This window comes from Cibotium barometz, chromosome 25 (assembly GCF_041138505.1).
Source record: "Cibotium barometz isolate CiBa-2024 chromosome 25, ASM4113850v1, whole genome shotgun sequence".
Classification (NCBI taxonomy): Eukaryota; Viridiplantae; Streptophyta; class Polypodiopsida; order Cyatheales; family Cibotiaceae; genus Cibotium; species Cibotium barometz.
This window is the reverse complement of record NC_141070.1, coordinates 8,844,992-8,917,080: the sequence shown is the minus strand read 5'-3', so window position 1 is coordinate 8,917,080 and position 72,089 is coordinate 8,844,992. Positions and strand designations below refer to the sequence as shown.

Below are 72,089 nucleotides of genomic sequence, written 5' to 3'. Positions count from 1 at the left end.
GTGAGCATCCTCTTGAGCTCCTCAATGCTCTTTTTTGCTATGGTATCCCAAAAATAAGGCTTCTTTTTTAAGCTTATCGGTGAGAGGGACTGCAATTTCTACATACCTCTCAATAAACCTTCTATAGAATGATAATCCCAAGAGACCCCTCAATTATGTCACATTAGTGGGTATAGGCCACTTGTTCACATATTCCATCTTCTTGGGGTCCACTTTAATGCCCTTCTTTCTCACAATATGTGCCCAAGATACTCCACTTCAAGAGCGTTGAAAGTACACTTTCTCTCCTTTGTATTGGTTGGCCCCCTCAATACCTCAAGTACCTTTCTCACATGCATCAAGTGTCTTTCATAGATGTTCAGTACAATCAATCTCTCTCTCTCTCTCTCTCTCTCTCTCTCTCTCTCTCTCTCTACATTGTTATGCTTCACATAATTCATGAGGAGGATTTTATGTTGACTCTATTTTGTATACATGGGTTCATGTAGTAGTTTTATTGTTTCCATATTTCATGGATCAATATACTCATTTTTAGTCTCATAGATACTTTGGGTCTTTTATAGATGTTCAATGTAATCTCTCTCTCTCTCTCTCTCTCTCTCTCTCTCTCTCTTTTCTCCAGTCCTCTTTTTTTAAAATTACATTAAACAACAAAAATTTTGAGTTTTTCTCTCCCTCTTCAAAATGATTTCATAGAAATCATTAAGATTTTATTACGTTTTATCTTCCTTTTTAACATGATTTCATAAGAATAATTACTTCCTTTTGTTGAGATATCAAGCTCAACTAGTGTTGCAAACATTAATGACCTACTTGGGTGATAACTTCGACACCTATGCCACTAGCACAATTGGTGAGATCATGGTTGATATCCCACCAATGGATAATAGGTTGTGTGATAACCGATTTGAATTACTAGAGTATGACATAGTTATAGCGCTAGCTCACATAGTTGGGTTCACACTATGGACCGACCTTGTATGTTTTAGTAGGAGAGTAATTTCCCTTACAGTATGTACTCTTATCTTTATGATATCCTAGATTAAGAGAAGAAGAATATATAAGAAAATTTAGCCATGCATCTCTCTTATGGCTTGCTCTCTCTTATGTGTGTGTATTTGCTTACAACAAGGAACTCAAGCTCTCCCTCTCTCCTACATTCTCTTTTTGGTATCAAAGATTTGGATCGTGTGAGAGCTTAGGAGGTAAGAAAGCGGCAAGAACAAGGCAAGCAAGGAAGCGGACATGGGTAATCGTATTTCCATCTCTTTTCCTCTTTAATTTTGGAGCAACACCTTTGGTAGCTGTGAAGCGATAGGTAGATACGGAAGTCACCGTCTCAAATTGAGACATCCTCCTCGGTGAAGGAAGATGACACCCATATTGTGTGAATTTAACTAAGTTTTTGTATATTTTTGGCATATTTGAACATTGTAGGGCTCTAGTCTGTAGAGGGACTTTGGAAAAGTGTTGTTTAGACATTAGAAGGTTTCTATAGGGACTATTTTTGCTCGAGCACTAGTTTTTATAGAGTAATAGTGTAAAGTTAGTGTGCAGATAGCTTGTGCACATATCCTAAGTGTTTCATGTATTGAAGAATTTATGTGACTCGTTCATATACAATGGCATTATAACATGTTTATAGTATTTCCAAGCAATAACTGTCAAAGTTTGCAGGTTACTGTAAGTGAAGAAGTTAAAAGTGCTTAGTTATTACATGAGTAAAGATGTTTGATAGCTTGTTATAGATTGTAAGCGAGAAGCTGTGAACAAGAATAATTTCAAGTAATGACTATCAGAGTTTACAGGTTACTATAAGTGAAGAAGTTATTAAAAGTGCTTAGTTGTTACATGAGTAAAGATGTTTGATAGCTTGTCACAGATTGTAAGCGAGAACCTGTGAATAAGATTGATTTTCAGGTATGGAAATTCAGGATGACCAATTTTATTATGGGAAAAGGATATTGCAAATTCATCATAGGTGATGAAAAGAAGCTAGAGATTGCTGAACAAAATCCAACCCCACAATAGGTGTAGGCATATGAGGCATAGTATGAAAAAGCCAGAAAGGTATCGTATTGGTTATATGTTAGTGTGACAAAATCTATACTGTGCATATACAGGATGCACAAAGAAATATTGTCCCTCGTCAGGTAGTCCTTAATGAAATATAAAGGTACTTGGATGCACAGTATATGTCTCTACATCATCGGCTTACTAGAGACTCTTTGAATATGATTTGCATGTGCAACACTTGCACGTGTACTTACCTATAGGTCAAAATATTCTCTTCCAAGATAATGATAATATTGTCAACATTGAGAGAGGCAAAATGTGGGAAAGACTACTCTCATGAAATGGTTTACTTGTAAATAAACAACATTTTGAAGCAAACGATACATCATATATTTATTTTCCTCAACAATGGGTTTGGCAGTCTACTTTGGAAAAAAAGGACAAATTCTATGCTATGGTAATGCACCATGTGAAACTGAGTCCGTGTCTGTAGATGTGCCTTTTGCATCATGTTCATTACAGGAACCAGGACGTTTCTCAGTACCAACCAGGACGTTTCTCAGTACCAACCACAACTTTCCATAGCCCTTTGGATACCAATACATGCCGCATCATATAGGACCATAATGGGTAGTTGGTCCCATCATCGGGGTGAAGGGTAGGAAGTAGCATAGGAGCGAGCAGCGTATGCTCTGATACCAAATGTTGGAAATAGGGTTACAAGAATGCACACACACATACAGTGGAGAATCTCAAGGGAGCACACAATGAGGTGATAGATAGATAATGAATGTGTGTTGCACAAAGATGATAAGTATACCCCAAGATGGGTGTATACTAGCACAGGGGAAAAACCTCCTAAAAAGGGAAAAAAGTTTCTCGGCTGGTCCTAGTGTGTTCATACACATCACTACCAAATATGGCTACACAAAGAAGGCAAGAGGTTTTAGCCTCTAAGCGCGCTTGAAAAGGCCAACTATGAGGCCTTGAGACACACTTTTTGGTAGAATTTTCACTTAGTGGAGTCAAATGGAGCCCCATTACACATATCCATAACCTCATGACACACTTTTACTGTGGGATTCTCACCCAATGGAGCCAGATGGAGCCCCATTTTATATTTATAACCTCAAGAAAGAGACAAAAGAGATAATACGGGACTATATTGCTAGCACCAAGTATCTCCATATGAGATATAGTGAAAGGCTTGTTGACTTATCACTCATGTGATTAGTCTCAAGAGCAAGAGACTGCACGACCATCTTTAAAGGTATAGACGCTGTAACAAGGCAATAGACCAAGTAGACAATATGTAAGACAAGAATATAGAAGTCATCCACCCAAACCAAGAGATAGGAGATGCATCTCATCCAAATACTCTACAAGCTAAAGGAGTCCAACTAGCCCCACTAAGAGTCCTAGTCAACATGAGCATGGATAAGTTAGGAAAAAATCTGCTTAACTAAATAGCCCCAAGGATAACCTCAAAACTAGTCCCATCCAACTCCTCAAGCTAGACACCCACACCTATTGCCATGAAGAGATATGGTTTCGTGTGCAATGTTCCACTAAAACCAAACAAGAGTGTCCATTGCTAAGGCCTAGGTAGAAAAAGTTATGTGCTCATTACCAATGCCACGAGAACCATAACATAGCACATTGTTAGTAAGAAGGTAGGGTGGATTATGGAAGCATAACCTTTTCTCCCAATGCCAAAGCAACCCTACCAGCCATTCCAAATGCACCTAAACTTTGGTGTATAGTCCAATGCCCATTCATCAAAACCTTTAACCAAGAGGCATGTATAGACTATCGCCAATGCCATATTCCTCCCAGAATCACATGAGTATAATAATACTTGGTGACTTTGTTAGTTACCAACAACAGTCCAAAACAAGAAATCTATGAGTCATATGAGCAATACAATACAAACAAATCGTAGCCATTGATATGCCTCTATTCAAAGCCATGGTATAATAAAAGAGAAAGAGACTTCAATAACATGTCACACATACCACTGTTTACATTCTAGAGGGGTAGTGTCCTCATAGAGCTGTTGCACACCAAGTACCCCAACTCCATCCTTGAATCTAGTGCCAAACTCAAATTCATTATTTACAAAGACACATGTTACAAGTGTGGATTAGAGTGACAATCACCCTAATGGTTGGAGCATCAACCACTTCAACAAGCCTTAACTTGTTAAGTGTACAAGAAGGACTAATGCATGCAATCCCCCTTAATGCCATCACAAGGCTCAAAACCAAGAAGAGGGTAATAGCCAAGGAAACATCCAAGGCAAAAAAGAATAATAAATCTCAATCTTCATCCTTAAAGCCAGTAGCCTAAGGCACAAGCTCCAAAGGCATCAATTGTCAAGAACAATAACATTGTGACCATTGAAAGAGAGCTCTAAAGCTACCTCCCTAGTGGATACAATGAGCAATCTCTCACTCAAACTTTCTCTTCCCAAAGAAAAGAAACACATCAACTATGAAAACCTTCCAAAGAAACTCAAGGAGTACCCCAACCCCTCATCGGAGAAAGAACAAATGAAACAAGACCGAGAGCTTGTAAGGAAGGTAGAGGTAGAATTCGAGTCTGTCCTTGAGTAAGTGGTTGAATACGAACCACTAACATTATTTCAAAACTAATCATTGTGACGAAACCTTAATTCCTACCAAAGGCCTTAATTAATTATTACAAGACCATGGTACATGGAGATTAGATTATTTCACAAATTAAATAATAAAAGAAATAAACCATAACATCATAGCATAAATCAAGAGTATGAAAAATCAAACAACACAAGATTGGGTGCAATCTCCTCCCCAACTTGTGTGGCTCCACTCGCACGCGGTATTTAAATCATATTCATAAATTTAGCCCTTGGGACCATAAATAGCATAGCTTTTTCAAAATTCGACTTTCTACAAAATTGAACCTTAGTCCAATTCTTTTAAAGAATCTCATAAAAAGTAAACCTTGTCCCACATATGTACAATGGGCCAAACCATACAAAATCAAATATTTAGCACATATGTACTTGGTTAGCTAATCTCGTCCAATGTCCACCTTGGTTGTCTCGAACTCATGATCTATACTCAATATAGTCCACAATGTTAGATCACAATTACTTTGGAAACACTCACAAAAATAATTCTAACAAATGGAAATCATTTACTATCATGCTTCACACATGAACCATGTATCACACATAATTAATTGGATTCACTCCCATGATAAAATATTCTGAAAAATTTCACTCCCATGATAGTCCTCCCGTTTGAGAAGACAACCCATGATAAAATATTCTGAAAAATTTCACTCCCGTGATAGTCCTCCCGTTTGAGAAGACAACCGTCCTCGGTTGTAACCATTAGCACACACGGGTGATCAAACACATTAATCATTCCCACATTGGATTCACTCCTAATGTCCTCACATGCATCACACGTGTCTTAAAGTTGATTGGATTCACTCACGATCAAACTTACAGAACCTTTACACACGTCACACGTGTCTCAGAGTTGATCGGACTCACTCACAATCAAACTCCTATATTGGATTCACTCACAATGTTTTCATACGTGTCACACATATTCACAAAGTATACCACATGTTTCACATGTGTCACAGCTGGTTAGATTCACTCTCACAACCAACTAGGGTCACCCTTATCAAGAATTAATTGAAAAGAGTTGATTGGATTCACTCACAATCAGACTCACACATTTCTTACATGCGTCACACATGTCAAAGTTGGTTGGATTCAGTCACAACCAAATTAATCACACTTGGGTCACCCAAGATATTCTTTTCACTTATTGGATCACCTAATAATAAATTAATTATCGTAACATTCCCTCTTGTTCGGGTTACAACTGACCTCAGTTGCGTATTAATTTGCAAGTGAAGAGAGTCAGAATGCGTCACAGATAGAATCCCTCTCAGCAATAGGTTGTGATAAGTTATCTATCACAGACAAAATCACTTAGATTATCTGTTACACGGACATCAAAAGAGTATCTTTCATAGACACTAACACAAGTATCTCTCATAGACACCTAGTTAACCTTATTTGAAATAGAAAAGAGAACAATTTGAAGAAAGTGTTTTAAATGAGGAGTTAAAGTTTAAAGGTTGAATATGAAATAACAATAAGTTATATGGTGATCAGTTGAAAAACACACTTGTGGACCATTGTGTTTCTCTGCTTTATCTTTGTGCTGAAGCTTCTCAAAATGTGTAGATCGAGAAGACTGGGAATATGAGAATCTGTCATTGTAGTATCCCTTGGAAATTCATTTTTCTTCTCGCAGTATGTTGCTAGAGAGATGGCATTGCTAAGAGAACGAGGATGAAACATGTTCACTTTTGCTCTAATAACTAGCTTGAGACACTGCTATGAATGTTCTCCTTGCTCTTTTTCACAAACTTTCTCTATAACTTGAAGTTGCAATAAGGTTTACCAAAATCTGTCAACATAGGTTGATATGTTCTCCTTTTCGAGCTGTCTAAAAATATCCCATTGTTGTCTGGCTTTACTGTTATACGACGGAGATAAGAAATCCTTCTTGATCAGCTTCTGGAAGTCTTTCCATGACTTTGGTTTGCGTTTGCCCTGTCTAATAACATTCCACCAAAGAGCTGCACTACCTACCAAATGATTAGTAGCACATTTAACCTTATCCTTCTCAGAAAATTTTTCTCCACCAGAAAAATAATCATCAAGTTGGCTCAACCATGCAAGTATGACGTGTGCATCCTTTTTGCCATCATAATCCTAAAAAGTAAAAGTCTTTTTGTTGATCTTGTGTTCTTTTTGAGACTCTTGAGCTTTGAGAGTAGCTCGCACAGTCCTTGGAATAGGATCCTCGTAAGAATCCAAAGAATCGGATTCGGAATACACACGCCTTCGCTTCTTGTTAGTAAATTTTCGCTCAAAATCTTCTCTTTGCCTCTTCTCACTCAACAACTGAGCTTGAAGTGCGTTTACTTGATCTTGGATAGTAGGTGTTGTGGATAGATTGCCATTGTAAAAGAAACAAGTAAACTATTATGGAAATGCAAAAATAAAATAGAAAAGGTACTAAACTTATCTGACTCTAGTGTATTTCGAAAGAAGAGTTGTCGAAGTACTCGAAGTCGATGATGGTGTCCAATAAAAATAATGATTCAATTATCGTCTTGATGTCAAAAGTTCAAAAAGAAGCTCGTTCAAAACTGCCTCAAAAAATTTTCAAAAATTTTGCTGAGAAATAACGCCCAAAATATTTGTTGCAGTTTCCAAAAGAATATGAAGAAGTTCCAATAATTTTTGCAACCGTGAAATTTGTGAATTTTTCCATAATACTTGAAGCATCTTTCTCCTTGATATCTTTGAAGGTTTTTGAGAGATATATATATATGTGTGTGTGTGTGTGTACATACATACATACATACATACATACATATATATATATATATATATATATGTATGTATGTATGTATGTATGTATGTGTATACATACATACATACATACATACATACATACATACATACATATATATATATATATGTATGTATGTATATACACATATGTGTACATACATACATACATACATACATACATACATACATACATACATACATACATATATATATATATATATATATATATATATATATATATATGTTTATATATAAGCTTTTAAGACGACTAAAAGCTTTGAGTTTTTAAAGCTTTATAACTAAGCTTTAATTAAAGCTTAGTAAAGCTTTTAAGTGAATCTTATTGAAGCTTTGTAAAAAGCTTCATAAAAAAAAGTTTCGACGGGCCTGGCCCTGTAGATGGCACACAACACAAACCCACCAGCGCGCAGTAGAAGAAGAAGAAGAAGAAGAAAATCACCTTTGTGCCGCCGCCGTGGAGAAGGAGAGGAGATGGATTTAAAACTTTGGGCTGTTGGCGCCCGCTAGTCGAATGGTGGAGGAGAAAGGAAGGAAAAAATAATAATTTAGGATTATGTATATATATATATATATATATATATATATATATATATATATATATATATATATATATATAATGGAAAAGAAAATTTCTTGAAAACTAAACCACTAAACCATCAAGTGCAGTGATATTTTTGAAAAAGAGAAGAAGAAAATTTTTGAGAGCCCTCCAATATGCAATTGGACCACGAAGCAAGGTTAGCAATTTTGAGATGAGACCCATAATCTCCTCAGAGAGTTGATTTCATCCATAAGGATAGATTATGGAGAGGATTTGAATTGAGGACGATGGTTTTGGGAGAAGAAAGGTGGTTTTGGGAATCATGAATGGTTTTCTTCAAAAGGATGACTTTCTTCCTAGCCCTTGAACCAAATCTTGATCTAATGGTCCACAAAATTCACATAACCATACCTTCTTTTGTCCAAAGGTCTTCCACACCTTCTCTTCTTTATCTCTCGGATTTTTGAATGAATTGTGTCCTTGTCCAAAGCCTTTATACCCTTCCTGCAAATTCTACTTTTCCCGTGTGCAAGTATTTTGAATTTGTTGAAAAGTCTTCAAATTTGTTCCAAAAAATTAATTTCTTGATTTTTCTTCAACTCTCCATGACCCAAATTCAATTCTTGAATTTGCCGTGCTTTGATACCACTGTTACAGAACCACGGTACATGGAGATTAGATTATTCTACAAATTAAATAATAAAAGAAATAAACCATAACATCATAGCATAAATCAAGAGTATGAAAAATCAAAGAACACAAGATTGGATGGAATCTCCTCCCGGACGTGTGTGGCTCCACTCCCACACGCAGTATTTAAATCATATTTATAAATTTAGCCCTTGGATGCAATCTCCTCCCGGACGTGTGTGGCTCCACACGTAGTATTTAAATCATATTTATAAATTTAGCCCTTGGAGCCATAAATAGCATAGCTTTTTCAAAATTGGGATTTTTTTACAAAATTAAACCTTAGTCCAATTCTTTTAAAGCATCTCATCAAAAATAAACCTTGCCCCACATATGTATAATGGGCCAAACCATACAAAATCAAATATTTAGCACACGTGCTTAGCTAGCTAATCTCGTCCAATGTCCACCTTGGTTGTCCCGAACTCATGATCTATACTCAACATAGTCCACAATGTTAGATCACAATTACTTTGGAAACACTCACAAAAATAATTCTAACAAATGGAAATCATTCACTACCATGCTTCACACATGAACCATGCATCACACAATTAATTGGATTCACTTCCATGATAAAATATTCTGAAAAATCTCACTCACGTGATAGTCCTCCCATTTGAGAAGACAACCGTCGGTTGTAGAACACAGGGGTGACCAAACACATTAATTGTTCCCACATTGGATTCACTCCTAATGTCCTCACACGCATCACACTTGTCTTAAAGTTTGATCGGATTCACTCACGATCAAACTCACAGAATCTTTACACGCGTCACACATGTCTCAGAGTTGATCGGACTCACTCACAATCAAACTCCTACATTGGATTCACTCACAATGTTTTCATACGTGTCACATATTCACAAAGTATACCACGCTTTCACACGTGTCACAGTTGGTTGGATTCACTCACAACCAACTAGGGTCACCCTCATCAAGAATTAATTCAAAAGAGTTGATTGGATTCACTCACAATCAAACTCACACATTTCTTACATGTGTCACACGTCATAGTTGGTTGGATTCACCCAAGCAAATTAATCACACTTAGGTCACCCAAGATATTCTTTTCACTTATTGGATCACTCAATAAAATAAATTAATTATTGTAACATTAATCTAGTTCCATAGCCTTTGTCTTGGGAACCAACTCACCCAGACCCCACATTGCTAGAGATGTAATGAAGGAGGGAGGCAAAAGTTGGCCTTCCATGGGTCATCAAAGTCACCATAACATTTTCTCTGAGGTGATTGGCGATGACTTCATATTAACCCCACTATCAAAGTCATCATAACACTTTCTCTAAGGTGATTGGCAATGACTTCATATTGACCCCACCATCAAAGGCACCACCTTCTAGGGAAGATTCAATGCACATCCCTTACACCTTGGCAAGTCGAAGCACACTATACAGTCCATGAAGGCCGATTCATCTCAATAAGTTCTCTTTTACAAGGGAGTTCTCAACTTTGGAGAGACTTATCCAATTAAATGACTTGGAATCTAAGAGACCACACACATGAACTTGAAAAGGAGGAGGATGAGATTTTCCACATTGAGCACTCTCCTTCTATACCCAAAACTAAAGGATGAGTCATGCCACATTAAGTACTTTCTTTCCATACCTAAAACGAAAGGATGAGTTGTGCCACATTAAGTATTCTCCTTCCATACCTAAAACTAAAGGATAGCCAAAAGTGCACATGAACAAGCTAGGACACTACTTTGAAAGTGATAACATGAATGTTAACGGTTACATGTTGTTTACAAACAAAGGATCAACGGCCTCCTCAAAAATCTTGGATGGTGGTGCTAGTGTTAGCATAACCATCAAGGTTTCTAAGAGGCCTAGGGAAGCCCACCACTCACATGTATGCAAATGCCTCGTGGTCAGCTAAACCATTAGATTTCCCCTATGAGATGTAAAGATTAAGACCTTTAGGCTAAGCTTCTGCCACACATTTGTAGTGATGGATTATTAGAGAAGAGGGTCGTACACTATGATCCTTAGAAGGCCTTACATGCAGGAAGCAAGGTTTGAACTAACCTTACATGCGAGAAGCAAGGCTGGTTCATAATTGGGAAACCAATTACACTTATATATACAAAGGCAATCGGTCCTTAAAGATAGACCTAAAAACAAGGAAGACTCATTCCACCATACATTTGTGGTGATGGATTTTTAGAGAAGAGGGTTATACATTATGATCCTAGAAAGGTCTTACATGTGAGAAGAAAGGAGGCTAGTTCAGGATTGGGAAAACAATCACATTTATATATGAAAAGGTGACCAATCCTTGAAGATAGATCTGAAAATAGGAATAACTCATCCCATGGATCAAGGCATTCTTGTCAATGATCTAACGTAGCTATTTGGACCGCTTCTTTACTTGATATTTATAAAGCATGCAACATAGATGCACACATCACATCAATCGACATATGGAGAGCTTGTAACAAAAGATGTTGGATGGTGAAGATAAGGACCTCAAATATGCGCCCCTTCTAGAGCATGACAACTCCGATGACTGGATTCACATTATGGAAACCGCGGACACTCTTTCAGAGAAGCAAGGTTTGCACGATTGGATGATACTAAAATAACATCCATGTTTGTGCTATAGATGCATTTGAAACAGAATAAATAACAATGAAAGCTGGTCGCCTTGAGTTAGATTTTCGCTAAAAAGACCACTTAGCTACATGGTATGCCTTGGTTAACACCAAGAATAGGCACAATGTTTTATCTTGGCAAATACATACCTCATTAGGCCATCTACCCCTTACACCATTCACAACTAGCATAACCATGGTAAACAACTCCCAATCCATAACCACTGGTTGTTTTAAAGCTAAATTTTACATTGGAACTAACCCTGCATCTTGCAAGTTTTATTTGACCCCCTAGGTACAATGAAAGAGGGCATCATCCTCATCGAGAGGGGATAGATTGCACTGATTTTGTAGTGACTTGGCCAAAAAGAACTACAACGCTCGAGCTTCCCCATGAAATGCTCATCATCATGCCCTTGGTGGATGGACACCCTGAGTCTATCAACGTCCTAAGCCTCCTCCTCCTAATTGCAGGCCATCACCCTTAGGTGAGACCCCTTACACGGAACACTTCTCTTGCCTCATCGCATCATGACCACCCCCTCAAACCTATACGGAGACTCCAAACCTTGTCGACAAAAGACGATCTGACCACCCCCTATACAATAACCCTTCAAGGAAGTCACTAAGAAGGAGGGTGTACCCAAGAGTACCCGAGCTAGTCAAAGAAAGTACGAAGCCCAAGAAAAAATTAGATGATGATTTGACCACCCCCTATACAATAACCCTTCAAGGAAGTCACTAAGAAGGAGGTTGTACCCAAGAGTACCCGAGCTAGTCAAAGAAAGTACGAAGCCCAAGAAAAAATTAGTAGCCATCATTTTGACCAGAATCCTACCCATGAGTAGAGATCTATAAAAGTTCATTGTAAAAGAGTTTTACCCCAAAACCAAGCTCCCATTGGATTCCTTTCAAAATATTAGAAGCTCAAGGCTTCTATGAGATGGAAACCTCATGTTTGGGTCCCAAAAACCTTGCGGCCTGCACTCCACTCTCCAAATCATAGTCAGCAAGCAATCCTAGTTTAAGCCCACCAACAATCGACATTGAGGTGGGTCCCAAGAAAGTTGTTAGAAGCCCAAGGCTTCTACAACAAAGGGGACCCCTACATTGGGGTTTTAAGATTTACCATAAGCATGTACAGCCATGCCATCAAACACTAAACCAATGTCAATCCCAAAGCTTAAGTAGGAATGAAGAGCAGTGGCCGATGCCACCTCATTTCACATGCCAACACCACCCTCGGAGGATTCGGATAAGGTTGTGGACACCAAGTAGCAAGAGAAAATACTTGGCCCATGTGTAGTGGCTCGACCTAATCATATTCCCATCAAAGAAGAGCCACACATGGTGCCAAACCCCAAAGCAAGTTGTACACACACTTCTTTGGCACTACCAAGCTTTCGCCACAACACCAACTAGCTAACTAGAATTAGAAAGATAAAGCTCAATCAAGCATGCAACAAATCAGATGTACACACACTTCATTGGCACTACCAAGCTTTCGCCACAACACCAACTAGCTAACTGGGATTAGAAAGATAAAGCTCATTCAAGCATGCAACAAATCAGATGGCCAATAATATTAAAGCTTTTATCGTGAATGGGCAAGTGATTGTCCACCTTTGCTCAGTGAGCCCACACGGTAAGCCAAAAACCTTAAACCCTCGTTGTACATATGTAACGTAGCACCTCTTACCAATTGTATAGACACATATACTCGCAAATGATTAAACTTAAAAAACAAAACAAAATAACACAAAATTAAAACAAATGCACACACACAACACACACTTGCACATGTACCCACTCCCTAAAAAACAACAAACTTACACATGCGTGCCTCCTACCTCTACTTGCATGTGCACATAACACACACACAATGCACGTGCATACTGTTTAAACACTCTTTTAGTACACATAACATGCACATGCATACACACCACATCCATATGCACCCCCTACGCTCATGTGTGCACAACACACACACACACACTCTACACATGCACAATCTTAAAACACCATAAGTGCGCACACTGCACATGCACATGCACTGTGTATGTGCATGTGGGTGCATGTGGACACACCCCACATGCACACAAACGAACGAAAATGATCTCCTTGCCACATCCATCCTAAGCAATATACCCCTGATATCAAATATAACACTCTCTCTCTCTCTCTCTCTCTCTCTCTCTCTCTCTCTCTTTATATATATATATATATATATATATATATATATATATATATATATATATATACATGTATACACACACATACACACACATATATATATATATGGATGTGTGTGTTTGTGAGCTCAGTAGCTTGAGCCAAGCAACAAATAATATAATGGCACTGTGTATAAAAGCAATCCAAAAGCAATCAAAGACTGCACTTGCACATCTTTGGAAACATTCTCCATTCAAATGCTTACTTCATTGTATACAAAGATATGTATAAATGTAGCCTCTAACATTTGCAAGCTACCATTTACATTTCATTCTTCAGCATGCCATTTGCAAAACCTCCTTGTAGACAACATTGGTTGTGATGAAGACTTCATTTGAACCTCTTGTGCTGCTTTCATATTCCATAATATGCTTTCCACACACTTTCACTGCATCAGATGATCTAATACGTGACATAGTAATGTACAGTTATCCATGTGTGAACACTTGTGTGGTCAGATAAAGTTCCAATACACTCAATGTTTGTCCTTGGGACTTATTTATTGACATATCAAAAGCTAACCGAGCACGAAATTGCCTCCTCATGTCAAAAGGCAATTGAAGCATAGTAGGCATAAATGTTATCCTGGGAATAAAGACTCTACATTCAATGTTTGTACCTGTAATGATTTCTGCTTCTATCACCTTTGAGTTAAATTGCTTACATATCAATCTGGTACCATTACAAAGTCCACGTTGAGGGTCCAAATTACAGAACAGAATGATAGGGGCATTAATATTTAGAGCTAAGCGATGAGGAGAGTAACCACCACCTAAGTTTAAACTGTTCAAGTACTCAATTGGATACAGTATTGCATCATTCTTGCAAGAAACAACAGAATTTGCACTGATGTATTCTCTTTCAAGACTAGGCAACGAACTCAAGGCTAGTTCATTGATCTCATCAACCTCTAAATTTCGTGGTGCAAGAATAGCACAGTCTTTGAAGAAGCATGCATAATCCTCAACTCTCTGAAGATCTTTGTGCACCCATTCTACCACACTTAAAAAACAGAGTTGCCATGGATCAACATTTGCTGTAGAATTACCACTCTATCGTCATTGTTTGACTGACCTATAGTACCATCCCCAATTTGTAATGTCCATTTGATAAATTCATGTTCTATACCATTATAAGCACTCTGTCTAACCCGCATGTTTTGGGTGAGCTTTAAAACACTCACATATCTCCAAATATTTGATCGACATAACGTTGCATCAATAATGTCCTCGCGCGATCCCTTTGGCACAACCGGTAAGATTTACTTGAACTCACCATCAAAGAGCATAACTTTTTCACCAAACACTGTATCACTTTGCATAATGTCCTTTAATGTCATGTCCAGTTCTTCATATGCGTACTTATGTATCATTGGATCCTCATCCCAAATGATTAACCTTGTAAGCTTCAACACCTCCGCCAATGGGCTATTAGCTTTGATTCCACATGTGCTAGAAGCATTGAGTACCAATGGGATTTTGAAACGTGAGTGAGTTGTACGATCATTTGAGAGTAACAATGCAACTATTCTAAACGATGCACATACCAAGGCAACGTGTTTCTCTCCACGCAATCGACATAGCAAGGCATTGTAAAGATAAGTTTTGCTTGATCTGCGTGGTCCATCAAGGGAAAAAAACACCACCTTGGTTCAAAGAAACAGCTTTAAGGATAGTATCAAATGCTCTTGATTGACAACTATTAAGACTCCTTTCTATGGAAACAGACAAATTAGCCTGCTGTGAATAGAATCAAACATCATCTCTTCCATCAACAAACCATTGTTAATAGTGACAACACTTGATCTATCTGGAATAGGTAACCCTTCGAAATCAGCTAACCGCTTTTCATATTGATGTAAGAGATCTTGCATGTGTAACAAAGCCTGATTCTTTGTTATAGAATGACAAACACCAACATCGACACACCCTCTCTGCTGCAATGGAAAAAATCTTCTGAAAGTTTGGCAGAGAATTTGTCCCAAAGTTGCCTAGGGTATACAGGCTCACAAAAAACCATTATAATGACAAACAATTAACGCAACTGGAATCCTGTATTATGAATTGTAGCTTCATGGAGACACATATACCACTCCTCATCACTCTCAAGCATCCCTCTGGCTTCACATGTAGCCTTAAAACATGGATACAAATGTCCATTCACTGTTTGCAAATCCTCAAAAGATTTGCACCCTTTGCACACTGTGAATAGCATCCGTAATAAGTAATAGTACTCACCTGCACTCGGACTAACATAATACATACGTCCAATCATATTTTCTCTTTTCCTTTTAGTCCATGAGCGAAGAGCCGAATTCCACACCCACTTGTAAGGGAAATCAACATACAGTAAGCTATTCGCATCCGCATACAATTGATTGGCTTTGAAACCATTTGGTGAGAGATGTTCTTTGGTTTCTATCACAACTAATCACATCACGCAAGTCATTCTGGTCATTGAAAAGCACATTATTGTGCATTGGGAGAGATGAACATATAACCTTTGTATATTGGGCCTTTTATCGTGTAAATCATATTGATATATGTACTAGCATGCCTCTGAAGCAGAAACGTATCGTGCATCCAAATATTGACTAACCTCATCAATAACCCCATTTCTGTCTTGCAACTCAATAGTAGCTCTATCATGTCCTTTGTATACATACTTATAAAAATATTTTATAGCTTTAATGGTAGAGCATACTTCTATGTTAATATGGGTTTTGTACCTGAAACAGAGAAAAGGGTTATATGGAACAACCCATCGACTATCCACCCTATGATTCTTTACTTGGATAAAACTACCATCATCTCGTCGCATGGAAGTTGGATACCCATTGTCATCAACGCTAGTAGTCTTGCAAAAATTTCGGGGATACCGATGTTTGTAACTCCCATTAACCATGCAAGGAGAGCGAATATTCAGTTCACCACATGGTCCATGGACATTGCAATGACTAATTATCTTGTGCAACTCTGGAAACATCACCTTGTCGGGAAGTTTAGCACATACCAACATATCATAGTGACGGATCTCGATCGGTTTACATCCACTTTTCAATATCAATAATATATGTGCATGTGACAAGCCTCTTTTTTGAAATTCAATAACAGAAACAAATCCCAATACCGTTTCAAATATTGATTTTTTGAACAATAAGTGCATCATGTCCTTATGCTTCTCATAAAAGACCTGTGCAGTGAAGTCAAGTTGATCTTGGGCAACCTAACCCGGTAATAAAGCAGTGGTTATTTCATCCCACTTGGGATTGCAAGTAAAGGTGATAAACAGGTCAGGTTTACCCATCTTTCTAACAATAGCCATTGAATCCTAGTACAATTGATGCATATATCTAGGCCCCCCAGTATATGTAGATGGCAGTACCACCCTGTGTCTAGCAATGCCTGCAGAGACTCTATAAATCCCATCACATAAATTAACCATATTTGCAAGACCCTGGTAAACTTCAGCACGCAATGCTTTCTGGTTATTGCGTATCCATACCAATCTAGATTCTTCCATGCTACTATATGCATCAACAATGTACTGTTGCAAAAGACGACCACCACATAGAAGGTATGCATTTGTATCTTCCCTAATCTGCAGTCTATAAGCATAATATTGTCATTGAGTTACAGTCTTTGTATCCTCATTTGAGCCTTCTCTATTTCTACCATTGAGTGGAATTCTAACATGACAACCATCCTCTCCTTGAGGAAATAGAAGAACATATAATAGAGGCATATATGAGCAATGCAAGTTAGATATTTTTTTATGACACCTATGTGCGACATTATCTGAATGCCTCTATGCCCCACATGAAAATCATCTCCTTGACCGGGCATGATAGCTGCTACCTCACTTCTTGTAGGGACCAAGTATTGCCGTGAGGTTGATCGAGCTTCAGTGATGACCATTCTCAAGCTGTGCATGATGATTTGGGTAACCAATTTTTCAGGGGTGAGGTCAATGAGATTTCTAGATAGGAGAAGTAGATGGATGTGGGGGCACCATACCCTGCAGTCCTCCCAGTACCCAACCATGAGACCAACATAGACTAGTGCTTCCTCATGGCCACTTGGTGTTCTAATGGAGCCCAATATCGACATGTCACGCCACATACATCCCTCGCAGGTTCTTTTGCAGTTCCCTCATGGGCATCACGGCATGATCTTGCAAGGCCACTTTTTCCATCTGCACTTGCACCATTTGGTAAAACTCCCTACCCCATACAACCTTCCTTCTTCCACCGGCATATGTGACATCCGTAGTACTGATGTATTTCAGCTTGTAATGCCCAAAATATATTGGTTTTAGACATTATTGTTGTTCACTCATATTATGTCAATGGCTTTGTTTTTTGCTTCTTCCATGGCATTGTTTTTTGAGAGAGATGTAGCAATTGGTGTGAGATCTCAACAACATGAGAGAGAGAGAGAGAGAGAGAGTTTGACTGAGACATTAAAATAGTAACAATTGTGCTTAAAGTATTTATTCTTATGCTTAAAGTAAGAATTCTAGTACTCAAAATAATACTTTTTTATTCATTTTAAAGTTATAAAAACAGTAGAGATTGCCATGTTCCAATACTCTTCTTCTAGACACATCCCACACCATTCTCTCCTTATATCTTCATATTGCAATAGGGTCCTTGTGAACTCCTTGGTTATGGTTTCATCTAGCAATCCCTCTAATACTATTACGTTTGCAACTATCTTAAGTAAAGCTCTTCAATCTTTCATGCAACTCAAAGAAAAGGAACCCAGATCGGATGTCGTTTTAGAAGCATGGAAAATAACGTCTGAAGCGCATGAGCTCTACAAGAAGCTCAAAACATGCCAAGCAATAGACCTTGAAGACAAGAACATGCTAGAGGTGAAAGCAGCTTTAGCCATTGGGATATGGAGAGCTTTTGGCATCATTGAAGAGGCAAAGGAGGTTCCACTTAAAGTTGAAGTTGCCACCTTCATTCGCAAGTTAGGGTAGATGAAAAAGGCCAAGATGATAGTTGAGGCCCAAAATGCTTTCATATGGTGTCTTTGTAGTAAAGAAGTACAAATGATTGTGTCATGTTGTAGGTGTTTGTCATGTAATGATGTGGCCTTGTAAGTTTGCTAGGGAATATAATGGAAGTTTAAGATCATAATATGGTGACTTTGTAAATGAGTTGCAATGGTAGTTGTAAATGTAGTGTGTTGATAGTTGTGAATGAGTTGCAATGTGTATAGTGCTCTTGTATCCATGTACTCCTCTCCTCTGATGTCACCATGAGTCGCAATGTGCGAGAGAGACAGTAGAGGGAGAGAAGTGTAGAGAGAGAAACTGCGCGCCTAAATACCAAAAAGCGCTCGTTCAAAAATGCTCGCCAAAAAAATACACCTTGCACACATCAACACTTGTTCATCACATTGGAGTACGTTAAGGAGTTTCTTATTACAAATCAATTTTTGAGGGCAAGCTAAGATATCCTATAAGATTTTCTACCTAGTACATGCCCAAGACAAATTAACGATATAAAAACCTTCAAAAGTTTTATTATTCCTAATAATCCATATGAGATTAAAAAAAACCAAATTCTAAGAAATTGTACGATGCACTCAACCTCTGTAGAAGAAAAGTTCCATTAACCAAAAATCCATTTAGTTTTGTTGATTTTGTACCCAAAGGCTTTGTAGACCCTGTCATTTATCTCCTTCCAGAATTTGGCTATCTTGGGGCACAATCAAATGCAATGCTTGGTGTGTTCTTTCTTGAATCCACATCCAAGAGAAATACCATTAGTCATGTGTCGAGCATTGGGCATGTGACCAAGAGGAAGAGATCTAGTGGTCATCCTCTCCACATGAAAACCTTATACTTCAAGCATATAATAGGTGCAGATTGCAAATTTTGAAAAGTTTTCTTCCACCACGTCTGGGGTTTTTGCAGCTCCCAGGTAGTGTCACAATGGATATATAGATCCACATCAGTGTGTATAATAGAATAGAAAGCTTTGGCGGGAGCCTTCCACCAATCCTTTTTGTAAGAGGTGATCATCCAATCCTTGTATTTGCATATTAAAACCTGTCTCCAAGTTGTGAATGTAGGAGCAAAGTGTTTGCCATGCTTTCCTATTGGAAGGTAACTAAAGCTTTTAATTTTGGCTTGGAAAAGGGGAAGAATTCTCCATTGCTATCCTTGACATCCTAAATTTGTCTCACCCCTTCTTGAAAAGGGTCTTGGTTCTCAAGGTTAGAAGAAGAGCATGGGGTTCTTTAAATTTAAAACTCCAAAAGATGTTTTCCATAGCCAAAGAGTTCCATGTGTATCTTGTTCTTCCATTCAATTTGAGTTGAACACAACAAAGCTTCCAATATTGAGTTAGTAAATTGGATGAGGGATAATGGACCTTGGATGGAGCATTAGAAAAATGCTTATCCCATGTGTCAAGGTGCCAAATACCATGAAAATATAATTTAGGACCTTGGATAATGTCCTAGAAGAATGTACACCAAATCTCATGATGATCAAACATTTGGTGCATAAATGTAGCTCTTCTAGCAATCAAATGATCGATAATGTCAATGCAACCTAACCCAAAATTTAGCTTAGAAGAAGTAGTGAAAGACCATTTAGCACAAGACATGCTCATTTTTTTCTCTTTATTAGACCATAGAAAGGTTCTAATAATGCTTTCAAACTAGGCAACATGAGTTTTTTTCCAATCTAAAAGATGGAGATAATACAAAATGTAAGGAATGATGATGGCTTGAATGATACTAAAAGAGGGAGATAATACAAAATGTAAGTAATGATGATGGCTTGAATGATACTAAAAGAGGGAGATAATACAAAATGTAAGTAATGATGATGGCTTGAATGATACTAAGCTTCACATGAAGGGGCCACTTACAACACTTCCAAAAATTAACCTTCTTATGGATCTTATTTTGAACTCACTCAATGAGATCTTCGTTACTGTCTTCTACCCCAAGAGGATAGCCTAAATGTCTAAAGATATGACCCTTAGCCCACAAAGGCCGTTTTAGCAAGAACAATGTGTTTTATAATGGCCCTAGAGCCATTTTACCATGCACAATTTGCTTGAAAGAATGGCCATAAGGCACTCCAAAGCACATCATCAATGATACTAAAAGAGGGAGATAATACAAAATGTAAGTAATGATGATGGCTTGAATGATACTAAGCTTCACATGAAGGGGCCACTTACAACACTTCCAAAAATTAACCTTCTTATGGATCTTATTTTGAACACACTCAATGAGATCTTCATTACTGTCTTCTACCCCAAGAGGATAGCCTAAATGTCTAAAGATATGACCCTTAGCCCACAAAGGCCATTTTAGCAAGAACAATGTGTTTTATAATGGCCCTAGAGCCATTTTACCATGCACAATTTGCTTGAAAGAATGGCCATAAGGCATTCCAAAGCACATCATCGATGATAGAATGGCCAGTAGCCATTCTATACCCCTTGTGCCAACTATTGGTGCATGTTAGAGTGGTCATAGGGCCATTCTCTACTCATACATGCATAGAATTTCAAGATTGTACATGATAGAATGACCCTAGGTATACCCCTTGTGCCAACTCGTGGCTAATATTAACGCAATTGTAGGGCCATTCTCTAAATGCACATGCATAAAATATCAAGATTGTTCATGGTAAAATGGCCCTTAGGGCCGTTATTGCACAAGCACAATGTGTTTTAGAATGTCCCTAGTCCCATCCATGGTGTGCTTTAGAATGGCCCTAGGGCCATTCTTTTAAGCACACCATGCTTGCAAGAATGTCCTTAGAAGCATTCTCTACCCTCTTGTGCCAAATGATGGTGAATATTAGAATCGGCCTAAGGCTGTGAATGCATTAAATATCAAGACTATGCATGGTATGGTTATTATTGCAAGCACAATATGATGGATCATGGGTCTAGAACGATTCTATTGTGTATAATATGTTATAAAGAATGGCCCTATGGCCATTCTATACTCTTGGTGCAATGTTAGAATGGCCCTAGGATCATTCTGGTATAACTTTTAATGCATGTTAGAATTGCCCTAGGGCCATTCTATAACCCCCTTATGTCAACTATTGGTGCATGCTAAAAATGGTATGTAATTATTTCTTGTTATAACACCATATAAACGTAAAATTTGATAAAAATCAGCCAAACAAAAACATAAGACTTATCAATTTTACATCACTATAAAGAGCATGATCATGTCATTTCTTACCATTAAAATAGTTCTTACAACAATATACAAAAGATGGGTCAATCCTCTTCATCCTCAGATCATAAAAGGCTTTCAATCACACCTGTAGGGTCGAAGCTTGTTGTAGTTAGTTGAGGATTCGTTTCAATTGGTTGGGAACTACATGTAATGGAGGGAGAGGCATTGGGTTGTGGTTATTTATCAGGAATCCGTGCCCATTGTAATACCACTGTCCATCTTTGCAAGGCTTAGAAGCTTTGATTGGACCTCTTCACTTCATTGAGTAGCACTGTTAACCAAGCATATCAAATCTCTTTTTGCTTTACGTGCATATCCTAATGCAAAACCATTTGCTGAAAGCATCAATGAGCATGAGATCTTGCATATAATACAACCTAATACACAGATCGATAACAACGGCCTTGTTGTATTGCAAATAAGTTATGGCATCTAAACCTTTCACTTTCTCATAGTCTTGATTTAAAAGAGCTAGGTACCCACCAAGCCAACAAATTAATCATAGCCTTAAAAAATATCTTCCTTACTCAAGAAAACTAGTACATTGAAGAGTTGGGTACACCACTACATGGTGCATCTCTCACTATGCCTATAAATAGTTTTTCCATCCTTGTACATTGTTCAAGAATGCAAGAAATACATATTGTGAGAGACCTGTACCACTAGTGATAGCCATGATGCCTTTCAATAATTGTGAAAGCCTCTCCACACTCCATTTCATCTCCCTTGCAGGAACCTATGTGCTATCCAAAACACATAATTCATAGTAGCGTTTAATGCCATTAAACTCTTTTTCTTTGCTGATGATTGCTTGTACCAAGTGACTAGATATAGCAAGTCTTACATAAGTGTCTATTTCATTTTTTAAGTCCACGCTACTAGTCTCCATCACATACTTGCCAGCCACATTCTCTAAAGCATTCTCCAGTGCATACATCTGTTTTCTTGAAACAAAGGCAAGTAGAATAAACTGCACCGGATCAGAGACAATGGACATAAGTGAGGGAAGGTCTCCTTTCATGTAGGCCTCTATTATGATGATCTAATTTTTTAACACATCATCAGTAGATGTGATCATGTGTGAGTCCTTCGTAGCAAAGCCATCACCAAAAGCCACCTTTCCAGTCTCCAAGAATCTCTGTTACAAAAATACCATACTATTACATGAATATTGATTGTTTACAAACTATTTTGTAGAAGATTTGGACTTAAATCCAAATCTTCCTTCAATGCCGAGAGATTTGGACTCAAGTCTAAATCTTATTTCAATCCATGTAGATTTGGACTCAAGTTTAAATCTCATGATTAGAGGGACTTATATTCAAGTCCAAGTCTATAGGCATTGGAAGGAGATTTGGACTTGAGTTCAAATCTTTTAGTAAAGGAAAATTTGGTAAATTTAAGGGGATTTTGAAGTGAGATTTGGACTTAAGTCTAAATCTTCAAGCCAGAAGGGGATTCTTAAACTTAAGTTAAAAAAAAGTAGTGAACTTGCATCCCATTGTGCTCGTTTTGTGGATTCCCCTTTGCTAAGCCTTGTTGTGCTCTTGGTGGTCTTTCAAAAGCTATCCATTGATCTCTTGCTTGCTTTAGAATATCTATATAGGCTGATTGCCTCATAATGTTATGTGATTCCTGCCATCAATGATATTTCAACACATTCTTTAGGTGGACAATTTATAATAATCCTTGATTCCCTGGTCTTGTAGTAACTTTTTCGTTCATCCATGGCTGGATATGGGTTACTGATAAACACCTTTGCAGCAATACTGATATGTCTCTATCTTTTCCCTGACATTCTCCAAGGGTATGCATTTTCCATCAACTTTATGAAAGGGCATAAGATCTGTACAAGAAGCTAGGGATCGAGAATCGATGCCAAAATCCAAAGCCAGCTTCTTCACATGCTCTATGTTTAGCCTTTTATATACATATTGTGCAGGTGCTTGGAAATAATTAACCTAGGGATGTGGAATTTTGATTTTGATCCCATGAAGTAGTATTTCTCATACTCTACCAAGCCTAATCTACCGGCACTGCTCTTAGAAGATAGTTTTTTCTTTCTTTGATCAAAGTTGACAGACAACACAGTGTTAAAAATAGTTATTGGCATGGATGTGCTTGACCCAGATCCTCCTTCAACACCACCTCCTTTGGCACCGGAATATATTTCCTGTCCTCCTATCCGTCCTTTCTTTGTTGGTTTGGGTGAATCTCTTGAATGAGCATCGACGGACTTGAGCTTTGCCTTCACTCATCATCATCCACATTCCATCCTAATGTTGTCATACTGTAGGTGTTGTCTGCCTTCATTTGTGTATCATCATAATTACTAGGATAAAGCAAAAAAGCCTTGTCTTTACCCACATCCACACAGACACATGGTACACCTTGCTCTCCAACGGATCCTTCTTGTAATCCAATCACAAACCCTTCACGTTTGTAGGTTTCAGTGTTAGGCTTAAGCACAAAAAGTTGGATGTTCTACATTCGTTTTCCATCTTTATTATGAAAATCCAAGTGCCAATCCCAAGAACTGTCATCAACTCCATCATAAAATTGGATTCTTGCTTGTGTTGTTGAGTCAGATGTCCTCTTAGTCATGTTTGAGGCCTGTTAATATCAATAAAAGATAGTAAGATAGTAAGTACATACATAATTATATTCTCTTATGTGCACATTGACCTCTAGGAGTTAGATCCTAGATCTTCCTACAATGCTAAGAGATTTGGACTCAAGACATTGAATGGATATTTGGATTCCCTTCAAGAGATTTGGATTGAAGTCCAAATCCATAGACATTGAATGAATATTTGGACTTGAGTCCCAATCTCCTAGCCCCACGGGGAGATTTAGACTTGAGTCCAAATCTCTAATTGAAGGGAATCCAAATCTATATGAAATGAAAGAAGATGGGGAGATTTCAACTTAAGTACAAATCTAAAGTCATTGGAAGGAGATTTGGACTTAAGTACAAATCTAAAGTCATTGGAAGGAGATTTCAACTTAAGTACAAATCTAAAGTCATTGGAAGGAGATTTGGACTTGAGTCCAAATCTTCTAGCCTCACAGGGAGATTTGGACTTGAGTCCAAATCTCTTTGCCTCATAGGGAGATTTAGACTTAGTCCAAATCTCCTAGCCTCATAGGAAGATTTTGACTTGAGTCCAAATGTCTTTGCCTCACAGGTAGATTTGGACTTAAGTCCAAATCTCCTAGCCTTACATGCAGATTTAGACTTGAGTCCAAATCTCTTTGCCTCATGGGGAGATTTGGACTTGAGTCCAAATCTCTTAAGTGAATGGAATCAAAATCTATAGGGCCAGGAGAGGATTTGGAATCAAGTCCAAATCTCTAAGTGAAGGGAATCCAAATCTAAAGGGCTTGGAGAAGATTTGGACTCAAGTCCAAATCTTTAGGGAAGATGGAGAGATTTAGACTCAAGTCCAAATCTATAGGTGTTGGAAGGATATTTGGACGTAAGTCCAAATCTCTAAGCCTCATGGAGAGATTTAGCGTTAAGTCCAAATCCCTATCATGTCCAAATCTATTTGGACTAAAGTCCAATTCCTAAGCCTCATGGGAAGATTTGGACTCCAGTCCAAATCTATAGGCATTGTTGGGAGATTGGGAATCAAGTCCAAATCTCCCAACAATGCCTAGGCATTAAAGGAAGAGTAGGCCTTGCATCAAAATATTTAAGTCTCATGGGAATATTTAGACTCAAGTCCAAATCTTTAGGGAAGATGCACAGTCCAAATCTTTAGGGAAGATAGAGAGATTTAGACTTAAGTCAAAATCTATAGAAATCGGAAGGATATTTGGACTTAAGTCCCAGTTTATAGAAATTGGAAGGATATTTGGAGTTGAGTCCAAATCCCTATCATATCCAAATCTATTTGGACCCAAGTCTAATTCTTAAGCATGACGGGAAGATTTGGATTCATGTCCAAATCTTTAAGCATCGAAAGGTGATTTGGACTAGAGTCTGAATCTCCAAGTCTTATAGGGAGATTTGGAGTCAAGTCCAAATCTTTTAAGCCTCATCGAAGATTTGGAGTCAAGTCCAAATCTTTTAAGCCTCATTGAAGATTTGGACAATAGTGCAAATGTACAAAGGCATTGTAGGGAGATTTGGATCCAAGTCCAAATATGAAGCCTCATGGGAAGATTTGGACTCAAGTCTTATAGGGAGATTTGGAGTCAAGTCCAAATCTTTTAAGCCTCATTGAAGATTTGGAGTCAAGTCCAAATCTTTTAAGCCTCATTGAAGATTTGGACAATAGTGCAAATGTACACAGGCATTGTAGGGAGATTTGGACCCAAGTCCAAATATGAAGCCTCATGGGAAGATTTGGACTCAAATCCAAATCTATAACATTAGAAGGAGTTTTTGACTTGAGTTCAAATCTCCAAGCCTCATGGGAAGATTTGGACTCAAGTCCAAATCTATAGCATTGAAAGGAGATTTAGACTTGAGTCCAAATCTCCAAGCCTCACATGGAGATTTGGACTCAAGTCCAAATCTCCTAACTAATTGTTTATGGCTTTTTTCTATAAAAATTTCAAATTCAAAACTTTCCTGCCAAAAATTTGAAATTTGAATCTTCCCCCCAAAATTTCAAACATGAATCCACAACCCCTTCACTTGAGTGCAAGGATTATACCAAAGGGCCGAACAGAAAAACAAGATTTTTATTCATCTACTTGGTTGTAAAACAAGGTTTCAACATATTAACAGGTAAGATTTTTTTATTTATGTATCCATGATTCTTAATTTTGTTCAATTTAAATCAAAAAGTATATATTTAATCTAGGCTTTGAAGTAGGGTTTGTAAGTATAACTAAGATTAGATTGTTACTTAAGTTTCAAAATAAAATTATGGCTTTTTTAATTAAGAAGCATGCTAGTTAGATTAATAAGTACATAGTGTTTAATATTTTAATTAGAAGATTAGAAAAACTGCTTAAAAAGCTCTGTTTTGTTCAACTAGATTTAGAGAAGCGGAGGAAGAAGAAGAAGAAAAGAAGAGGAGAGACAGAGAGAAAAAGAAAGAAAAAAAACATTGTCTTTCATTTTTTTAATTTAGGGTTTACAGAAAAAAAGGATTAAGATGAAGAAGAGGGAAATGGAGATGAAAAGGAGGAGGAGGAGAAAGAAGAAGAAGAAGAAGAGGAGAGAAAAAGAGAGAAGAAAAAGAAGAAGAGGGGGGAAGAAGAAGAAGAATATTAGGGTTTTTGTATTAGGGCAATAATACTAAAATTAATCATAACTTTAATCAGAGTAGCAATACTAATATTAATCATACCTTCCACTCCGCAATAAATCTGAACACCCACAGTGAGGCACTGCTGGTTGTGGCGGAACGGATCATTAGGCGAAGCGCTATGGATCATCAGGCAGAGACGAAACGCAATATCGTGTTGCCTTTCTCAAACTAATGATAATATTAGCTAATTATTAGTTAATAGTTAATCTCTTTTGGACTTACGTTTATAGTACTAATTAATTAGCTAATATTAGCTAATTAATAGTTAATAGTTAATCGCTTTTAGACTTACGTTTATAGTACTAATTAATTAGTATTAGTTAATAATTAGTATTTAATTAATATATAATATATATAGTATATAGTATAGTATAATTAGTTAATATATCATAGTATATAGTATATTATAAATTTTGTTAGGTTTAAACTAACTCGATCTTTAAGAATTACATTGTATCATTGCATTTGCCTCCAATAGAATGTGTTGAAGAGATCTCACAATGCATTTGTATTTATTTTCCCACCACCATGTCAAATTTTACAAAAATAGTTTATACGTAATCTTTGAGCTTTAGTCTCATCATGTAGATATTTATGATGACTACTTCTCCATGTGTAGCAGTCTTTGTCGAGCACCAAGTTGATATGGTGCCTTTTCTTTGAGTTAGGATCAACCCTTTGAGTCGCCATGGCAAGAAAAGAAAAGAAAGCACTATTAAATAAAAAATGATATAGATTCAAAGAGAAAGCAAGAGATGGCAGTTTCGTTCAAAAGAAGGCTAGATCTTTTCGTATGTGTGGATTATAAAACTTTGAATAAGCTCACCATCAAGAATCTATTTTCAATTTCACGCATAAATGATATCCTTCACAAGTTAGATGTGGATCTACATGCTTTAGCCGAATTGATCTTAAGAGTAGGTATCATCAAGTGTGTTTGGTGCCTGAGGATGTACATAAAACTCCTTTCAGGACTTAGGGAGAGAAAACAATAAAAAGAAAAGAGAGAAAGAGAAACTCAAGCTGTTCCTATGGAAAAGAGAAGTACCTTAAATTCAAATTTTCAAATAAGTTTCTTTTAAAAAACATTCAAAAAGTGTACTAAAGTAGGTACGACAGTGGCTGCCAAGAATAGATAGATGACGGCTAGTTTATTAAAAACATTACCCCCTAAATATAGGTGAAAAAGCAGCATTTAATGGAGCTTTTTGTTTCTACTATTTAATTAAATCACTTTGATTGAGAAACTTAATCCAATCCTTAGGGGGCCTTTTTTGTTTTTCATTTTTGCCCCTAATGTTCCTTTTTCTTTTTTCCCCCTGTAGGAATTACATTCCCATGCGTGGTGTATTAATTAATGCCCGCTTTACCATTAAGGTTAAGGGCTCGTCCCTTCTACTGTGAACTGCACCCCCCTCCACCCTTCATCGCACCCCCCCTCCGCCCTTACTACACACCTCAGCAGAGGATACAAGGATAACCATTGTAGAAAAACGAGAGATAGAGAATGTTGCACGCCAGGTATAGGCGTGAGAGAACCCCTCTTCGCCCTTCCTACACGCCTTAGGAAAGGATACAAACATAAACCGCGGCAAAAAATGATGCATGCTAGGTATACGCTTGAGAGAGAGAATCAAAGAGATGTGTGCAAAAAAAACTAGATAGAAAAAAAGGAGAGAGAGACAGACACAAGTAAAGAGAAAGTCAAATCCAAAAAAAGGATTAATCACCATATGTGCCTTCACGAAATCCCCCCACGGATGTCTTAATGTAAAAAAAAAACCTTTTTCTTAATTAATTATTGAAAAATGTTTTGGGTGCATATAGGAATTGCATTCCGGCGTTGTGAAAGAGCTGCGTCCGTTCGACTCGAAGGGTTGGCAATGCGAGCTTTTCCTCCTGTCCCGCCGGACGCCACCGTCATCATCGCCCATGGATTCTTCTGCAGACCCCCCTCTCTGTCTGAACTGCACCGTGGAGGAAGAGAAGGTTATTACTCGCACCTCTAATATTGGGTTTTCCATGCAGAAATTGAAATCCTACTACAATCCTCGGGACCTTTCTCCAGCTTTTTTTTGTGATCGTATCAGATATTGAAAGGGATCGAGCTAATCTTGTCCGACAAGCTCAATGAAGCCGAGGAGTACTTCGAGGCCATGAAGCCTGGCAGCTTCCGCTACAGCCTCTACCATGCTGAGGTTGCTGCCTTCGTGGCCCTCATCTCTTGCGACGACTCAGACATCCAGCGCGCCAACGCCCTCCTTACGGAAACGGAAGCCCTCGCAGGCCAATTAGCCCAGAAGTAAGCAGCACCCAAAACCAAACGTAATCAACTGTTAATTATCCAAAACCCTGTTAATGCTTATGTACTCTGATCCGCTTTATTCAAGTGTGCTGTTCATGATTATTGTCTGATCATCCAAAACCCTGTTAATGTATACGTACGCTAATCCCTTCTGTTCAATTTTAAACTCTGTTTAAGGCCCATTACCCACGTATCCAAAACCCTGTGCTTCAAGGTCCGTTCTCGTGTAAAAGATAATGAAAACCCTGTTTAAGGCTCATTTTATTACCCATATAATAGATGTTCAAAATCCTGTTTAAGGTTCATTACCGTAGTAAGCGATATTCAAAACCCTACACCTAATTCCAAAACAAGATTCTGTGGACAGCTGAACAGTCAGCCTTAATTTTTCCCACTTTACAGATACCGCACGCACAGCAACATCAGAAAAATGAATGCAGCAGTATCAACCATCAAAAGTTGGGCGCTAGGGAAAATCTCCAAAAAATACTCAACAGTTGTGACCCCAGCAAAAACTCCCACACCAGATACAGATGGCAGCAGTGGGCAAAATATAGATCCTGCGAAACTTGAGGAGACGGTGCTGCACCATCGCTTCAGAAGAGCAAGATTGTGGGCCCTTCAGATCCAGGCTGAATGCTATCTAATGTCTTCTATTCTACAGGTTTGGAACTTGTACACCCGTGCTCATAGGCCCGAGAAATAACTCAATATGTTTGGAACAGTCCAGTCTTGGTCTTAGCGCTCTATTAAAAATTTATTCGGGGTGCTTAGGCTATTTACTTATGTTACGCTTGGATACTTTTTTCATTGGCACAGGGAAGACTTGGGGGGGGGGGGTGTCGCCATAAGGGCCTCGGTAATATTGCTGGTGCTGACAGGCAGTGTGTGGCAACTATGATGCATGGCATAAAGGCTACTTGGTGCCCAAGTGGCCCTTATATAAGCCACATATGGTGTATGGCATGGAATATATTTTCACCATGTATGCCAGTTTTACCATGCATGTGGGGGGGGGGGGGGGGGGTGTTTGTCGCTAAGGGCCTCGGTAATATTGCTGGTGCTGACAGGCAATGTGTGGGAACTATGATGCATGGCATAAAGGCTACTTGGTGCCCAAGTGGCCCTTATATAAGCCACATGTGGTGTATGGCATGGAATATATTTTCACCATGTATGCCAGTTTTGATGACCTGCGTAAGGGCTACTCGCGTCAAGTAGCCCTTACGTTGAGATGTTGAGGCATATGTGATGAATGGCCTAATCCTATGCATTGTCTATGTGATGGCATCCCTGGTTGCAGACTTGTGACAGTCCTGTCTTTGCCCTATTTGTTCAAGCAGTGTCTGAACCAGGTAATTATGGTCCATGGTCTCTCAATGTTTCCTCCCTTTCTCCTGAGCTGTGCGGATGAGGATCATCGGGACTGATATTCCTCAGCGGGTACCTGCTGTGTACCTTGCTTGGAGACCCAAAACTGAGTCTTCTTTTGTCTAGCTGCTTCGCCCAGAGCTTGTGGGTGCTTACAGAGTGGCTCATGTTAGGTAGATACTGAAATCTATCATGCCTCACATTGTGGTTGCTTAGGGCAGTGGCTCATATTAATCACTCGTCCTCAGTCTATTTCATTTCAAGTGCTTATTTCACTTACATAAAGCATGTTGCAATGTGTGGGTACTGAAGCCAGTTTCTTTTTTGTTCGATTTAGATAAAGTGTTTCACTTATATAAACCATGTTTCAGATAGTGGGTGCAGGTGAGAGTTGGAGTTCTATTGTCAAAGTTGGTTATAACTTCAGACGCACTTGGGGGCTTTACCAGCACTGCTGGAACAAGCTAAGGCAGTTGACTAAAGAATGGGTAGCCATGGATGGCAGTTTTGATTTCCGGGGGGATCTTAAGAACATGGAAGAAGATGAGATGAGCTCAGATAGTGATGATGAAGATACTACAAACGTAAGCTGCTTCTCGTCTCATATGAAAGCCCAAATTTGAAGCACGGGGCTATCGAGGGGGCTGTTCAATCCTTGCTTCTAAACACTCATTTTGCAGATGATGATGGAAGGTTTTGATGACACTGATGGGCTGCCTAAGCAAACCGAAGGTGCCTCCTCTGAAATCTTTGCAGCTGGAAGCTCAACAGGAGAAGGAAAACTAGGTCTGGGTGCAAGTTTCATGGGATTGGCAACCGTGCAATCTAATGAAGAAGGCTCTTCACATGATCCAAAACATTGCTCTTGGTTGGTCCTGGATGCAAAGAAGGGTGTAAAAGAAGATGAAGAGCTGTATTCCCTCCGCCTTGGCTTGCAGTTTGGAGAAGGTGCATTCAACCTCATCTTGTCTCTCATTCCCTCAAGCTACCAGAAAGCTCTGGAGGTTATGCGCTTCCCTGCTGACAGGGAAAAGGGTGTTTCTCTGTTGCGGAAGGCTTGTACAACCAATCATCCGACAACTCCTCTCGCATCTATTATGCTCCTTTACTGTGAGTAGAAATTCTAACTTTGAAAGTTTGTGTATAAACCCTTGGGGGTTCACTATTCAAAACTTTTATATTACACCTGCTTTTGAGGGGTATGTATAAAACCCTTCAGAAATCTAAACAAAGAAACTTAGTCCCAATCTGTTTTTTTTTCCATGGGTTTGGAATGATCAATATAGACCACCTAGCTTCATAAATCTAAACAAAGAAACTTAGTCCCAATCTGTTTTTTTTTCCATGTGTGTGGAATGATCAATATAGACCACCTAGCCGTTATGGGGCTTTTGCCTTACTCCTCCAAACATGCAAAGGAAGCTCAAGAACTGATAAATAACCTGCCATCTACTTGGAAGTCTTGTTCGCTGTTTCGAATACTTGGCTCACGGCTGGAAAGATACGAGCGCCATCTCAATCAGGCAACAACTTTAGTCATTTTTTCTCCAGAGAGCCCCTACAGTCTCACTGGAAAGGGAAATATGAGAAAGCTTCGGAGTCTTATGCTGGATGAACTTGGATGGTGCCTTCTTCTACAAGGAAAATTTTCCGATGCGGCTCGTTGCTTTGGAACACTATTGCAGGTGAGTCTAAGAAATATGCCTGATATCATTTGCATGACAAGGGCCTCAGGAGGTTCATTTGATGTTCAAAAAGTTTTGATGCTATTCCTCCAGGAATCAGTGTGCTTTAAGGTGCATTACACCTTCTTACTGTCTTCTTGCCTATGGGAAACAACTGAAAGTGCTCATCAGCAAGCAGGACAATTATTGAAGGAATTGCCAGCCTTGGTGGGAAGTAAGAAACTACAGCAACTCATGCCACTAGAACAGTACGCCCTGCAGATTTCTTCCAAGTTCATTGCCTCCAATCAGGTAGCCATTCGAAGCTCTCTTTGTATGTACATGCTTCTGATCTTATTAGAGTTTTAAGTGGTTGATGCACGTAAGAGTTCAGGAAGGATACAAACATAGCCACCTATCCATGGGGGGGGGGGGGGGGCGCATCATGGCACCCATCAGCGATGGACAGGCAATCTTGCCCATCCCATTCCCTAGGGGATGCTATGTTTCCAGCCTCATTCAGCTAGTTAATGCACATTACGATTGGGTTAGATCTTCACCCTAGTACAAGCAGTCCTTACAGATATTCAAAAGTATGGCCGGGCTACTTGCACGTTTATCCTCTCATGTCTTCTGCTGTCCAGGCTCCTTTGTTTTCTGCTTTGGAGTTGGCTGCTATGTTTAATGGCTTCCAATTTATGGACAAAGCTTCTTTGGAGTTTCATACAAGAATTGTGGAGGAAGTCTTGCAGGGACGCACCCAGACGCATAAAGCTTCTTCTCATAGTAATCAAGATGCCATGGTAATGGTAACCTCCTTAGTTGATCCTACACTATGGTCCACTGGTATCTTTGTGCTCTCTGAATCTTCGCTATCTGCATGACTAAAATTGTGAGTATGTTTAGGAGCTGCCAATGAAATTGGTAAGCACCTGCACCATAGAAATTTAATTGAAAACAACACTGGTTGTAAAGGCTGTGCAGGACTTGCTTACGGGTGATGATTCTATTAATGCCCCCAGTGGGGAAGTAGCATCGAGGCCTAGGCTTCATTATGAACACAAATGGACTAAATCAAGCAAAATGACCTGCAGGTTAGTGTCTTTATCTTATTCTGGTTTACACTAATGGTGGTAAGCCAATCAAGTTCAGAGCATATATCATTTGAGATCATGCGTCAACAGTTGCATGAGTGCTTTTCAAACAGATTCATACTTGGATTATGCCAGAAGAATCTAGGAGAAATAGAGAAAGCAGATGATAATTTCCGCTATGTGATTGACAACTCGGAAGTTTTTTGTGGGTAAGTTGTGAACCCAGTTCTGATGTCTTGGGTGTGTCAGTTCTTCATGTTTGAAGGCACATTTCTAATGTTTTTTGGAAAATCCACTTTTTATAGTACACAGATAATATAGAAATTGATTGATTGTTTTACAGAAACATAGTGCCGTACAGCTGTTATGAGTTAGCCTCCATGCTTCTCCAACAGGATGCATCATCAGTCGAAGGAATTCAGCTTCTAGAACAAAGCTTGTCATATCCCTCTCATGAGTTTCAGGGACGATTGAGGCTGGTTGCTGGAGAGCTGTGTAAGCACTACGGTGGTGGCTCTACCACTATTGAATCCCATGAAAGTGCTCAAGAAGAAGATGCAAGAAGAGTCTCTGAGCAGTTCAAAGAGAAACTTTCTTTGCAGGATTCAGGCACTAAGTAGCTTGTTGAATCAACAGAATGCCACAAACTTTGCAAATAACAGCGGGAGATGTTGTCACCCAACAGTGTTAAACAGTAGTAGTTGATTGGCCCCGACACACACATGCTGTGCCCCTCCTACCCCCTCTTTCTCGTCTCTCCAAACCTTCGCATGCATACATGCATGCCCTCATGACACATACATTTCTTGATTGCTTCGTCCACTCCTTCTAAGGAGTCATGAGCATGGTATGAGTGCTTGCCTAAGCAGGATGAAAGTACTTGGTATTTTTCACTAACATGAACTTAGAATTCTGCAAGGAAGATTAATTTCATAAAATTCTCAACATGCACCCATATGAGAGGGTGCAAATGGAAATTCTTATTAGTGAAAGAGCTTATTGAGGATGCATAACTTCGTGTGTGTGTGTGTGTAAACTATATTCAAAGCCTAGACAAGATGAGAAGGTGCTCTCGCATGCAACTAAGAAAAATGCATAAGATTCAATGTGGTAGCTGCATGCTCATCTTCAAGTACATCAATGTGGTAGCTGCATGCTCATCTTCAAGTACATCAGACAAACATTGAGAGTTTGTTGCTTTTGGGGTGCAAACCATTGTCGAACGAGAGCTTTCCATTTGTGAAAGATTGCAAAGGTTCTATGAGACAAAAAGGTCACATTAAATGTACCAACATACTACTGCACATTGTTTTTTTTTAAAGGCTTAACTAAATTCACATTTTCTAGAAGATTGTTTTAAAGATTACTGAAGTGTCTACAATAAGAGTTTAGATTAGGTTTGGATCATGGGATAAAATATGTCTCATCCAGTTATGGCCATCTATTTCTATGAGGCCGTCTCTATAAACCTAACGGCAACATCATTCATAACTGCTTTCAGAGATTATGGGCTTTGCAGCAAAGGTGGTCTCCAAAGTTCGACACACAATGCCCGGGAGCAAAATCTACAAAGACCATGAACTCTCATTGAAGCCTTCTCTAGTGAGCAGAAGAAATTACCCCTCTAACTCCTTTAGTTAGAAGATAAAGGTGGCCTTGAATGTTGGCTATGAGTGACTTATAAATACAGGAAAATAGCAACAAGGGCTTGTTCTGTTAAAGCACCTTTCCCTCTCAACATTTCAATTTTTAAGCCATCCCATTACTGTAAAAAGATACTCAAGCTGTAGGAGGCACTTTCACAGGTTTAACTGGACCTTGAAGGGTAGAGGAAGTGTTCTTTTTAACTTATCAGCATGTAACGTGTTTTACACTGCTGGTCCCTCCCACATCCAAAGGCCGTGGACTAGAAAGTGATGGTAGAGGATGAACTGTTTTTGCCTAATCAGCATTCCAGGGAATGCATTGTGGACAGTTCAGCTGGCTGTACGTGACTGTGCATCAAGGAAATACCATTACTTTGATTAGCCAATTTGAGCACTTCGAGTAGTGGCCATTGTTTAATCAAAGTGTCGTCTAGCTGACCTAACAAATATATTTAAGCATCATGTATGATTCTCATCGTTTCGATCAATGAACTTGAAGATTAAGGATTTCTAAATGATAAAGAACTTTGTGTGAAAGACCATGTGAATCTTTGTTTTGCAAACCCAAAGCATCACTTTCTGATCCCTTTTTTGCCAGCCATCAATTTCAAATTCATTTTCTGCCACCCTTATAAAATATGGTTACATATCCCTTGTAATTTTGGGCAGGTCTGACAATGACTTCATATGGGTTAGACGACAATTTTTAGAGAGGCAGGTTACTACATGACACAGCGACCCAGTGGCTTATCTAAAAATGTAAATGATCATCCTTGATTCACCACTGAGTAGGGAAAATTCATTAGCTGGTCCAGCTGGAGACGCCGTGGATATGCTATACCATAACTGCATGGCCTGCTGGCTATGCATCAAGTGGTGTAGACACCTAACTTGATCAGTCAGAATCTTCCAAAAAAGGAGGAAAAAAAGAAATACAGCACTTAAAGGGGGATGTGAGACAGGACTAGCTATTATGCAAACTATGAGAAGAGCAAAAAAAATCGTAAGGGTACATAAATTGAACTTTTGATAAAATAATTAGGTCTGAATTGTTGCTGTCATTTCGCTCATACATGATCTACTAGCTTGTACCATGATGTAAACAATCATCCTGATGCCACTGTTGAGTAGGGAGTAATGATTAGCTGGAAAGGATGTGGGTATGCTGCATCCATTTTTGCATGGTCTGATATCTATATATAATGTGGTGGACACCTTTATTGATCAGTCTCAACATCTTCCAAAAAATAAAAATAAAAACTACATTAGACTGCACTTAAATTCGAATATTGCCTAAAAGAGTACGCATTCATCACTTGGCTTGTTCTCTCCTGACTATTGAATCGATCAGGAACCACGCCATAAGTAGCACCTTAGTAGCAGTGAGTAATTAGGGGAGTAAAAAAGGATCATATTTTCAGGGCCATCACATACAGCCCTCCTGTTCCTCCTGTAAGTGACAACTAAGCTGCAGAACTCTTCAATGAAAATGTTGTGGGGGATGAAGAGTACTCCGAGGACTTAGCTAGGTCCATCATCACAGGCTGCTCACCAGATCTGCTATGTGCAGAGGTGGCAAGGGCCCCTGATGACACAGCCTGCAGCTCTTCTCGTGTCAGAATGCAAATTTTCCCAACTATGTCGACAAAATCCCTGCACAGAACATCACAATTAGCTCTTTTTGAAGACATACATTAGCTTTAGCAGATGTAAACAGCACAACATTAAGATTAAAACCTAGTTTCAGAGATTTGAAATTTAAGATTCATGGAGGACAATACTCACTGCCAGGGATCATCTCCCACAAGCATCATGTCCCCCTCATTGTCCGTATAGGTGATTTGCCACCCCATTTTGGAATCAGTCAATTCCCCCTCCATGTGGAAGAGCTTCTCAAGGGCGCGGATGAGCTCAGGATAGCCATTGAACTTTGAAAGATCAACCGACCTCCCAACTGCATGACCTTTTTTGAGCACCTATGCATTATATATATATATTTTTTTAAAAACTTCAAACAAAATCTTAAAACAGATGATGGGGTGGAAACTTCAATTAAGATATTAACATGCATTTGAACTTGTCTCAAAGAAGAGTGGCATCAGCAAACCTTGATTCGATTTCTCAAGGATGTATGGCATTCATTATGATCTCCATAAGGGTGCAAAGGCACACCATCTTTCTCTTCACATTCTGGTACCACAGCTGGCTTACTGACTTCTCCAAATTGATCATGCTGGCTCTCTACATGATAATCAGGCTTATCAGCTTCTCTCAGAGCGAAGGAATGCCCTTCATCAGCCACATAGCCCTTATCTTTCAAAGAGAAACCGAACAGTTTCAAATTGCAAGCTTCGTGATTGGTAGAGTAACTGTTCTCCTTAGGTGGCTCCCCAACACATTGTTTGGCTACACTATCTGCAGATACAAAATTAAACTGCAGCAGGCCTCTGGAGAAGAAGTGACTAAGTGGATCTGCAGTAGTTCCACTAGCACCAGTGACTTCCGATTGGCATGGGGACAGCAAGGACCTCTGTGACTCTATCTGATTCTTTTGACTATGGGAGTTTGAAACCGGGGACAAGAGAAAAGGCCAAGACAGGGGCTGCAAGGACTTTTCGTGTTTTGAATTCATGGAAGAAAAAGACACCAAAGGTATGTGTGAACCTGCATCCAGCCGCTGTTGTGGTTTCAACAAGGATAAGGTTGAGACAGACCTTGAGTTCATACCAGTGGCTGACATAATCCCCTGGGCAACTTCACATTGCTTTTGCTGCTGTGCTAGAAAACTTGACTGCTGGCGTGTATGATCATTGATTCCAAAGGTCTCTGAACACTGACTGTACAGTTTATCGACAGAAGAGAGATCTAACCTTCCCGGAAGTGTGCAGCTGTTTGTTTCACTTCTCCTTAACCTTTTCAGTTCAGCGAAGGGATCATTTGTTTTTGGCTCCCACATGGACGGCTTGGCAGCTCCCTTAAAGATATCTTCTCTTAAAGAGGCATTCAAGGGTGCTGCTTCTTGAACTTGCAAGACCTTTGAAAATTTGGGAGGATTAAGGGCCTCTGCTGAGCCCCCCACCATGCCTGCGATGTGTGAACAGGTTAGCAATACAGATGTCAAGCCTGTGTCAACTGTCATGCGTATAATCGGGGTAGACGTACCAGTATGGCCATAAATGAGGGGTGAAGGATGAAAACTCGACCAGTACCGTTTCAAACCCGGTCCTATAGGTAAATCAAAGCTTGCTGTTGCTAGAAAAGGCTCGATGTCCCATGGTGAAATGTGCTCATGACGGTTATTGGTTGAATGTTCATCCCAATTCACCTGAGGATGGTACCATAAATCACAACATTGCATTAGTTCTTCTAATATCAAACAAATCAAAGTCAGATAGCGTGGTATGTTTCTGATAAAATAACCTTCAATGAGCGCCACTTTGAGTTCTGCCATCTACTAGGGTCCACATCCTCAATTCCTGTAATGGTACCAGTATACCTGCAAACAAATGTGACACTTTGTTACCTCTACAAGGACACATCAATGCAAAAACACACTAGCTCTTGAATAACTAGTTCTTTAAGCACTTCTTGCAAGTTGCTGCACCTTCTTTCTGTTCCATCCTCAGTTTCAAACCTCATCTTAAAGCGCATCCCAACAGAAAGAGAGTGGGCAAAAGCTTTCCTGTACTTTTGATGTGAGATAACAAACTCTGCTGGGCTTGTCCTGGCCAAATATTCATCCAACATTAAAACAACAAAACTTGCATTGATGGGTTGACTTTACAACTAAAAAATCTCACATAAATATACATACCGCGGATTATAATACACATTGAACATGCTTTTGGTCGAAACCGCATGTGCTGCAGCAGCAAGGACACCCATGTGCATACTATGACTAGGAAGCACTGACATGGGTGCACTGCAGAGAGGTCGAAGCCCTCGCCGAATTCCTACCCATAACTCCCCATTCTCCCTCCTGCAAGATTAATGCCAGACTTTTTGTTAGAATAATGTGAGGTTAGGAAGGTCCCTGCACAGCACACCCTTTATAAAGTCTGCATTTGAGATAGTTGACCTTAGAAAGAGAACGGAATCCCCAGCAACTAGCCTTTTTGTGCTGACAAACACACTCCATCCAGTTGTGAGCAAGTGTCTGCGAGGTTGCCCTGAGTAGATTCAAATGTATGAAAGTCAAATTTTCACTAAAATGCAGAATGTTTACACACGTCCACATCGACAATTCAGATGCACTGCAGGCTTAAGGGCACAATGCATCTAGGACACACCTCTATATATGTGTCGGAACTTCCACTCGACTCCATGCAAGTCCTTTGCAACCAACTCCTGAGAGGGGCGCTGCTGGGAGTAATCCTGAAATGCATTGGGATCACCTCTGAGAGAGCAGCCTATAGATAATTATGAATCTACAAGACCATCATGACAACAAGCAATCATGTAAGTGAAGAACGACAAAGCCATCCAAGCCAAACCATTCCTCAGCAAAATACCCCTTAACCCGATCCTATTTCACTACCCGAAGAATACCAGTGCAGGAAAACATTCGTCTGCAGCTCGCCTCGGCACAGAAAATCCTCCATGAGTGCTTGTATCGGAGACGGTCAGAGACTTGCAGAACATGTGAGTAGCAAGTTTAGGAGGACTTGGCACATCTGCTTCCATAGATTTTTCAGCCTGCTGCAAGAAACCAAGCCATCTAAATGACCATATACTTTTTAAAGCACCAGCTTGCCTAATGGGCTACCTGACTCTAGTAAGCTAGATCCATTCCATTAAGAGAGAAAAAAAGAAGTCGTCACGAGCTTGCACTACCTGTGGCAAGGGAACTAATGTGAACTGCGCAAAAACTTCATCCGTCTCTCGATCAGCCTGACACCATAACAATAAGAAAAAGTGCTTGTTGTTGCTCTGAATGACTACAACTACTGGGCCTACTGTCATCAAATATACATGTGAGATCAAAAGCTACTGGAAGCTACATGCAACGATAGATCTGCGACACGACACATAATCTGGGCAGGAAGGTCATAGATAGGGATCTGCTGCTCAGCTCCTTGCTTCATAGATGCAGCCACCTACACAAAACATAATTCAGGAACAGCTCTATTATCACAAAACGGGTGGCATAGTGCAGCACTGTATGAAATCACTACAGACCTGCTCCAAGTGACCTTGGGGGTAGTAAACAACAAGACTGCCTTTGAACGGCAGCGAGACCAGGGGACCCGCACAAGCATGCCAGAGCTCTGAATACATCAGTTCATTTTTATCTGGATGCATAGATGATGATAGCGTAAATGCCATTAATACAAGAAGGATGAAGGTGCTGATTAAAACTGCACAACAGTAACAGTACAGAGGGTGCCCTTTTCCATAATCAAACCCGAAATTCAATAGATTATGCATATGATGGAAGAAGGTGCCTGCATAATCAAAGTACTTAATTGATCTCATTTTAATATAGAATGAACAAATAGATTAAGTTTGTACCTAGAAATGAGGCATCAGCGGGTTCCTGGCTTGTACTGAGTCTGGCTGGTGGAGGGGCCACTGAAGAAAGACCCGTGTGAAATCCAAAGGCCGACGCCCGAAACTGCGACATTATGGGTATCTGGGAGATAGGACAACAGGGGAACTTAACTCTCCCCAGAAACGAAAAGTGCGTCGCTCTCCAGAAGCATGCTGACAATAGAAAACAGTGGGATTACTGCATGGAGGGGTAGCCCATATATCAAACAATACCTTCCAACATTTCAATTTATGCATCGATAGAAAATAAAGGCCCCAATAAAAGGTGAACCTGATGGGATACATACACAATCTGTGCAATGAATAGACAAGTTATTGAACATGATGAGGTAAACCTACCTCGAATCCGGATTAATCTGCTTAAAGGGCACCTGTCTGCTTAAACCTCCACGAAACAAATAACAATCAGCTTAAATAACGATTAATCCGGCCTTTTTGATCAATCTAAGATCTTTCGCAGGAGGTGGTCTTCAGGAGGAGAAGAAGTTTCCGCGCGCTTGGAAGAGTGCTTTTCCTGCTTTCCTGGTCGGCTCTTTGGAGCTTTGTTGTTTTTAGCATTCTGCACAGTGCATATGTTAAGATAACCCTTCTAAAATGCGCGACCACTTTCACGATCAATCAGAGGCAGTTGTTGATAATGATGAAATACTATCGATAGAGAGTTTTAACTCTAGAGAGAGTTAAACGGCGGCTGAAGGCCCCAGGCGCTTATAAAAGCAGATAAGCTGGGAGTGCCCAATCATTACCTGGCATCATACATCCACCTGACAAGCGGCGATAACTACTGAAATCCAATTTTTTCCAGATTTAAAAAAAAACCCAATCTTACGCAGAATCTAGCCACAATTTCATAAATTGTTGCCAGGATTTAGCCAACGATAAAAGGGGTTTAATTTCCTTTAATTACTCTTCTAATTATCAAAAACAAAACACTCCAGGCTCCAGCTAGGCGGCAAAATTAATGATCTCGAGGGGCTCCATAATCCAGGTAGCCCGGCTAAACTTTTTTTCTTTTGCGGATTTTTTAGTCATTATTATTTTTCTCATCTCTGAGCGTCTCGAGAGTCTCTGCTGACCAATCATCCAGTGGCAGGACTGACGCACCTTAAAAAATCGTGTTATTTTAATTTAGAATATTTGTTATGTGATGGGTTGCAGTTTGCAAGTCACCAGTGTCACCATACATTTATGATTTATCCTACGGTCGATCCTTTTCCTTAATTAGGCCTGCCAGACGGCCTTTAATTTCTTCTAGGCCCGCCCAAACTTAAATTATAATACAGGTTAATATGTATTTAAGTGTAAGAATTTCACATGTCTAAGCCTACTTACGTTTGGCTTTTGCACGTGTCTTGGCTTTACACACACCACCCCAAGGGTAGTTGACGAGATTAGGGGCCTGTTCACACGGGAAGCGTCGTTGGTGATACCAACCAGCCCGACTTCAGACTCCAAGTGGGTCCCCCTATGCCGAGAATATGAAAACCAATTTCCTCATAGCTGCTCAACGGCTTCTCGTCGCTCGCCAGGTGTAGTAAATGCAAAGTTTTTTAATCTTCATGTGAACCGAAAGTTCAATCACGGTGGATACCCATTCGCGTGAACAAGCCCTAGGCACTTTGCAAGGGCGAACTCGGTTCTCTTCCCAAAGGATTTGGATTTGGATGTGGTAGCCCTAGTAGAGCCCCTTCGTATTGGGTGGTAACTTGTCGAGCCTGCTCACACCAACCAAGGGAACCTCCTGTTGCTCCTTCCCAGTGGCTTTGTCTTCCTCCAGATTGGCGTTCCAAATACTAGTCTCATGAGGTGGAGGCCTCAGCTTTCAAATTCTAACGTCGTGAAGGTAAAATTTTGGTTGTTTGTGGGGAGTTGATGTTGTCCAGGCCAAACAAAAATTTGACAACCGCGTTTGCACATGGTGGCTCCTGAAGATGGGTGGATGTGAACAGATGGAAAATCTTGGACCCCATTTTTGTGATATGCCACCTTGAACATTATGAGCCAAACACTTGTGAAGCCACCCAATCGGTTAACACATTTGATGAATCGATGAGCTCATCATGCCTAGCAATCTTAGAAGGGAGGGCAATCTTTCCCATCCAACTCCATTCTTACTTGATGACCCAACCTTCTAAAGTGATAATGGACATAAAGCTTTATTCTATAACACAAGCACATCCTGCCTTCACTGGACCAATTTGTTGAGTGCGGCTACTCTCTTATGCAAACATGGGCCACAACAACAAGTTAGCAATAGCCATAAATTTTTACCTACATAAAAAGTTCAGAAGTTTACGTTTTGTGCATGGCATAAAATGTCACAATTTCATGCACTAGGTAAGAAGCTCATATCCATTGGTTTAGCTTCATTTACCTTTTGTGTTTTATTATCTTGTAAAATAAATGGTATAAAAAAACTTACTTCTCTTCATGTTTCATAATGTGCTTCCTTACTAAGCTTTTGAATTATGCATCATTGAAACATGATCTAAAAGTAAGCTATAAGCATTTGACTTTAGCTAAGTTGACAAATATCCCTTAATGACATAAAACATGAAGTGATAGTAGCTCTCACTATCATAGAATGTCACATGATGGGGGTATGACATAATTTGACCCATCATCAACCCTTTAGGGGTAATATATCATATTTGACTTTGGACATCATTGAGGCTATCCGCAACCCACTCTAAAATTACTAAAACATGTTAACTAGTTGATTGCCAAGGTAAAACTTTAACTTTTGCATTCCATTTTTGGAACCTTCACTTTCTATTTACATCTATGATAGAGCAAGGTACATTGTGCATGCATCCTAGAAGGTGTGAAGAACTTGCCATCGAGTTTTGACAATGTGAGTAGGGTTTCCCTTCAAGTGTTTCAAGTGAGAACATGGTACATAGTTTTGAAGAATCTCATGGTGGTTACAAATGATGCCTTCTAGATATATGTGGAGCTAAAGTTATGATTGTTGAAACCTTTCTAGGAGCTAAAGTTATGGTGTGATTTACATGAGCCTAGATTATAGGAAATTAGGAACACTTAGGTGACAGTTGACCATGCTTTATAAAAGCATGATGGTCATGTCAAATGTTTAAAAAAAGTGAGAATAGAATGTTGTATTGCTTGGATGATTAGATTCCTTTAGCCTTGGCATTAAACGATTCTCCCTATATTCGACGATTGTTGTATTGCTTGGATGATTAGATTCCTTTAGCCTTGGTATGGAGTGATTCTCCCTATATTGTATCAATTTCTTTTACCATTGCACTTCATTACATGACTTAGTCTATAGCTCTAGTGAGGTTCTACTCATTGTTTGGATTTATAGAGCTCATTTGATCTTCAATATATTTCATAATTTTGACATATATCTTTAATCCCTGGGCCTAAACAGCGTTGTCTTCTACATACATATTATATATATATATATATATAGGGAAGCTATAATGGAAGCATGTGAGATGACATGGTTAAATAGATGCATTGCTTGGAGAGCTAGCCTAGGCCAATTACACATTGTGGTGTGACAATGTGCATAGTATTCACCTTCTTGTTTCATGTCACAATTGGTTAATCCTATGTTTCATGATGTCACAATATAATACATAAAGGTTGACTACCAATTCATTAGAGAAAAGGTGATTGCAAGTGATATGGACTACACTCACACACACACACACACACACACACACACACGAAGTTATGACATGGCTGCATAACCGCTAGCTAGGACATTTCTACTTTGGCGAGTTTATAGTATGGCATCTAGACATGCACACTTTGACATGGATGTGCATGGTGATAGGACATGGATAAGCATGGGGGACATGTCTGACATGGTGCAATAAGTCACGGAGATTAATTATATATTGTTATGCATCATCTAGATGGAGGATCATCGCTTCAACTCATCCAAGAAGTTACATTCAATTTGGACAATTTTGCATGCATGAATAATGTCATGACTTAGAGGGCCAATCTACTTAGATAGATGACATGGGGTACATGGTCACATGTGATAGAGAGTTGATACTATACATGGGAAACACCCGTGGACGAGAGGATGTTAGTTCAAATGGTTGAGCATCTCGTAACTCACAAAAAATGGTCACTTTATTTGGAGATTATCTATTTTTGGTAATCATGCAGATGTGCATATATACCCATTGTCCAAATATGGATGGTAGTAGAGCATACCACAAGCTTTACATTGTATGTGTGTGGTGTGTCCAAGAGTTGGCTATAGATCATGTTTGGTCCCTTTGGACACATAACGATTTCGCACTAGGTTATTGTATAAGTGAGTACATAAAAAAATTATCTAGTGTGGATTCAATAATAAAAACAAGAGAAACTCCTCCTTCGTCTCTATGTGATGTCTCTATCTCAGATTCATTTTTAAAAAGCCTAGGCTTAGGATTAAGACTTTACTAGTTGTTCTTCAACTCTAAGTCGTTGATCTAGTTGTGATGTCTCTATCTCACATACGTTTCTAAAAAGCCTAGTCACATGATTAAGACTCTATGCGCATGCCTTCCTTAAATGGTGGGTCACATATGATGAAACACTTCTCCCTATAGCATTTAGACTTGTATTTGTACTATTAGCTTAATACGGTTGCCACTTCACTAAATGGATGTTAAAAAAGCTTTTTTGAGTGTAGAATTACAAGAACAAACTACATACACACACACACACACACACGTATGCACCCACGCGCGCACATGCACACACACATAATAGACCTTAAATTGCATTGACCCCACCTTTCCCAAAAAAAATATTTTAGCCTAAGGAGTCACTTGAAGGTCTCAAACAAACCTCAAGGGCATGATTTGATAGACTATATAAATTAGCAGTTGACACATTAGTAAAGCATTCATGAAAAATTTAAGCAATTTGTGTATCCTTATTCATTTCCAATTAAATTACCTTTCATATATTTTACTAGTCTAGCATTCATGTTATAATATATAGGCTTCGAATTATAGCATTAGTCTATATTACTTTACATTAAAGGAAAGAAAATATACAATAGACACCTTAAGCTAAGCTGGATTATTTGTATTCAAGAATTCATTTTATTTGCAAATAGAGATCAAATTATATGTTTGGCCTCATTATTCGGTCGCATTATTCATGACACATCATCTATAATACACTATTCGGTTTTTTTTTGTTATATTTTGTATGAAAGTTGAAAAATATTAATAGATTCTTTTTTTCAAAAATTGCGAGAGAAGCTCCATTGTAGCATTTAACCAAGCATTAAGTGAACCACCTACTTGAAAGGTAGATAGAAATTAAACTCGATTAGATAGATAAACATGGAAATAGTCCTCTAGATTTTACACAGTTTTTTAAATTTGCTTCGATCTTTGTTGAGAGGGGATTAGTAAAGGGATTAATGTTAATCATTTTTGGCTACATGCTTAGCATAATTTTTAAAAATCTTAAGATATACTTTTTTGTAAATTATCTTCTTGATTAGAGTTCATTTTACCATAATCTTTGATTAAACCTTGATTTTCGTCACTTTATAAACCCTAATTTATGCACAACATTATAGCAAATCCTAGAACTAACATTATCTTGAAAATCTTAAGATATTTCTTGTTTTAGTGAGAGGGATTTATCAAATATCTTTAGTCTTGTGTAAATCTTGGTGGAAAAAGAACAAGAAATGGTTGTTGTGCAAGTCTTTGAAGAATTTTAGAGTGCTGATTGTAAAGTGTGCAAAGTTGAAATTTTGGAGTGCTAATTATAAATCGTGATCAAGAAAGTGTGCAAAGTTGAAATCTTATACAAATCAAGTTTTCAACACGAATTTGGAGTGTAATACATTAAGTAAATCTTTCAAGTTCTTGGTTGATTTTCTTTAAAAAAATCATTGTTGTGCAAAGAAAGGTTGAACAGGGATAGAACAGGTGGACAACAAGAAAATTTGTTAGATTATGTAGAGATTAAGCAAGTTTGAGGCTCAAGGTGATTAGTGATAAATATTATATCACTTAGTGATTAAGGATAGTTTGAACACTTGCGTGATCAAGAAAGAAGATTGATAATCTTGTCAAGGTTCACTCAAACTATCAACAATAAGGTGTAACACGTGGATTAAGGCTTAATAGTGTCACTCAAACTATCAACAATAAGGTGTAACAGGTGGATTAAGGCTTAATAGTGTCTTAACAATAGATTAATACAAGAAGATTACTTGGTTGATCTCCTTGCATATAAGTGATTGAAAACCTTCTATGTGGTGGGGAAGCACGACTGGTTTCTCAGATCGCATGACGACGATCTTAGGATGATCTCAGATTGCAGATGATCCCAGCTTCCCAACAATCTAACGATCTCAGATTGTAGATGATCCCAACTTCCCAGCAATCCAACAATCTCAGATTACAGAGATTATCCAAGGTTCTCAGCGATTCAACGATCTCAGATCATAGATGATCCCAGGACAAACCAACGAATCAACGAACCAACGATCTAGATAAACCAACCAAACAAAACAACGAACCAACGATCTGACGATCACGATCCAATGATCTGGATGATATGATGATCTAGACAATCCAATGACCCAACGATTAGATGATCGGACACTCAGGTCACAACTATCCCGCTGACGATCGGCGGGCTCTCAGATTGCAGATGATCCAGCCTTCCAACAATTCAAGGTCTCAGATCGTGGGCGACCCAGCTATTGACGATTTGAGTTCTTCGATCTCCGGATGATTTAGATATGGGCTCTTAGATATCTCGACGATCCGACTTCTGACGATCTATAATTTGAGCTCTTAAATCGTGGACGATTCAGCTTTTCGACGATCTGGCGATCCCAACAATCTAATGATCCAATGATTCGGTTGTTTCGATGATTGCAGTATCTGTTGGTGCTCAGGTCCTAAATAGGGCTCTCACAGATCACATATGATCCCGGTCAAAGATGATCTGACGTTGTATGTGATCCCATCCAAAGACGATCCGATGTTCTATACGATCCGAGCCAAAGACAAATTGACGTTTTGTGTGATCCTAGCCAAAGACTATTCGACGTTCTATGCGATCCCGACCAAAGACGATTCGATGGCACTGGAGTAGAGCTATTTTACAGACAATATGAGAGAAAGATCTAGAGCTATTGTAGAGCAGCGGAGTTGTAGAGATCTGAGCATCATCGCTTGCACACAACTGTGTGTGGCCATTGCAAGCATTACAGGCAATGTAAGTGTGCATCATTACTGTTCATAGAGAGAGCAGCTCGTCTTTTAGGATGCATGAGGGAGAGTTAGAGTACAAGCTTGCATCGAAACGAGTTGAGCAAAAGCTTTTCTCTGCACTATAATCTTGCAGAGCAGAGTCACAAGAAACTTTTGGTGGTTCCCTATATACTGAACTTCACCATATATAGGAAATTTTGAGAGATTTCCTGGTTATGTTGATGGAAATTTCCTATATATATTTAGATAATCGTATTCCCTATTCACTCAATCCTCTATATGTAGGAAATATGGGCTTATATCTAGGTAGTTCAATTTCTTATATAGGAAATATGGGCCAATATCTAGGTAATTAAATTTCCTATATAGAGAGTATGAGCCAATATCTAGGTAATTCAATGTACTATATACACAATATGGGCCAATATCTAGGTAATTCAATTTCCTATATAGAGAATGAATAAGAAATATAGGCTATTATCTAGATAATACAATTTCCTATATAGAGAATGGATTGCCTATGTGGAGAATTGAACCACAAATGAGTAAATGGTTATTTTAAAAAATTGGTTATTTTGAAAAAATTGGTTACTTTGAAACTTTTATACTTAATATTCAAGCATCAATATTATTACAAATTGAAATACTTAAATTCTCCTCTCTCTCCCTTTCTCTCTCTCTCTCTCTCTCTCTCTCTCTCTCTCTCTCTCTCTCTCTCTCTCACACACACACACACACACACACACCCAAAAAAAAAACTCAATGTAACACCTCTCATCTTATATCAAAAAGTACGAGAAAATTTTTACCAATACTAGCATGCCCATATTCAAGCTAAATGGCCATCTACCTTAGAAACTAAGGTTTTCTCTCTCGTCATCAAACAGATAGATATTCTCTCTCTCTCCCTCTCATACGTAATCCAAAATCTTAGATTATTATCTCTCTCTAATGTGTCGCAGCACTAATTAATGGTTATAGTAAGGTTTTACACCTTAGCTAAAACATCTCCCTCTCTCCCCCTCTTAGTGTGTTCATGTCCATCTCTTTTTCTCACTCTGTGTTAAACGTCTCTTAGAACGTAAATTTTAAAAAAAATAACGTATACAGTAGCCTTTCTCTCTCTTTCACTAGGTCATTGCCCAACGAGAAAATACTACACACAACGTATTTAAAGCCTCTCTCCGAACTCTCCAGAATACAAAAACCTCTAGAGCTTCGAACCTCCAGTCATCCACACGTCAAGATTTCATCTCTAAGGATCTCTAAGGTTACCTCTCACCACTTCAAATTAATTAATTGAAAACAAAATTGGGAAACCATATTAAGCTTGCACTAAGTTAAAATATATACAAATAGGACAAAAGATTTGTGTTGATATTGCGAAACAATGGGAAAGGACATTTTGCATGGGAATGGTGAGAAAGAGTGAGTGTTTTGATAGAATTTACCTACATAGCTTTCAAAGGGTAGCTGTAAAACCTCTTAAGATCTCATAATACCATATACATGAGTTCATGATCTTTCTTAAGATCTCATATAATTTCATAAAATCTTTTTAGAGATCTAATGAGATCATAAGATCTGTAAGACTTCCTCTATGAGTCCATAGGATCACATAAGGGTTGAGAAGGGCTCATCGAACTTAGCCTGGTCCTAGTGCTTATAACATTTTGAGATGATCAAAGCTAAGTTCCCTAGGAATGTACCCACACAACAAATTTTCTCCTAGTCTTAGGTATACTAGCTGTGAGAGCAACATTGAGAGAGTGATGCCAGCGTCCCACTCGTGAGATTGCTACTTTGTGGTGGCGATACAATGTTTCTTATGTCATCTAAACCAATCACCAACCCACTCTCAAAACTAGGAATCTTTGGCATTGACATAGGAGATGCCAAGATAGGAGAGCAAGAGATAGACACTAGCGCTACACTAGTGTAACTACTAACTATAGCCATGATAATGAAATATCACCAAGTGTTTTGATGGCCATGGTCACAAGTTGAATTTGTCGTTTGATTTGAGTGGTTCAAACAATCAACATATTCATATTCTAGAATTCTAATCATATCAATGTAAGATTATCTATTAGGCTCATGATTTAAGGCCTAAGATGATTAATATTAAGATATTGTATGATCATACCTAAAACATTACCTCTTTTGATCTAATATTTAGGGATTGGAAGATTTCACATAAGACTAGTTATATATAGAGCTCTTATGAGCTATCATACTTATAGCTTCCAAAAGGATCAATAGTATGCTCCAATATCAATTTGATAATCTATCTTGTGAGCTATATGAATTATATAATATGAGCTATATTTAAATTTTAGTATCTTTAATTACAACATTTTTACTCCTTTTTTTTTTGTTTTACCTCCACTAACGTATATGGTGGTGTATCAATATCACTCTTAGCATAGGCTAGAGGTAAGGCCATCATCGAATTCACTCATCTTCCATATAAACAACACACAAAAAAGGACCCTTTGAGACTAAAGAACCAAATACAAAGACCATAAAGGTCTGAACATCTAGATATAATACAGGCTGTTGTGCTCACCATCAACATCAAGAGACACATATATGTGATCCACAAAGCTTTACTTACAATTAAGAGAGAGCTTCACCTGTAGGCAACCGAAAGCTTCACCTATAGGCACCGAGATGGATGATGCTTGAAGGGTCGTCACGTGCACACATCCCTTCACGTACGTGAGCTATAGCCATGATTAGGCGTTGATGATGGCCCATCCAAACTCTTTGGCATCCCCATATCACCACTCACCCTCTTCTACACTACTTGCACCCATTAAAGCCCTTGTCTTCATCTCACCACAATGAAATCCATCTTTGAATTCAACCGTAAAGATTGTAGGTAAGGTCATATAGTAGGAGCTCTTATCGGCTTGAGAGCGAGACAACAAAGAGATTACTAGAGATGATTGTGATCTAAGACCTAAGATGACTTTAAGAATAAGGACCTAGATTGGCCCTAAGTGTTTATAAAATCTCGAGATGATCAAGATCAAAGCTAAGGTCACTAGAGATGACGAGATTTTAGAAATTAATCTTTGAATTTTCGCACTAAAAAATCTATGAGTTTAAAGAAATGGTGAATGTATAAAAGAAACATTGGCTTGACTGGATTTCATGTATATTGGTTTGGTGCATAGAGATTTGATGAAATCTGGCTAGTAGAATCATTGAGAGAGAGAGGGGGGGGGAAGTACGGGACGTGTATAAATCTGGCCAGTCGAATCTTCAGCTTCCATGACTCTAATCATGCATTGAGAGAGGGAAGTAAGGGACATGCATGTGTTCATGAGAGAGAGAGAGAGAGAGAGAGAGAGAGGGAAGTAAGGGACATGTGTGTGCTTATGAGGGGGAAGTAAGGGACGTGTGTGTTGATAAGAGAGAGAGGTTAGAGAGAGGAGAAGAGCCGAGAGAGAGAGAGAGAGAGAGAGAGAGAGAGAGAGAGAGAGAGGGTGTGGTGTAAAATTTTTATTAAAAATAATGAAAAAACCCTAACTTTCGGCTAATCTTGGTTAAGTTGAACGGCAAGAACCAGGGCGTGTAGAAGGATGCGCAGACCTTGTTCTACACGACGCAGACCCTGGACCACTTTAGCTTCATGCCTTTCTCGTACCATACCTTCTAGCAGCGCTACCTGGTGAGCCCGCAACACTGGGGAGGCCCAAAGCACCGCACGCCCATCTTCGTCTACTGTGGCAATGAGGGCAATATCGAATGGTTCGCCAACAACATCGGCTTTCTCTGGGAGATCGCTCCCCGTTACGCTGCTATGGTGGTCTTTCTGGAGGTAATTATTCTATGCAGAGATTAGTCGCTTCATCATGCGGAAGCTGTAACATCGATCTCGGCCTGTTGTTGTTTGCGCATGTGTGCTAATTACAATTAAGCTTCAACATTTATGCAGCATCGCTATTATGGTGAATCCATACTTGACTTTGCCAAGGAAAATCACACTGTCGAAATGCTAGCTCTAGTATTGCTGGTGACATGCTCAAACTACAGGTATTGCAAGCTTGGGTTTCTCAAAGGGGGGGATAGCCTGGCCCAACGCACATAAACGATTGATCCTCGAAGCCATGGAAGAGGACATAGCAGAAGAAGGACTGAAGGGCGTTCTTGATGAATATGGGGTCATGGCTAGCAAGGCTTATGGAGATCGAGTGCCTCTTTGTGTGCACGAAGAGATCACTTGCACAGCTTGCTATGGCATCCTTGACGGCATCAGCCGCCGCGGATTAGAGCACGGTAGGGGTGTCTGCGGCGTGGTGGTAGGGCCTGCTCTCTGCAAAGGATTTTTGGGTGTGGAAGCGATCCGCCCTCCCGAATTTGGACGACAAGGCCGAGTACTCCTGCTTGATGCAACGAAACAGGTCCTTTGGCAAGCTACAACGATGAAGACCACCATCGAGCTCTTGCAAAACAGGTCCCACTACTTCACATGTCGGGTCCCCAGCCACCACTGCCAAGGTAGCCAAAAACTCCAAGCATAAGAAGACACAAAGCAAGGGTGTCATGTCATCGAGGAGCGTTGTCGTGGCCTCTCTTGCGCATCTCTTTGTTGGCCGGTATGCCCCCCTTTTGTGCAGGTTAATACAACAGAGTTGTGCAAGGTACATCCCCTCTTTGCACAATTTTTACAATTAATGCATTTTCTTGAAAGAATGCTCTTTCATACCATCAAAATTTGCACCATGAATCTCATCATTCACCAGATTAGACTCACCAAATTGAGAAGACCCATTTGAGTAGATGTAAAGTGTAGTTATTGGATCTACACGATAATTTGGTTGATCAAATGAGCTTCCAATCATAGGGTCCAAATAGAATCTATCAGAGCTTGCTCGTAATAAGAACCCTGATGTGCTTAAGGCTCCTTATTGTTTGGTCATAATAAGGCTAGCATTGAGGCTGAACAGTTAATCATAGTGTGAACCAGGTTATTGGGTTATTGGGTTATAGATAGTTGGGTTGAGGCTGAGTTTCTCTATGAGACTGAGACTTTAGGAGAGGGGCCTCCCAACCAGCGATTGGATAGCCCATTCGCTAGTCGCATCAGGAGTCTAGGTGACTTGGAGTGCATGGTATGGGACATGCCTACTTTTGGGATGTGATTGGTCAGGGTTTTGTTGTCTCTAGCTTGGGGGTAGCTTACTGTTGTATCCGATTTGCGGACTATGTTTGGGTGGCGAGTGCTAGCCAAAAGGTTGCAAACCATGCCCCAAGGTAAACTTTGTTTTTAATATGTATCTTAGATATGATCAGGATTTGATAATAATGGTTGTTTTTTGTTGGTATTAGCATAGTGATGCATGGCTAGGGAAGAGAACACGCAGAAATGGGCTAAAGATCCGAGTGCGATTCATTCAATTTCTTATTGGAAAACTGCCCCAAAATCTGAGGGTAATACAGGTTCGCATGGGAAACGTGCAACTCTCACCACACTCGCGTGTACATCACAAGAATCTTGTCTTAGTTTCGTCAAAAGGGGATCAAATGCTTGTCTATGAGTACATGGCACATGGCAGTCTCCGAGACTCTCGCACAGGTAAGATACTTCTTTAGGTGAAGCAAGCGCTTGTTTCCAATGTTTACAGTTGTGTGCTCTTAGAGCATGCATGCATACATACATACATACGGATATGTATGCATGCACACATACATAAATACATAGACAAACATACATACTATATGCATGCATGCACGCACATGCTAGTACATACAAAGTCATACATACATGCATGCATATGCCCTTTCATACATGTAGATAGATGCATATGTCCATACATACTTGCCCTGCATACATACATCCAATAGAACTAACACAATAGTTAGGTCCGGATTTTGCTTAAATAAGAGCAGCAAATTCCTATAGCTTAGTAGATAGAAAATGCTCTCCAATGACCAACTCTCCAATGACCAACCCATTGTCAAAACTAGGAATCTTAGGCACTTGACATAGGAGATGCCAAGACCCACAAATAATTATAATAGTTCTCTTGGGACTGCTCTTGGAGTACTGAAAATCGCGTTGAGTGCTGTCTGATACCAATGTCACATGCGGAAGGTCTGGGAGTCTTCTTTAATCCCTAAACACTCTTGGAAACATGTTGATGCAAAACGCAGATATAGAGAGAGAGTAGAGAGAGAGATGTGCTAGAAATTGAGTATATTCATATGGTACAAAAAGGTACCCTAATCTACAGCCATAGGCTGCCTTACATAAAAGGTGGAACACTCCCAAAATCTCCTAGTCTAGACCCACACCCAAAGTGGGAGTGAATGGTTACAAACAAGGAGCACTTGTGCCTATTTATAGGCCCTTTGGACCATAGGAGTGCTGGCCGACTGCTGAACGGCCAGTCGACTGGTCATAAATGCCCTATATGATGATGCGCCTGCAGTCGCCTCCAACCTGGTTCAGCCGACACACCTCTGGTATAGCCGACTCCCTTGTGTGCAGCCAACAACACCCTAACTACAGAGCCGACAGCCCCTTTGGTATAGCCGATAGGCCATCCTTATCCTCTTCATGTGCTTTCTCCTAGTCCACTAATGCCATATCAGCACGCTATGCTCAAAGTCCTGGTTCTAATGCTCCTTTTTTGGCTGCCCCTTCTGGACTAGCTCCAGGGAATGTCCATGGAAATTCTTGCACATGAGAGAGGGAGCTCTCATCAAGATCGAAGGTCAACACCTAATCCAACAGGTAAAATCATGGAAGATTTTTCAAGCCCTCCCAACCTTTAAATAGCTTCTAGTAAATGTTTTTCTCTCTGAAAATTTTTAATAGTATGCCTAACTGTGATGCAATCATTAGTATGTAAAGGCTCAGTTATGTGCCACTGTTAGCAATATGCTCCTACAGCACAGAAAGAAAGCAACTGTGGGAGATGCTTTTATCGATGTTCACCCAACAATTGTGACTTCTTTTTGTGCGTATTTGAACCTTGTAATTTTCAGTCTTCAATATTTTTTGTGAAATTCTCAACGATTCATTTTCCTGATTAGATTGGATATATTGTAGGTGGGAACCTCCAGCATCAGGCCATGTTAATGCATTTGACATTCCAACAAACACAAGCCACGTTGGCCAAGCCCAACGAAGAGGCAAATTACAGACAAGGGATTTTGACTGCGCTATACTGATCACATGAGTACTTTTGGGCACCATTTTGGTCCTAAGGAAGATCTTTGAATGCCCCATGTTGATGAAGAAGGTGGGATTTGGTTTGTTGTTGTAGATCAATAGTAGGCATGTCCCTCGCGATGGCTTGTTTTAATCAACATTAAATATACTGGTATTTATTTGTTCATGGTTAAGGGTCTCATTATAAAAGAGTATGTTTATGATGGTGGAACATGGATGCTGGATGGCTTTGTGTAGGCCAAGCCTATTGCCAACAGTGGGCATCATTATACTGAGCATGAAAGGCATGACAAAGGGGGCACTTTTGCTCGAGCAAGGCCCAGTCTGCTCCTCTAAATGCCTATGTGAATGGAGCTGCCTAGGGCGGCTCAATCTCCTCTTTGTCACATGAATATGACAAAGATGGGCACTATATGTTTGAGCTTGGAGAAAATATTACTTCCCACTGTTAATGACACTTGCTAATCCTACACAACATCTTGGCTTACAACTTGGCAACTTGATTCACTTCTACATAAGCTCGTATGTGGTTTGATTTGCCATGCATTTTCCTCATTCAGTAAAGGGTTTTTCATGTTGGCTTGACATTGAAGTAGAGTTGTATTCTCGCTTATGCTTTTATTAATTCCTCTCTAGTTAATGAGTTTTTCTAACCTCTAAATTTCATGTGGTGTTTTTCCGTGCTTTAGACAAGCAGACAAAATTCTTAGCAGGATGGGGAAAGGTATGTTATTTCCTTTTTCTAAGCTTACAGCTGCCATCTTTTCTACCTTGTCTTTTTCTAAGCTTACAGTGCTATCTTTTCTGCCTTGTTTTTTGACACATTGAAAGATGGAGTCTGTCTGTTCCCTACATTGTTTTGGATACATTTTTGTCTACCTACAGACTGTAAGCCATTGTGTGGATAACTTAATCAAGCTATGTGGCATGATGGATGCTAAATGCCCTTAGCCTCCAGCATGACAAGAGTGTTGATAACTTTTTCACATTCGGCACAACATGACCACAGTCATGAAAGCTCATTACCATTGATCTCTTACAAAGTTTAACATGCAGTAGCAGCTATGAATGAACATTTAAATCATGTTAGCATGGTTGCTTCCACCTTCATTAAGAAAACCTCACTTAATTGGGCACCCCTTCTTTCATTCACTTGCATAACCTATCTAGAGGATAAGCTACTAAGCATTCTCTATATAGAGATACAATGGATTTACTATATAATTTCTTACATACAAATAAGGATATCTAGGAAAAGTGCAAACTAGGGAAAATGAAACAGTTTCCTAGATAGGCTACCTAGAAAATACAATGCATGGATTTCTCTACATAAATAAATTTACATATATAGGAAAATTTTTCCTATGTAAGCAAATTTTTCTATATAGAGAAAATCTCCTACATAGGAGATTTTTTCCTTTGTAGGGAAATTTTTTATATAGGAAATTTTTACTATATAGATAAATTTTCCTATATAGAAAAACCCATGCATTATATTTCCTAGTTAGCTATTTAGGAAAGTGTTTCATTTTCTCTAGTTTGCACTTTTCCTATAGATATGCTCATTTATATCTAAGAAATTATATAGTGAATGGTTTTTTTTACTATATAGAGAATGAGCAAAAGTGCCTTGTGAGTGTGCAATAGTTGCAAATGAGGTGAACAAAAGTTTCTTCATAGATTATGATCTTACAGAGCGTAGCGTGTGTGACCACTGCGAACGAGTTAAGCAAAAGTTCATTCTTGAGACTGTGATCTTCCAAAGCTGTATGTGTTGTTGGCTTGCCGGACATGGCCGATAAGGCAATTGGGTTATCCCCAAGAATGAAAGATCCAGTTTGGCAAGGACATTGGTAAGCTGCGAGTGATTGGTGGCTTGCCGAACATGGCCGAATAGATGTAGGTGCTTCATGAGCCTTGTTTTAAAATATTTGTGGCTATACAGTCCGCTTGCTAGAAGCATGGCAATGTTTGTAGAGAGAAGGGAAGCATTACAGAGCTTTTTTTGCTTTGGCGGTGAAATTTGGATTGCTAGACACTATTAATCTTCGGCATGCGACATTGGTGTTGTGACCTTTTGGGCATATGTATTGCGCTTGATTAGCATAGATATAGGCAAGGTTTGTGGTGGATACTCTGGTGGCATCTTCATAAAGTCCAAGCATGCCATGCACACGGATGCACAATGTGTAGCCCTTGTGAATGTGCATATACCAAAATTGTGAATCCTTGATGGGAAGAGGGTTAGATTGAGCAAGAATGAGACTCAATGAATGAAGACGAGACAAGACAACTAAATCAAAACCAAATCAAAGGCAAGCACGCAAAACATGGGGCATGGATTACAAAGAATGGGATCTAGTGTCAGAGTGCCTTGATAAGGGTGTGGGTGAGACCATTAGGTGCGATCAGTGGAAGGCATGACTTCATAGACGGGGGACTAGATGGACCACAAGGCAAGAAGGAAACTCGGGTCAAAGTTCCTACGTGTAGGTGGCAAACGGATGTGAGGGAAGAGGGTTGATTACACACTGAAAACTTGCCAGGGTTTAGTTGTAATAAGTGGAAGAAGATTTAGATTTGGTCTTTATAAAGTTTTCTATTAGACTTACAGGTGGTTTGACAATTGAGAAATCCGAGAAATGTTACTATAAACAATCCTAGTTGTACTAGCTCTACCTTCCGTGTGAGGAGCCAAAATAAGTAGTAAAAGGAGGCTGAGAAGCGATTTTACCTACACTTATCGGTTTGTCGAGTAGAGCGAAATGTAGGCATCGTGTTGATCGCCGTTTGCCAAAATTTTGGTCTTCTTCTCATCAGTCGGTTTCTTCTAGTCGACGGCATCTGGGTCAGTGCATCGATTGTTGCTTGTGGTTATGCCAGCTTCAAGTTGGTGTGGCGATGTCTGAATCTTCTTACCAAGGGTCTTGGAGCTTTGCTGAGTTGGGGTTGGTTATGATGGTCGATAGGCCGAGAGTTATGTTATTGGAGAAGTCGTGGCGGTCGTTGTGGTAGCGAAGATGCTTTGCCTTGCTCTCTCTCCCACTCACTCCTTATCTACACCCCTCTCACCTACACCCCGTGCTTTCAACCTTGGCATCCAAATGATTGGGGAGAACATACACTTGTTTGGCATACTTTGCAAGACTTTCCTTCCTTCCCATAACTCTAACTAGGCATTCACCTGACTGGTAAAGAGAAAGACATCACAAAACTAAGGTGTCTAGTGGCACAGTCCAAGTGCATTGACTTTCCCCCACAATGAAGCCAATCATGGTTTTAGGGAACACCCAAAGGTCACTCTGAGGTTTTATGGTTATGGCCTTTCCTCTAGGATAGGTCTCCCATCCATGCATGTCAGAGGAAGATGCATAAAAGATTTATTTTTATTTCAAAAGTGTCATTCTCATTAAAAATTGAATTTATGCATAGGAAGATGCATAAAAGATTTATTTTATTTCAAAAGTGTCATTCTCATTAAAATTAAATTTATGCATAAAGGATTTAATTTTATTTTAAAAGTGTTATTTTCCTTAAAATTAAATTATGCATAAATAGATGCGTAAAGAATCTTTATATCAAAAATCAGAATCCTCTTAAATTCTATGTTTAAATTCTGTGAATAGAGGTGATGAGAATATGAGGTGAATAGATGTGATGAGATAAGATGTGAATCAGATAGATGATGATTGGATGGATGGATGTGATGTGAATTAGAGAGATGTGAATGAATGGATGGATGGGTGTGATGTGAATAGAGGTGATGAGATGAGAGGTAAATAGATGTGATGAGATGTGATGTGAATTAGATAGATGTGAATGGATGGATGGGTGTGATATGAATAGAGGTGATGAGATGTGAGGTGAATAGATGTGATGAGATAAGATGTGAATCAGATAGATGATTGGATGGATGGGCGTGATGTGAATAGAGGTGATGAGATGTGAGGTGAATAGATGTGATGAGATAAGATGTGAATCAGATAGATGATTAGATAGATGTGATGTGAATAGAAGTGATGAGAATACGAGGTGAATAGATGTGATGAGATAAGATGTGAATTAGATAGATGATGATTGGATGGATGGATGTGATGTGAATTAGATATATGCGAATGGATGGATGGATGTGATGTGAATAGAAGTGATGAGAATATGAGGTGAATAGATGTGATGAGATGTGATGGGAATTAGATAGATGAGAAAAATGAATGGATGGATGTGGTGTGAATAGAGGTGATGAGAATATGAGGTGAATAGATGTGATGAGATAAGATGTGAATCAGATAGATAATGATTGGATGGATGGATGTGATGTGAATTAGATAGATGAGAAGAATGGATGGATGAATGTGGTGTGAATAGAGGTGATGAGAATATGAGGTGAATAAATGTGATGAGATAAGATGTGAATCAGATAGATGATGATTGCATGGATGGATGTGATGTGAATTAGATAGATGTGAATGAATGGATGGATGGGTGTGATGTGAATGAATGGATGGATGGATGGGTGTGATGTGAATAGAGGTGATGAGATGAAAGGTAACTAGATGTGATGTGAATGGATGGATGGATGTGATGTGAATAGAGGTGATGAGATGTGAGGTGAATAGATGTGAGATGTGATGTGAATCAGATAGATGTGAATGAATGGATGGATGGGTGTGATGTGAATAGAGGTGATGAGATGAAAGGTAACTAGATGTGATGTGAATGGATGGATGGATGTGATGTGAATAGAGGTGATGAGATGTGAGGTGAATAGATGTGAGATGTGATGTGAATTAGCTAGATGGGAATGAATGGATGGATGATGTGATGTGAATAGAGATGATGAGAATGTGAGGTGAATAGATGTGATGAGATGTGATGTGAATCAGATAGATGGGAATGAATGGATGGATGGATGTGATGTGAATAGAAAGAGATAAGATATGACATGAATATATGTGGATGTGAAGTGATAGATATGAATGTATGGATAGATGCGAGTAGTCGTACATGTGAATGATTGGATGGATGTGGATGAATGAGATGAGATGTGTATGAATGAGATATGATGTGGATAGAAGTGATGTGATATAATGGTGATGAGAATGAATGTGATGGATATGAATGAAAGTGAATGTGATGGATATGAATGAATGTGATGTGATGGGATGTGAATCGGGAATGAGATGTGAGTGAATGTGATGTGGTCTGAATGAATGAGATGTGAGTGAATGTGATGTGGTCTGAATGGATGAGATGTGAATGAATGTGATGTGATGAGATGTGGATGGATATGGCTAGATACGAGTGGATGAGATCTGATGAGGATAAATTGAGGAAAGATGTGATGAGATGAAAATGACGTGATTGGATGAGAACAGGAATACTTATGAATTGAGGAAAGATGTGATGAGATGAAAATGATGTGATTGGATGAGAATAGGAATACTTATAAAATGGTTGTGGAATTCATTAATCTGGTTTGATGTGGAGCAATGTGGAAAGATGAGAGTTCGTTATAGAAATTGTATTTTTAAACTGTATTTAAATGACTATTTTATGTCAAGAATGCTAGAGAAGCATTTTGACCATCTTGTGAATGAGGTCGTGGTGGAGACCTGATCTGATAAAGTTACAACAGTTGACGGAGAGTCATTGGAGAACGTCTCGCGTAGCAAGGTCGGCCGAGGTCTTGACCAATTAAAATGGTGAGCTTCCGGTACGGTGGATGAGGGACCAAGGAAGCGGCCTATGAGTGAAGCGCTAGGTCACCTGCAAAGGATCCTAGAGGGTGCTGACCATACGATGCTCGGGCTCTAGGTCATCGACCATACCCACACGTGCGTCGTGGAAGATATTGGAACAAGGAGTAAGAGTTGTTTTCTGAATTCGGGCATGGATCTGGTTGATTGACCTTGCTGGTTCTCAACGGATGAGTCCATGGCTCTTTTATATGGATCCGTTGGTTGATCTTGCTGATCTTCAATGGAGATTCCATTTTTGATATGTGAATATATTGCCGGTTATGAGCTAGGAACTATCGAAAAGGCCCCTGAGTGGATAGGTGGTGAGCATTCTGGTTGCTACTAATGATGCCATAGGTACACCAATGAAGGAATGATTGGAAATAAGATTCAATCGGAGATTTTGAGGATTATGATCAGTGACACAATGGTTTCATTAAAAGATTGTTTTTTTAAAGATAGCTGATTTTGTGAAAAAGGCAATTTCATATTGGGTGTGTAAGTGGTGTGACTAGTTTTAAGTTTGCATGAATATCCAGCTAGGGGGCTTGGGAACTCTTTTCCTGGTACCCAGGACAAAACCTAACCAAATTCTTAATTGGATCCCATCACTACAGTGGTTGGGCAGTTGGCTAACCCACGGGACTGATGGATCCTTAAATTGAGACTCAATTCTGTTATGGTACGATAGATGAAGTAAATCCCGGACAAAAATTGTTCTATGGAAAAGAATCAATGGTTGTGCCTCTCAATGAGGAAAAAAGCGTTGGTCTCTATGATCCAAGTGCAATCTTTTTCCTAATCTGACTATGAGACTTACGGGTCGGTTGGATCAGTTTAGTTAGTTAAGGCTTTTGACTACTTTAGAGAAAAATTTATCCTGGAGGAATCGCCCGTGCTTTTCGAGCAAGGGAAGTTTTTCTGGGTTCGGAAGAACCGATGGATTAGTCCCTTGTTCGGATATCCGTGGGCGAGGCCCCGAGTGTGGGACCCTGCCCCACGCAAGAAGTGCTACTTCTGCTGCTAGCACCCCTGAATTCGTTGCGCGGTGGGGACAGGGATCTTACATTAAAGTCTTGGGACACCAGTGGGTGAGGCATCCAGGCCATATTGTGAGATCTGGCTAAAGCTAAGTCATATTACAACCAATTGTTGGTATAATCCACAGTACAAGGGGAGAGTTCCACCCCACATTGTTCAGATGAATCATCAAGCAAATCCTCAAGCTAATTAGGTTGGAGTTAAGCATAATAGGAGGGTTGCTGGTCCTCCAAGGAGAAATCAAAACCCAAATCAGTGTCAACCTATGAATCAGAATCAAAACCCTTAATGGGGTAATCAAAATCCTCAGTGGGTAGGTCAGTAGGGGAATTTCAATAACAACAACAACAATCCAAATAGAAATATGAACTGTAACTATTGTGGCTTGCCAGGGCATAGGCAAGGCCCAAGCTGTGAGCTTTGGTGTAAGCACATTCCAATTGTTAGATATAATGAAAGGCAGGAAGGGAACCAAAATCAATAGAATCAGCCCCCCTGCTCAATTGAATGCAGTAATGTTGGAAGACATTAATGAAGAACTAGAAGGACAAGCAAAGCATGGGGAAAGTGACCAAAAAATACATTGGAAGTGTGATTGTACACAATGCATGAAAATTGAAGATGTGCAGGATGTGGATTCAAAGGTCAAAAAATCAGGGTAGTAAGAAGCCCCCTGAAGTTTTAGCTAAGGAGGAAGATCCCATTGAATGGGAAGCTCAAAAGAGAATTAGAACAGGAGTCATAAAGGAGTTGAACAAAGTTCAGGGAAGACAGGAGGAGTAGCTTGTTATACCAATGTTACCCTCTCAAGATGTGGTTGCATTGCCAATATATCAAAAAAGTGGGTTGAAAATGAAGCAAGATTCTACCCCAGATGAAGAAAAGTGGGTTGAAAATGAAGCAAGATTCTACCCCAGATGAAGAAGGCTTATTTCAGGCTTTAATGAAAGCTCAATTGCATTTAACTCTAAAACAAGTTTTGAGCTTGGTGCCAACATTTAAGGAAAAGCTTATGGCAAAGTGGAAGGTTGGCAATGTGTTAACAGTTTAGAAAGATGATGCAGGGATTCCACCAAAACCATCCCAAGTGGAGGATGTTGATTACAGAGTCCCTGTGCTGGATGTTAAACGTGAAAACTTTAACATTAAGGGAGCCTTATTGGATGGAGGTTTAGGTGTCAATATCCTTCCAGAATCAGTTTGTAAGAAATTTGGGATTTTTGAATTTGATGATGCACCCTTTCAGATGAAAATGGCAGATCAGAGGAGGGTACAACCTCTGGGAATTGTCAGAGGGCAGAATTTGTAGGTTGCTGGACTAAATTTTGCAGTAAATTTTGTTGTCCTAAAGCTTGAGGAATCAAAAAATCATTATCCCACGATTCTGGGAAGATCCTGGTTAAGAGCTGCCAAAGTGAAGTAGGATTGGGGAGTTGATCAGATTGTGATAAGGAGAGGCAAGAAGAAGGTAAAATTGGACATGGTTTCCAAGAAGACGATACCTAGGCCTTTCAGGAGGCCACTGCTTGTGGAAACAATCAATACGCATTAGGGAGAAAATGGACTATAGAATGGGCCCTTTACTAATCAAAAAATTAGTGCTAATCAAGATATCCACCAATGGGAAGGGGGGGAGTGCACATTCTATCCACTAGCTTTAGCTATAAAATATAGGGTCGTTATTACATTTCTTAACCTTGTCCCCCTATCTTCCACCTCTCTCTAGAGGTCACACCAAAGTTCAAGGCAAGGGTCAAATCTCCTTTTTGAAATGACATAGACCAACATTTTGAAATAAAAAAGTGCAGCTCGGCTAAAAAAAACCCTAAAAATTTAAAATTTTGGTTTTCTCTCCAAAAAGGTGGTTTTACCTCAAAAAAGGCTGGTGTATTTAGTGCTTTTCATAGTACAATAGGTGAGCTTATGTTTCCAGGTGAGAATCATAGAGCCCTCTTCAACAAAAATATATTCTTTTACACACACTCTTACAAAGTCCCTTCTCAGCCTACAGAATATGGTAGCCTTGAGGAGATCCCTATGGACTTTTTACATAGTGTAAAGTGGCAAGTTCCGGATAGGTGGAGTGTTAATGCTTTCAAAAACAAGATGTATTCTGACATACACTCCTCCTTAAAATTTTCTAAGGCCTCTAAGTCTGTGGAGCTTGGATGGTTTGCCTCAATCCATCTATTTGTATTCATGTTCTCTAAGCTTTCTCCACAACCCACCCCAACAATGTTCATTTTCAAGAAATTGCAAATTGAAAAAATTAACAATGTCTTAGGAATTGGATGGAATATTGTGGAGGGGTTTCACAAAGGGGACATCTACTCGTGTAAAGTGGTGCTTCAAGTGTTACCTTTCGATACTTGAAGACTCGTCAGAGCTTATCCATTTGATTTTTCTATGAACGATGGATGAAGAAGAATGGGGAGTGGGTTCCCTTGCAATCAAGTGAAGGTGTGGATACCCATAGATTTATCTGTGACTCTTCCTGATGGTTCAATTGAGGTGGTGAATGCAAGCAATGAATGGAGCTTAGGCGATGCTCGGGAGCATTTGCTCATTCTGGGATTTCAAGATGTCCAAGAAGCAAGCATCAAGATTGGCCGACGAAAGGTGAGCTTTGATATTTGTAAATTTGCGTTGCTTTGTGTTTTTTGAATATGTTTTATTTATTACACTTGAATTTCCTTTTTTAGATTGGAAGACGTTTGGAGAAGAGCTTAAAGGTTTGCAAAGACTGGAGTAATGGTGGATGCAAATTTCAACTTTAGAATTAGTGTCGCAAGTCGTCGAGGGGCTATTTGTCTTTTTTTTTTTAATATATATTTTATATAAATTTGGGGTTATTTATTGGTCACTTATGTTATAGTATGAAATTCCCAATGTTTAATTTTGAGGTCTATAAATATAAGACCTCTCTCATTTTCTAACACTTTGTTTTGAAGTTCCTCTCTCTTTCACCACTCATCTCTCCATTTCTAGCATCGTCACTCCCTTCTAGCATGGACCCAAACATGGCATATGAGAGGTTTCTCGAGTTCTTGAAGAGGACCGAGTGGCCTGATAGAGAGGAACTTTTCTTCATCTTCTCTCGCGAGATTGACTTTGGAACGACCATCGTCTTGGCTGAAGAGGACTACAGAGGTACTCTTGATTACATGGAGGAGTACATGAGGCCCTGGACTATCAAGCTACCACCACAGGAGGATAGTGATTGGGTGCCATGCAATCTCCTATGATATATCAACAAGAATGATACAAATGCCCTCAGGAGGTTGCAAAAATTCCAAGATATTGTGCTCCTTGATGGTCACTACAAGCAGATCACCAAGGAGGAGATGCTTTCACTTCAGAGGGGGAAGATTGGCCTTGATTTCCTCTCTTGGGTTGCCACCTTCATATACCTTTGTGGTGAGAAAGACTCTAATGAAGAGGTAGAGGTGGAGGATGTCTCAATTGGAGGCATGGTACAAGGCAAGGAGGAGGATCCTAAACCTGAGGTCCTCAACCAGCTTGTTGAGGCCGTTATGGCCAATGATCTCCTCCTCCAAATTGAGGCACCTCAATCTGGTGAAGCATCCTCATCAAAGGCATTAGTGCCATACTTTGGAGAGACAAGTGCCTCAGCCAACAAAGGGTGGAGAAGAGGTGGGGGAGGGTCCTATAGAGGGTACTCTAGATGTACCAGATATGGGCAAGGGAAAGGAGGCTACACATGAGATGCCAGAGCTTGAGCTTAGTAAGCTCAGCTCTATGGTGATTGAAGGGGAGGAATTCCTCTTTTTACATGACCTAGAAAAGGTCTACAAGCTCAACCAAGCTGAGTGCCTCTCCTTGTTAGCTCTGTGGTGAATGAAGAATTTCCCATCGACAACAAGGGCGTGTTCTGGTGCAGGGTGGTGCATGAGTCAGTGATGATCCTGAAATTAGCAATTGTAGAGGCTAATCAAAGCCTCTACAATTGTAGAGGCTGATCAAAGCCTTGTGACTGAGGAGGAGGAGTTTAGAAAAGCTCAGGAGAACAATTGCCGCTGGACGAGAGAGTCTGAGGACACTACAATAGTGTCGTTGGAGGAACACAAGTCCTCCATTGACATTTGCAAGCCTGAGGTGGTTAGCTCTGATTTCAAACACACGGTAAGATAAATTACGTATGAATCTAATAAATATAATTGATAATACTACTAGAATTCCACTAATCCTCTTTCTTGTGTGTAGCATATAGTCTCTATAGATGCTTGGGCCCAACGTAAAGGTGGCACATGCGAGGGTTTTGGAAGAGATGCTACGTTGGCCCATTACATGGGTCGTATTGCACCTCAACACCTTGTTGTTGTGCACAATGCATTCAGCCCCATGGCAAGCTTCTACATGTTAGCCCTCAAAGTACTTAGCAAGGTCCTATGCTTGTCAACGATTCCAAGAAACGCTGATAAGATAGTGCTCATCAACAAGGTTGCAGCATATGCTGCCTTCCAAGGGGGTTACTCTTCTAAAGTTCTTGCACACACTGCATTTGCAGAGAGTATTGGTGAGAAGGACCCAGATTGTGTCGTCAATGCCATGTTGTCAGGGACCCTTCCACTTAGCAAGAAGAGGTGCAAGACTGTAGCTAGGCGTCTCAAGAACATTATGAGTTAGCTTGAAAATTTATCGTAGATACTGTGTTCAACAATCAATGTAAATCCTTTTTATTAATATAAGTGGGTTTTTTTATACATAATTTCTACATAAAGTTTGAATAATGTAAGTTTTCATGATATGAGAGAGAGAGAGAGAGAGAGAGAGAGTCGCTTTACATCGACTTAGAGGGTTATACACCTAATCGACGGAGAGAGAGAGAGAGAGAGAGAGAGAGAGAGAGAGAGAGAGAGAGAGAGAGAGAGAGTGAGAGAGAGTGAGAGAGAGCCATTGTGGATAACACTGGATTGCATGCATGTTTAGTTTGTGGTATCAGTAATGTTTGATTTGGGCCAACTTCCCATGATGTCCCCCCCTGTCCTCTTTGATCACAATGAGTGTGTAGTTCTGTTTGATTTAGCCAACACCCAGCTCTAATTGATAGCAAGGCCTATGTGTATGTGTATGTGAATGTGACAACTTGTAAATGCTTATACATGACAATTGGAGGCCACCAAATATAAAAATACCCCCAACTTGAACAGAGCGAGCAAAAGTTTGTTCAGGTTGGGGCTCTTTTTGTGTTTTTTAGCCTTCAATTGTCATGTATAAGCATTCATATAAGATTTTTTATAAATAAGGTGCTCAAAATCAAAGATATATAGTGCCTTATAAAGTAATATTAAGATCATAAAAGATACTCTTTTATATGATGAGAGAGTTCTTACACATGGAAAGAGAGTTCTTACATGAGTGTAGTTCTTACATGAGTATAGTTTTATTAAATTTAGCCAATACTCAGCTTTAATTGATAGTAAGGCCTATGTATATGTGAATATGAATAATTAGAGGCCACCAAATACAAAAATTAGAGGCCACCAAATATAAAAATAGCCCCAACCTGAACAGGGCGACTTTTGCCCAGACAGGCTTGCTGTCTGGGCAAAAGTCACCCTGTTCAGGTTAGGGCTCTATTTGCATTTTTTAGCCTCCAATTGCCATGTATAAGCATTTATATAGACCTTATTATAAATTAAGAACTTATAATTAAAGATATATACTACCTTACAAAGTAATATTAAGATCATAAAAGATGTGGTGGCTTCACACTAGGCCTGATATCACTTAGTTATCATACATTGCAAGTTTTGCTATCACCAAGAAATTTACAACTAAATAATATTAAAACAAAAAAATATTAATACATATGGTTGAGAGGAAGGTTTACAAAGGCAGAAAGATCCCCAACCTGAACAGGGTGACTTTTGCCCAGACAGGAAGCCTGTCTGGGCAAAAGTCGCCCTGTTCAGGTTGGGGATTTTTTTGAAGCCTTCAAACTATACATACTAACAAGTGAAATACACAAATCACCCTTGTAAATCAAATACATTTAAATTTTTTTTAATACAGATACACATGCAGTCAAGGCCTTGATGGACAACTTGAGAAGCACTAAAAAGAGATTATATTAAGTGAAGTTTTACATTGTCCAATCATGTACATCATAAGGAAAAATATTCAGAGGTTATCATGTTGCATGCCGCCAGCAATTGCATATCTTTACACATGATTGTGACCCGCCAGCAATGCATATCTTTACACATGATTGTGACCCACTTTGCATGGATTGCACACAGGTTAGAATCTTCAAACATGGTGACCAAAAATGCCTCCACTGCTTGGATTATAGCCAAGGCAAGGCTTTGCATCCTCTTGTCTCGGCCCCCTAAATCGTATAGTATCTCTTTGACAAGACGTGCAAAAGGAGCTCTTGGGATGAGGAGGTCGACACTCTTTTGGAACCTCCGAATCTTCTTTAGAGCTGCTATGCCATTGCGTTGTTTCCTCCTGGGGGCATGAGGAGGAGGGTATCTTGCAAGTGGTCGAGAGGACATAGATGGGCACTCTAATCTCGTGCACGTTTATGCCGAGAGGATGATGGAGCTCCTTCAGCTGCTGCTGCTGCTGCTGCTTTTGTTGTTGTTGCTTTCGTTTGCTGCTATTGCCACCTCTTCTCGTGTTGGCAACGGACCCATGCCTCGATGCAAGCTCTTCCCCCCCCAGTCGTGGAATGTATTGGGGGGATAGGAATATCAGCCCATGGCACTCCATCAGGGTCAACATCACTCCTTGTCTCTTGATCAGGGTCAGTGGTGGTGGTCGGGTTAGTGGTGTCCGGATGAGGGGGAGAGGGAGGTAGAGGTGGCGGTGGAGGACGATGAGGTGATGGTGGAAGCTTACGTGCAGTGTTTTTCATGCGAGCCATGGCAAAAAGTGAAGTCAAAATATAGAAATGAGAATGAATGAGACTATTGCACCTTTATATCAAGTCATTTATAATGTGTTCAGATAGTTTGAAACCGGCCAAAAATTACAAAACCACCAAATTAGACACGTTTAACCCAACGTCTGCCATGTCTTGCCATTGTGGCATGCCATGTGACATGGCCTGCTCTTGAACTTCCATTCCACTTCTCTATGTTTGCCTCCTTCCTATTGAGTCGTGCGACTTTAGCAATTGCTGACATTCGAGCCTTTTCCCTAGTAACATTTCTTGCAAGATTGTTGCGATAGAACCAATTAAACATCTCCACGAGATAATTGCTATGTGTCTTCCCTCCACCATGTCGAGTATTCTTGAAGTACACTTCTTTGGCTGCGTAATGTGATTTTTTCATGCCTTGGGTACTGAACATATCCAAAGACCCGTATTTTTGTAGAAAATATGGTCCATGTGCATATACAATGTGCTATGAAAAAATATCCAAGTAAGAAATTATGAAGACAAATGTTTATGGAATTTTAGTAAGCAATTGCAATGGTAGTTAATGAATGGCGATAATTAAGATGAGAATATCTTACCATGTAATATGTAATGGAGGTATCTCCCCAACTCTCACTAACAAGCTGATGAATTCTGTCACATCTATTTTGAACACACTTTGTTCTTCTTGAGTTGTTGTGCTCTTTAACATAGGTCACAACCTTGTCAAAGTAAGCCCACACTTCTTTTACTTGTTTTGTAGAGTTGGATCCTTGTCGAGATCTGTGGTGTACTTGTAAAGATCTTTCCAATGCTCCCATCGTAGGCTCCTCCCTCGATCATTCATAGGATGCAAGAATCGCCTCGCCTTTTGTAAGATTCCTCCCTCCAGCTTTTGAGGCGTGTAGGTGTAAGAACCTCCCCTTCTGATCTTATAATTATTCCCCTCACTGAAATAAAAGGAAGATCCTGTTTTACCCTGTTTTGACCTAGAGAGAGAAAATGTCTAGAGAGAGATAATTCAAAATTGAGATATTTTTGGATATACAAATCCTCCTAGTGTCTAAAATGGTTTCCCCTAAAACAGAAATTCAAAAAGAACTTTCCAATGTGCAATTAGAATTAATAAAAAATAGGTATAAAGGACCTTAGCCTAAGGGTCCAGATTTTTTAGAAATTTTTGAATTATGCTTGCTCCAATTAAGGTTCCTATGGACCAATAAGATTAATCAAAATGTAGGGAGGAGATAAATTGAAGAATAAAAGAAAATCTCCCAAAAATGAGTAAATACTCACATAAGATGAAGAGTTGACTAAGGACAAGGTTATTAGTTAAGAGGAGATATTTAGAGGAAATGATGCATTTTTGATACCTCAGTGTGGGGATTTTTCCTCATGAAGGAGGTGCCTATTTCACATGTGTGGAGGAGTTTTAAACTCATAAATAATGAGATATTTCATCTCTTCTCTCTCCTGTTTCAAGTAGATCCAAAAAGTAAGCTAAATTGACCCAAAAATGGTCAAAAATTGACCAAACTGATCTGGAAAATTTTAGAATCAGTTTGCTTGGTTAGAGGCTCGTTTTTTCCAATGAATAGAAGCCTCCCCCTTTATAAAAGGTTAATAGTATTTATGCACTGTTACTCTACTCCTCCCTAGAGTCAAATACATTGAATTCACTTGATAATTCAATTATTTGTTACTAAATCCTCTCCAAAAGAATTGGTGGCCACTCTTGATCCAAACAAGAGTACAACCCTCAATCCCTCAAGCCAAAGGAAAGCTTACAAAACTCCATGTAAGCTAAAAATTCTACTTTTTAAATTCTAATCTATGGTTTTTTAATTTCTTTGCTTTCTTTTAGTGATTGAAGTGAATCCTGATGTTATGCCTTGATGAAAAGGCTACCCCCTTCTCTTCCTTAAGAATTCAGCCTTTCTTTATCCTAAAATGAGTAACAAATAAGTTAATTAAACTTTCTTATTGTTTACTCTTTAGAAAGTGAAAATTGAGTTGATTAGAGTACTTTTCTTCAAATTGGGATTAATTTTAAATTGATGTTAGAATGTAAAAATTGAGAAATGGTCAGCCATACAAAGGAGGTTATAGCAAAATTTTCTTAAATTTTGTAGAACTAAAGTTTTTATCATTAGGTTATTCTAAAAGAGTAATCCCCTATGAATCAGATAGATGGGAATGAATGGATGGATGGATGTGATGTGAATACAAGTGATGAGAATGTGAGGTGAATAGATGTGATGAGAATGTGAGGTGAATAGATGTGATGAGATGTGATGTGAATTAGATAGATGTGAATGAATGGATGGATGGATGATGTGAATAGAGGTGATGAGATGTGAGGTGAATAGATGTGATGTGAATCAGATAAATGTGAATGAATGGATGAGATGTGATGTCATGTGAATCAGAACGTAAATAAATGATATGGGATGTGAGTGAATGTATGTGATGATAATGGATGTGAATGTGTATGTGAAGAATGGATGTGAGTGTGTATGTGAAGGATGGATGTGAATGAGTATGGGAAAGAATGGATGTGGATGAATGAGATGAGATGTGTATGAATGAGATATGATGTGGATAGAAGTGATAGGATATGAATGAATGTGAATGTGATGGATATGAATGAATGTGATGTGATGGGATGTGAATTGGGATAGATGTGAATGAATGAGATGTGAGGTAAAATGGATGAGATGTGAATGTGATGTGGTCTGAATGGATGAGATGTGAATGAATGTGATGTGATGAGATGTGGATATGGGTAGATGCAAGTGAATGAGATCTGATGAGGTTAAATAGAGGAAAGATGTGATCAGATGAAAATGATGTGACTGGATGAGAATAGGCATAATTATGAAATGGTTGTGGAATTAAATAATGTGGATTGATGATGGAACAATGTGGAAAGACGAGAATTGGTTATAGAAACTGTATTTATGACCTGTTTTTAAATGACTATTTTATGTCAAGAATGCTGGAGAAGCATTTTGAACATCTTGTGTGAGGTCGTGGAGACCTAATCTGATAAAGTTGCAACAACTGACGGAGAGTCAATGGAGGACGTCTCGCATAGCAGGGTCGGCCGAGGTCTTGACCAGAGCTTCCGGTACGGTGGATGAGGGACCAAGGAAGCAGCCTATGAGTGAAGCGCTAGGTCACTTGTTGTGAAGGATCCTAGAGGGTGCTGACCATACGGTGCTCGGGCTCTGGGTCGCCGACGATACCCACATGTTCATCGTGGAAGATATTGGATCAAGGAGTAAGAGTTATTTTCTGAATTCAGGCACATGGATTTAG

General features: G+C 39.3%; 2 protein-coding genes across 5 annotated transcripts; one reads left to right on the top strand and one right to left on the bottom strand.

Annotated features, from left to right (window-relative positions):
• Positions 1-28,905: 28,905 nt before the first annotated feature.
• On the top strand, positions 28,906-34,424 carry LOC147624217 (uncharacterized). 2 transcript variants are annotated; one of them, XM_086819167.1, is made up of 11 exons: positions 28,906-29,041; positions 29,143-29,354; positions 29,760-30,021; positions 31,100-31,312; positions 31,409-31,838; positions 32,097-32,413; positions 32,507-32,704; positions 33,037-33,195; positions 33,377-33,486; positions 33,600-33,695; positions 33,830-34,424. In XM_086819167.1, exons 1-11 carry the CDS (start codon positions 28,985-28,987, stop codon positions 34,104-34,106), a joined length of 2,331 nt encoding a protein of 776 aa, XP_086675293.1. In that variant the 5' UTR covers positions 28,906-28,984; the 3' UTR covers positions 34,107-34,424. The 2 variants fall into 2 exon arrangements, with proteins under 2 accessions (XP_086675293.1, XP_086675292.1); XM_086819166.1 differs by having other exon boundaries at positions 33,368-33,486.
• Positions 34,425-36,145: 1,721 nt separating this feature from the next.
• On the bottom strand, positions 36,146-41,368 carry LOC147624216 (auxin response factor 9-like). Of its 3 annotated transcripts, none has more exons than XM_086819163.1 (15): positions 41,022-41,368; positions 40,644-40,835; positions 40,311-40,423; positions 40,133-40,228; positions 39,966-40,022; positions 39,681-39,830; positions 39,422-39,506; positions 39,211-39,301; positions 38,947-39,111; positions 38,737-38,856; positions 38,553-38,628; positions 38,295-38,457; positions 37,240-38,216; positions 36,918-37,108; positions 36,146-36,785 (listed from the first exon to the last, which is right to left on the bottom strand). In XM_086819163.1, exons 2-15 carry the CDS (start codon positions 40,753-40,755, stop codon positions 36,596-36,598), a joined length of 2,586 nt encoding a protein of 861 aa, XP_086675289.1. In that variant the 5' UTR covers positions 40,756-40,835; positions 41,022-41,368; the 3' UTR covers positions 36,146-36,595. The 3 variants fall into 3 exon arrangements, with proteins under 3 accessions (XP_086675289.1, XP_086675290.1, XP_086675291.1); XM_086819164.1 differs by having other exon boundaries at positions 39,681-39,827; XM_086819165.1 differs by having other exon boundaries at positions 39,681-39,827; positions 40,644-40,860; positions 41,022-41,298.
• Between the last annotated feature and the right edge of the window lie 30,721 nt (positions 41,369-72,089).

Bases quoted from the DNA above. Each gene is read 5' to 3' on its own strand.
- LOC147624217 (XM_086819166.1), top strand. From the start codon at position 28,985: ATGGATTCTTCTGCAGACCCCCCTCTCTGTCTGAACTGCACCGTGGAG. The intron at 30,022-31,099 runs GTTTGGAACTTG...ACCATGTTTCAG, and splicing joins TAATGTCTTCTATTCTACAG to ATAGTGGGTGCAGGTGAGAG. The intron at 32,705-33,036 runs GTAGCCATTCGA...TCTGCTGTCCAG, and splicing joins AGTTCATTGCCTCCAATCAG to GCTCCTTTGTTTTCTGCTTT.
- LOC147624216 (XM_086819163.1), bottom strand. From the start codon at position 40,755: ATGTCGCAGTTTCGGGCGTCGGCCTTTGGATTTCACACGGGTCTTTCT. The intron at 38,857-38,946 runs GTATGTATATTT...ATATTTGGCCAG, and splicing joins AATGTGTATTATAATCCGCG to GACAAGCCCAGCAGAGTTTG. The intron at 38,629-38,736 runs GTGCAGCAACTT...ATTTGTTTGCAG, and splicing joins GAGGATGGAACAGAAAGAAG to GTATACTGGTACCATTACAG.